At 41.0% G+C, this 71,543-nt stretch overlaps 4 protein-coding genes across 4 annotated transcripts; 2 read left to right on the forward strand and 2 right to left on the reverse strand.

The window, feature by feature from the left end:
• The first annotated feature begins 3,464 nt into the window (after window positions 1-3,464).
• On the forward strand, window positions 3,465-37,455 carry xrn2 (5'-3' exoribonuclease 2). Its single transcript, XM_062550534.1, has 31 exons — window positions 3,465-3,708; window positions 4,343-4,470; window positions 4,566-4,677; window positions 4,779-4,890; window positions 5,930-5,988; window positions 6,171-6,260; window positions 8,189-8,261; window positions 8,388-8,438; window positions 9,082-9,239; window positions 9,355-9,429; window positions 9,543-9,676; window positions 9,784-9,841; window positions 12,169-12,276; window positions 13,109-13,153; window positions 13,431-13,580; window positions 14,431-14,475; window positions 15,930-16,012; window positions 18,445-18,580; window positions 20,941-21,048; window positions 21,189-21,278; window positions 21,424-21,496; window positions 21,873-21,956; window positions 22,922-23,019; window positions 24,364-24,443; window positions 24,569-24,625; window positions 24,916-24,984; window positions 25,673-25,801; window positions 27,092-27,258; window positions 33,658-33,718; window positions 36,523-36,694; window positions 37,171-37,455. Exons 1-31 carry the CDS (start codon window positions 3,634-3,636, stop codon window positions 37,231-37,233), a joined length of 2,943 nt encoding a protein of 980 aa, XP_062406518.1. The 5' UTR covers window positions 3,465-3,633; the 3' UTR covers window positions 37,234-37,455.
• Window positions 37,456-38,954: 1,499 nt separating this feature from the next.
• nkx2.4b (NK2 homeobox 4b) lies at window positions 38,955-40,389 on the reverse strand. Its single transcript, XM_062551033.1, has 2 exons — window positions 39,957-40,389; window positions 38,955-39,704 (listed from the first exon to the last, which is right to left on the reverse strand). Exons 1-2 carry the CDS (start codon window positions 40,324-40,326, stop codon window positions 39,043-39,045), a joined length of 1,032 nt encoding a protein of 343 aa, XP_062407017.1. The 5' UTR covers window positions 40,327-40,389; the 3' UTR covers window positions 38,955-39,042.
• Window positions 40,390-56,512: 16,123 nt separating this feature from the next.
• On the reverse strand, window positions 56,513-57,769 carry nkx2.2b (NK2 homeobox 2b). Its single transcript, XM_062551366.1, has 2 exons — window positions 57,577-57,769; window positions 56,513-57,193 (listed from the first exon to the last, which is right to left on the reverse strand). Exons 1-2 carry the CDS (start codon window positions 57,767-57,769, stop codon window positions 56,646-56,648), a joined length of 741 nt encoding a protein of 246 aa, XP_062407350.1. The 3' UTR covers window positions 56,513-56,645.
• Window positions 57,770-66,779: 9,010 nt separating this feature from the next.
• On the forward strand, window positions 66,780-71,236 carry pax1b (paired box 1b). Its single transcript, XM_062551148.1, has 5 exons — window positions 66,780-67,010; window positions 67,380-68,003; window positions 68,865-68,998; window positions 69,868-70,075; window positions 70,637-71,236. Exons 1-5 carry the CDS (start codon window positions 67,007-67,009, stop codon window positions 70,729-70,731), a joined length of 1,065 nt encoding a protein of 354 aa, XP_062407132.1. The 5' UTR covers window positions 66,780-67,006; the 3' UTR covers window positions 70,732-71,236.
• Window positions 71,237-71,543: the final 307 nt, after the last annotated feature.

The raw sequence follows: 71,543 nt of genomic DNA on the forward strand, positions 1-71,543 counted from the left end.
CTGTTTATGTTGGAGTTGAAAGAGTCTATAACTTCAAAAAAGACACATTAGTAGTTGAATGGCTACAAGGATATGATTTTCAAAAGCATTTCGTACAAATGCTCTTAAAATATAACTGTTATGATTTTTCAGTTCCAACATGGAGCAGATGCACATCTATACTGACCAAGTAAAATGCATACTATTAGCACTATGCCTTTACCTTACTGTGCCGATGCTGACACCTACATGACTGCATCATTTGGCTTTTCTTTACATTAGGTCTTTGTCGGTATATACACTATCAAAGCCAGCCAGTTCTATTCTCTTTCTGCTAGTGTTGTATTTTGTTTTGAAAAGATCACAGGCAGTTGAGAATGTTATCTGTTATGTTCTAGACAAACACAACAAAGCTAATTATAACTGAATACAAACGTCTCATGAGGTGTGAAATGGCAACTGGTTCTCATTATCCTGCCAGAATAAGTCGTGAGAGCTGACTTGAAGAGGTGCAGTGCTGAGCACACGCAAGAGAACCGTTGCACAATGCCAGAGGCCTTGGAAATACACATTTCTATTTCATATTATGGGAGTTTACCCTGAGCTTTTCATGTAGAGGTATCTTATGGTGTGTGTGTGTGTGTGTGTGTGTGTGTGTGTGTGTGAGAGAGAGAGAGAGGGAGGCTAGGGAGGGAGAGAGAGAGAGAGAAAGAGAGAGACTTGTTAATCAAAGGGACAGAAAGAGGAGTCTTTTTAAATGACTTCTTCCATCCTTTTCAAAGACAAATATGGGTAAGCTGAAAGCAACAGCAATTTTCCTCAAAGACGAAGGTCAGAGCCGGGAAATGTTATGCCAGTAGCATTTCTGTGAAGCTGTTGTATTTGTCAGGCTGTTTGATAAGCTTCAAATATTGGGTATGAATTATGAGGTATATTGCATATTAACATAATCTAATTAATAAACAAAGACACTTTAATGTGCATGTCTCTAGAGCACCAGACAGCAAAGATGTGTTAGCAGATCGTTCTGCGTCTATAGCGGCTGCTAAATACTCATCATTTTACTCAACTTTGAAACTATAAGTGAGCATGACTCTCGCATCTCTCACAAGCACTTCAAGTAGATTCAGTACGCCTAATCGTTGGGAAAACTCTTCACATGTATACCAGTATACAAAGTCCCTTCGCAGGTCTATGAAATTTAGCTATGATACTTTTTACAGCCCCTTCTAAAAAATATCTGCATCTGTCTGGTTGTGGTTCAGCAGCACAGGATGTAGTGCCAACAGAATGCATTTAAAGTCCTTTGTGAGGCACCTCATTACGTGTGAGGCCAATTCATTAAGTAATTGGTCTCCAGTTGTTTACATGAGTATTAAGGCGTTCCATTCAGGGGGCCTTTGAGAGAGGCATTGTCTGAATGTTTCATGTTATGAATACAGAATGAGGTTGGAGCGGGTGAATCCTTATTGGTCTGCCACTGCACTCCACTGAATGGCCGGGGGCAAGGCATTGGGTGCCACACTGCATAGCAATGACTCCAGTGTTAAATAGGCTATGCAGATTAAATGCACGCTTTTGATACTAAAGAGGCACTCTCTGCACATTTTTTGTGTATGTTTATTCCAATTCTATGGCTACAGATATAAGGACTGAATTAGAGGGTTTCTAAATATAATGTATGCATACAGTGTTTTAATAATAGAATGTCTACTTCATTATATTGCTTAGTTGTCATTAAGACAAAATATGGTTTAGATCAGCTCATATGCATTTACATGATGATTGAAAAAAAATGAATTAACATAAATGTTAATGTGTCTCAATAATGTCCATTAGCCTTTTGAAGGAGAGGTTTATCAATTTTACAATATGATTGTGGCTCCTTCATACACATTATGTTTTCTATTTGAAAATGTATACATTTATACAACCAGTTCGTACAAGAAATGTGCAATGATAAATGGAGATGCCCTTCAAATGTAAACAACATGGTATGAAGATGATAGGTGATTAGTGAATTCCACCAGATGAACAGAATGTGAAAGAAAGACCAGTAGAGGGCCCTCTACCACAATTTGCATTCTCTCGGCCTGGGTCAACACCTATCCAGTGGAAAACACAAGCTAAGCATGTCACCTTCATTATCTTTTTTGAATGAACAAAATCACTGAACTTTCCAAATTTTGAGAAGTTACAGTATATCTTTTCTAATTATTCGTTTATTTTGATATACACAAGGTTCCATAATAATTTGTAAACCCATAATTACCACCAACAATAGGAAATTTGTTTGTGGACTGGACAGGAAATGTGTATTGTTTTGCAATTATGTCTGTCTCGTGTCTAAGTCACATCTGGCATGGTGCAAAAAACCAAACAGATGACCAGTCCTGAATAACACTGGCCGAGACGTTAGGAAAACCCCCTGCAGAGAACCACTAGGGGCCAGTCAAAGTTTGAGGAACAAACTTGCTAAGCATGGCCGCTGCTCACAGACTGCAGTGAAGCGCTTCAGAGAAGGGACAGAGGTCAGGGCCTATCAACAATCTCAGTCAGAAGATCCAATGAATCTGATTCACTCATACTCCAAAAACCCTAGTTATCCTACATGGTTATGCCTGATACTTGACTGTTGCTGTAGGTGTCCTTGAGTGCCATGAAAGGCGCCCCAAATAAAATGTATTATTATTATTATTAGTAGTAGTAGTATTATTAGTATTATTATTATTATTATTATACAGAGATCAATGTTGCACTAAGCCTAGGCTATAGTACAATCCCGAGCTGTTTTTTTCTAGTGGTGAGCTAAGTGAAAACAACTCTCATCATGATTTCCATTACACAATAATCATTGTTCACCAGAAGGAATCAGTACGCTAAATTAGGCCTACTTCAATGGCCTTTTCTTTAGCAAAATCAAACTCTCACATCATAACCTACAATTTACATTATGCAAGTGAATTAAATCACAGAGGAAGACTAAATGCCACTAAGGCCTACTGCTTGTATATAAATTAAATGGCATTCTTTGGGAAAATACCCAGACATTGCAGCAGGCTAACCACAATGCTTTTGTCATGTTTCTGATTGACTTGAACCATTTATGTTTCAAAGACTGATTCAACTATCAGTCTGCAAGCATGAATGAAACACTTCAGAGAACACTTCCTTCTAGCAAAGAGGGTGAGGAATTTTATAGACATAGCTACCAGTTATTTTTCACTTTCAACTTCATTTCCTGACTATGCAAGTCATATTGGCCTCACAACCTGTTAAAATGGCAATGCAGATTTGTAACAAACAAACAAACAACACGAACCTTTTTATGCCTTCCTCTCATTTTGGGGAACATATTTGCTAAATGTGCTGACCTGTTTTGTTTTGTTTTGTTTTAGGGGTCTGGTAGACGACAAAAGCGAAGTTTGGGCGTGGGGGCGCTAGTTAGTTTTTCTGTGATTTCTCGACACACATTTCTATGGTGTATTTCCGGTTGCCCGGAAGTGCACTCTACAAACACGCTACAAGTTAAGCTAGCTAGAACGCGTTGTGTGTTGTATTGACTGGCTAGATTTCCTAGCCTTTGCATACCCGTTGTTTTTAATTGAGCATTTTTAAAGCTACTACCATATTGGCTTTCGACTTTTATACAATATGGGAGTCCCTGCATTTTTCCGTTGGTTGAGTAGGAAATATCCTTCCATAATAGTGCATTGCCTTGAGGAGAAGGTAAGCGTTTGTTTTCCTGATGGGTGCTGTAACTGTTAGCACTAGCTGTGTGGCTAAATACATAGCCAATTTATTTACTACGCACATTGACTGTGGTATTGTTCCATTGTGTTACGCGTTTATAAAGTTATGCACTATTGTCCATGCCCTTTTACGATCAATTAAATGCTATTTTTTTGTTCGTCTCAGTGAGGTGCTACCACGCAAATGTTATTAATTGCTTGAGAGTTAGCCAAAAGCTAATCGGCTAGCTTGTGTAGAGCTATTCAGTAACGTTCGCGTTAGATTATTCCAAATTCAAAGTGCGCTGCCTAATATTGCGTTCCTAAATGAGCTTGCAAGGCAACTGTTTTATTATAAGCCGAAGCGTCATATACGTATTAACGTAGGTTATGGTAATGTTGAAACATTATGGTATGGTTAATGCTGGCGGTTGTCAAATTGCTGAAACAGTGAGGGAACGCTTTATGTTCGTTCACCTGTCGTGTCCAGGATGGACACTTGCACAGAAGTAGATGCTATGCTGCTGTCAGCAACTCCGATAGCCGTGATTGTATTATACCGTGTTATATGATTGACTGACTGAATGGATGGAGTGTTTGGAAGATGTTTAATCAGAAATTCTTTCTTACAGTCCAAGGAATGCAATGGTGTGCGAATACCTGTTGACACTAGCAAGCCCAATCCCAATGAAGTGGAGTTTGACAACCTGTATCTGGATATGAATGGAATTATCCATCCGTGCACACATCCTGAGGACAAGTAAGTGTCACCTGGCTCTACAGTCCTTTTCAGAAGTCTGTCTGGGTGTCTTTGTTTTTTTTTCAGCCAGTTAAACGTTGTTGAATATCCAACAGGCCAGCGCCCAAAAACGAGGATGAGATGATGGTGGCCATTTTCGAATACATCGATCGACTCTTCAACATCATTAGACCCCGCAGAGTTCTGTACATGGCTATAGATGGAGTCGTAAGTACCTTGGATTCATATCGCCCCCCCATAGTCTTGCTACTAGAGTGTCCGATTACTTCCATTCTGATTTGTCATATGCTCATACCTGTTTTTCACAGGCCCCTCGTGCCAAAATGAATCAGCAGCGGTCAAGGCGATTCCGAGCCTCTAAAGAAGGGGCGGAACTTGTGGAGGAGAAACAGAAGATGAGGGAAGAGATCATCGGGAGAGGTAAACAGACATGCACATTTTGAGTGTCACGGAAGCAGTTTTTATTGTTTTATTGTTTTAAGGATGGCTGTTCTTGCATCTCTGCTGAAAGAGGGAAAGGGGCACATTTGACTTACATTTGGCTGACACCTTTTCAGCAAAGTGACTTATAACATGGTAAACTTGTTAAGCTTTTTAAAGCTAACTGCTCTAGGAAAAATTGAAGTAGAGTAAGAATGATGGAAAACAGAAAGCGACAAAATAGTGAAATTTAAAAGGGGAGAGTTCAGTATGAATATGTACATTATAATAAGTACAGCATCTTATTCGGATGTTGTAAAGTCAAACCAGTGAACAGGCTGCATCAAGAATACTGGCTCTTGTCAAGTGTGTTATTGATGCTTCAGTTGATTGCAGCAGTAAAACGGTACAGAAAGATTTTTAGTGCAGTAAACCTAATGGTACATCAAGCCTAAAATTTACTGACAGTTATTGCTGATGCGCAACGGGAATACTAGTTTGAAAAGGTGTCATATTTTGTGTACATTAATTGTACCGTTGTAAGTTCAATCATATTTAACTTTGACCGCAGCATGCTGTAATCAAAATCACTAGTGCAGAGTCCGTAAATGCGGCATTTTTTTTGTTCGTGTTTCATGAAATTTGGCACTGCACATACTCGTGCCATTAGGATGACACCCACCAAATTTGGGAGCAGTCGGATGAGTGGTTCGAGAGTTATGCGTGGAATAGACAGACTGACACACAGACCGACGTTCCTTGCATTAATAGATAGATTTTTTGCACTGGACCCAGCAACAAGCACAGCAAAAATCTTTTGGTCCTTAGCTCAACCTATCAGCAGCGAGTGTAGCACTGGGCGTGTAGGCGCCTTGAGGTTCTCTCCATCCACATGGTCATAACAGGCATGTATTGTATTGTGGACATTTGCAAGCTCTGCAACAAACACTAAAATGACAGAAGGCTTCTCTCTCTGATACAGTCATGAAGCATTTTAATTTTCATACACAATTTTAAAGGATTTGCCTTTTTATTTTAGGAGGATACCTTCCGCCAGATGAGATCAAGGAGAGGTTTGACAGCAACTGCATCACTCCAGTAAGTGTGTCCCCAGGTATTGGTTTGTGCCAAATGGGGGGTGGGGAACAATTTCTAACATAGAACAAGTTGTTAATGCAAGTTTTTACTTTAAGTGCACTTTAAACTTGTTGTACCTTTGACGGTGACAATTAAGACCCATTCTATTCTTGTTAATGATTGTACTGAATCTTGTTTCCTAGGGAACAGAGTTTATGGACAACCTGGCAAAATGTCTCCGGTATTACGTAGCTGACAGATTGAGCAATGATCCAGGATGGCGCAACGTTACAGTAAGTGTTAGTGTGGATGAGTGGTGAAGTGCATTATCTTGATTCTAAGTGAGGATTACTTTGTTTTTATGTTGTTGTCTGTGCACTCTAAATTGGTGCAGTTCTACAAATACCCAGCAACATGATGTCTGTGGTTTTACAGCAGACTCAAACCATTGATTACACCTTTTGTTCAAAGACAACAGCATTCCATTGACCTAGAATCACCTGTCAATGCAAGATTTTAATTTATTATTGAATTGTATTTATATTTTTTCAATGTTGTTATACAAAGTGACTAACATTCAAGGACACCATAACAATAAATGCTACAATAATAAATGCACCTACCACAGGGGGAGTCAGTGCAACAGTTGAAGTACTAGTCAAAGTGTGAGCAAAAGTGATAGTGGTGGAATGAAAGTAAGTAAGTTATGGTTATGGTTATGGTTATGGTTATTTAGCAGACGCCTTTAAAACGAGGAAAGAAGGGATGCATGTTAGGGTATGTGTGTTAGAAGGGGAGGCACTCTGGCAAGATGTGGGTCTTCAAGAGCTTCTTGAAGATCGAGGGCGAGGCCCCAGCTCTGGTAACAATTGGTAGGTTGATCCACCAACAGGGAGCAAATCCGAATAGTCTGGATTGTTGTGTGTATCGGCAGCAGGGAGTGATCTAGTGGTAGTGAGGGGTAGCATAAGCCTTTATGAGGACACTTAAATAAGAGTAGAGCCAGCAGTCACTTCAGCAAGCTTCAGTGATTTGAATTTGATGCAGGTGACTAACTAGCCAATGGAGCTCAGTGGGGTAACATGCACCCTTTTTGGGTGATTTAAAATCAGATGTGCTGTGCGTTCTGGACCATCTGTTTTTGCTCCATGACACAAGCCAGAAGGCCAGTTCGGAGGGCTTTACTGGAGTCTATGGGCCTCTCTCAACATCCCTCCTCGATCCTTGGCCCTCCAGACTCGTTACCACTGTTGTATAACTAGCACTATAGATATATGGCTCTGGACTATCCCATTGTTGCCGTCCCATCAGTCTTTATCTAGATCAGTGAGAACGAGGACTGAGGAAGGAAGGGAGGATGATTAAAACACGAATGAGAGGCACCTAATGCGAGGGATGACTGTGGTCTGTAAATAGAGCTAGGTGGCTTGTATTAGGTTAGGTACGTATTACAGCTTGATTTATTTTAGTGATTGATTAGTGCCAAGGGGCATGACCAGTCGATTTAGGCAACAGAATGGTCGGAGAAGGTCTGTTGGTCATTAATCAGGACGGCCAAGTTTCTCGCAACCTTAGTAGGAGTAAGAGTTCAGGAGTCAGTTTTGATTATGTTGTGGCATATGGTTTGTTTGGCTTGGAAGACGAGCAGTTAGGTTGGAAGTGATGTTCCTTCATCAATGTAGATGTCAGAGAGACTAGTATTTGAGATTGTGAGGTTCATCAGGCGGGAATGACTGATAGAGTTGGGTAAAGGTTAGAGAAGGGGCCCCAGTATGGAGCCTTGGGGCACCCCTGTGGCGAGGCAGTGAAATATGGACAATTGTCCTAGCCAAAAAAATGCATTGAACGATTGCCCAGTTAGGTAGGATTCCAACTAGGATTGTGCAAGGGACAACTTGCGCAACCATGTAGAGTAGTGCACAGATGTACATAATATAGAAATATGCATAGATGTGTTGAAAATAATTATACATAAAAATTGAGTTATAAATCTAAAGTGCCCTCTGCTTGTTAGCAGCATTACGTGCACCATTCAGCTAAAGAAGACCCAAAATGAGTTTTTAAACATGAAATAAAAGTCTGCAAGTAATTGCTAGTCTCCATAAAGAGTAGTTTGTTACTTTGTCTTATTGGTTGATATCTATACATGGCTTAGAGTCTTGAAAATATTACCTCAAGTTGGGTGGTTAGTTATCCATTTCTGTTTTGTTTTCCATAACAGGTTTTCCTGTCAGATGCCAGTGTTCCTGGAGAGGGTGAACATAAAATTATGGATTACATCCGAAGGCAAAGGGGTAAAAATCTACACTCTGCTAGTTCCCTCAAGTCATTTCCCCAAATTCCCTGTTCCTTTTATGAAGGGGGGTGGGGGGAGAATTAATCTAGTGCTTAATGAATCATGTTATTGATTTCTCCAACAGCTCAGCCACATCATGACCCAAACACGCATCACTGTCTTTGCGGCGCTGACGGTAAGTTTACATCCCCTCATGGACACCGGTCATTTTGAAAAGTAGTTTGAAAAGTCTGATGCACTAGCACAGAACTGATTAATGACGGGGGGGGGGTATTGTGTAGCTTGTCTCAGATGATCTTGCTGCTGGAGAGAGGATCATTGTTTCCTATGAAAACACTGATATGAGCACTGAGGAGGTGGGCTGGATCAAACTGGCATATTAAATGGGGAAGTACGGTCTAGATAAACTGTTTTTAAATGAAGGCAATTACGGCGGACGCGCAACATAAAAGCGGCTGCATTCAGTAGTGTACCATGCACTTAGTGGACAAAAGAGGACAAATATTGCATCTCATTATGTGTAGAGGACCTTGGTGCTTTCTGCTATTTGTTTTCTTTTTTTGTGTGTGTGGATCAAAAGTATTCAATTTGCTGAAGGTTGGCCTTTTCTGAGTAATTAGCATGTATGGGAAAAGGGCATTCATGAAGGCTACCTTCATGGGCACTTGATTTAATGTCCATATGTCCACACGCTCACACACATCACATGCCCCATGTTCTAATGCCTTGCTTTTTGAGTTTCTCAAAACGTCGAACATGTCTTCTCTTTCTCTCTTTCTTTCTACTTTCCGGTGCGCTCCTGCTGTTCCACTAACTAGCCGACTTGATCATGTTGGGGCTGGCCACACACGAGCCTAACTTCACCATCATCCGTGAGGAGTTCAAGCCCAACAAGCCAAGACCCTGTGCCCTCTGTAACCAGGTCGGCCATGAGATCAAGGACTGCCAGGGAATGCCCAGGGAGAAGCAAGGCGAGGTGAGTCGCGACTCAACTCGACCCGCACAGCAATGGATGCCCTGTGCTCTTGTTCTTAGCGTGCACTGATGGTCATCCTCACTGTGCTAACTGTGCTCTTTGTTTTTGATGCCAGCATGATGAATTTGCAGGCAGCATACCAGTCTCTGAACAGGAGTTCATCTTCATTCGTTTGTCAGTTTTGCGAGAGGTACGTCTAAAAAGAAAAAAGAAAAAGTGGTAAACCTTCTTGATTTTCAGCTTTGTTTTTGTAGTTGCCTCGTGAAATTGGGTTTCAGTTTTTGCCATTCTTTCACTCCCCAGTACTTGGAGCGAGAGTTGACCATGGCTAGCCTGCCGTTTCCGTTTGACTTTGAGCGGAGTGTGGATGACTGGGTCTTCATGTGCTTCTTTGTTGGAAATGATTTCCTGCCTCATCTACCGTCCCTAGAAATCAGGTGAAGCCACAAAGCTACTGTATTCCTCCAGTCAGATATGTTATTAAGCCCTTGCTGAACCAGATTTAACTCATTGGTATTGTGTGGGTTTTATCTTTGACTTGTAGAGAAGGCGCTATCGATCGACTGGTTGGAATCTATAAAGACGTCGTACACAAGACGGGGGTGAGTATGCATTCTACTTCATCGCGCCTTGACTACAGGGCTCCAGACTAACTTTATTACATTGGTTGCACTGGTGCGCCTAGCCTTTTCATTTAGGTGCACCACATATAATTTAGGTGCTTTTTTTTTTTTTTTTAAACTGCACTTCAGTAATGGATCAAGGGTTGGGTCAGAGCTACTAGATGCAGAGTAGGGATTGGTCTCCAGTACACTGATGGCACATGACATTTTTATAGATTGATTTAATTGTGGCACAACAGAAGAAACATTACTAGTTAGTATTTTTAATTATTATAGCACAATACAATCCAAATTGCTTCACAGTTAAAGAGACAGAGTTTAAATGATGATTCAAGCACTAACTACAGCTGACACCTCCAGACAACAAGCCAAAACAAGAGACAGACATAAAGTTTAAACATACAGGCAAGATACAAGTGGCATCAAAGCCCATTTGTTACACAGGGTCAATGGACTATAGCAGGGCTGCCCAAATTGGGGCCCGCGGGCCAAAGTTGGCCCGCAACCGATTTTTTTTGGCCCGCGCTCTTGTCAGACTTTCATTCTGTCTCAACGTTTTATCGACAAAAAAAAAAAATCAAAAACAGTTCACTATCTAGCCACCGTTTAACATTGTTTTAGATGGGGCGGTAGGGGGGCGCTATTGAGCTCCTGTCAGCGCATATCCATATTCGTGGACGTGGATATGTTGACGACAAGAGTGAGGAAGGCTGAGGAGAAGCTCGGGACGTACCGCAGGCAGGAATTAATGTCATGGTACGCACACTTATCAACTTAGATCTAGTCTACCGGTGTGTCTGGCTTTAAACAGCTTGTGAGCTTTAACATTATCAAGCTGTAATGCTAGCGTTTTGACAAGCACACCAATTTTGCCCACCTTGCCCATATGAAATAACTCATCTAAGTTTGCTGCCTCCGATCCTTTCCGTTTTCATTCTTTATAAAGAAAATATCTATCAATGATCCTTGAAGTCTCAGCTAGTGAATAGCTTAACATTGTGTGCTAATAACTAGCAACCACTGAAAGTAAAGCAAAACCACAAGTAGCCCAGCCTGCAACTCTGCGTGTGTGCGGCTGTGTGCTGTTATTCTCTCACCCGCTCAAACGAAAGGTGTGCGTGCGTGCGTATATGTCTGTGTTGTTGATTAGTTCAGAAGCTGATTTTGATAACGTGGGTTTTTTTTACATAACATTGTAAAAAGACTGCTGTCATGCAGTTAATGGGACACTGCAGACTTAGGCCAACTTGTTTAGGCTACACAGGGGAAATTCTTCCTCGTTAGTAGGGAGAGATATGGAGAGTGCGTCAGCTATGGCCGTAGTCTCACCTGCAGGCACCCCTGAAGCTAGCTAATCTGAATAGTCCAATTGTCATTTCTCAATCAAATCTATTTGTTTTAAATGTAATATCTGGATTATGTGTATTAATGTTGTACACATTGCATTTGCATTAATACAAGTACACAGTGCAAACAATCACAGTATAGAGTACAAGCAAAGACCATCACGGTAAAGACTGTAGGCCTATTTCTTAAAACAATAGTCTAGGCTACTTTTTTATAGAATGTTAATTTTGCATAAATAGGCTATGCAATACATTTCATTCTAATGGTCCACGACTTGAACATTTACTTTTGGCCCACGACTCTCCTCCCCGATTCAATTTTGGCCCTTGATGGGAAAGTATTTGGGCACCCCTGGACTATAGTGTTAAAGAACGACACACAAAATAGAGAACGTTTTGCAAATAACACAAACAGTATTACATGTTATGTGTGGCATATCCATCCACTGGATTTAATCCACAGTATTTGGCCATAATATGGTCATTGGTCAGTATCCCTGTGTTTTTAAGTTTCAGTTGTTCTCATGCCTGCTGTATCTTATTTGAGGCATTTGGTCTCCATGATTTACTTTGTGGAAAAAAGAACAAATTGGATTCATTTAGTTATAGTTAATTGGTGTGCATGATTACTTGTCTTTAGTGAACACTGACTGAATTGCGATTTGGTTAACAGTCCTCTATAGGACTATGCGACAACAGCAATCCTGGAATAACTGTTTTGGTTCATGTACACTCACTGAGGGGAGGGGTGGGTTTGTTGGGAGAGTGAGAGCAAGTGGTCAAGGAGAGGCTGCGTGTATTGTCAATGACGTTATGAAGGTTGACTCAAAATGGTTAAAAGAGAACAGAATGTGAGGGTCACACAAAAGGCACTGAGGTAGACCTATTGAGCCTTGTTGAATAGGTTTGCTGTAAGTTCCCTTTCTGTTGGATCTTCATTGTGTTTGTTTGTGTGTACAGGGTTACCTCACAGAAAGTGGCTTCGTCAACCTTGAGCGAGTTGAGCTGATCATGCAGGCTGTAGGAGTGGCCGAAGACAACATCTTCAAGAAGCGCAAAGACGATGATGTAAGAGAACATTCTGTTGCCCCTAGTGCCCATAATTTCCCAATTAATAGACGCGGCTTATACCTTGATTTTGCTAAATGTCTTCAGCTGTGCAAACGCATGTGTTGGAAGCGTTTCCAGCCAAAAGTCCCAGTGAAAAGATTCTTTTTTTTTTGTCAGAAATGGTCATTTACTTGACCTCAAAGATTATGCTATATATATGTTGCACAATGTAGTTGTAGATACAAATTTCAGCCTTTTGCATCCATTAATATAATTTTGTAGGCTGAGTGAACCCTGCCTGAACTTCCGGCGAATTTGGATTTCGCCCGGCAGCTCAGGCTAGACACCTGCATATCTATCTCTTCTGCTTCCTGCCAGAACCTTTGGCTCCAATCAGAAACTAGCTTATCCAAAAGACGCAGCGGATCGTTGGTCTGATTGGTTGAAGGACTATCCAAGCGTACGGAGTATTTGAACGATGCCCATTGGTCACGCCTCTTGTGCAGTAGAAAACAAAGCGCAGCCTCCCCATACGAATGTTCAATCTTAAGATTGAGTTTAGTATGGTGATAGCCAGTGTAATAATTTTGGTCATCAATAAAAGTTTACACCGTTATCATCTAAAAGCATACCCTAGGTTGTTCTTGGGGCCCCAGTTATCCTTTAACTATGGCTTACCTGGAAAGTCTGATTTTATTCTTAATTCTTATTCTGGCCTTTAAAACTAAAAAAACTTCTGTAAAATGCGCTCTTCTGGGTAAGGTCGGTTGGACGATGGATTTGATCATTGGCGGGGCAGTTGGAACGATAATTTGGTTCTGTATTCTAAAATGTGCCTCTGATCCTGCAGGAGAGTTTCAAAAGGAGGATGAAGGACAAGAAGAAGCGAATGAAAGTAAGTTGGACCTACATTTTTTATTTTTTTTAAAAAATATGGTCCAGGTAAACATGGCTACCGTTTTGTTGTGCTCTTTTGCCATAGCACTGCCTGTTACTATGGTAATAATCCAGTTACTGTACAGGGCCGGGTTTCCCAGTGCTAAGAACTTCTTAGGAGCGTTCTCAGAACTCCTAAGAAGTTCTTAGCACTTAAAGAGCTGCTTAACGAATCTGGGAAACCCGGCCCAGAACTGTACCTATAATGATCATTCCTGCTCTGTTGTCCCACCCAGATGCAGCAGCAGCATCAGCAGCCATCCTTCATGCTGTCCGGCCAGTTCGCTCCCCAGGCTCTGGGGGGCAGAGACCGACCAGGGGCAGTGCAGAACGCCCGTCACACGGCCTATGACATGAGGATGCAGGCCACAAACCAGCACAACATGGTTAGGACACGTGCGCTTCATAACGTTGTATTGTTGTGTCTGTTGACTTGGGTACCCAATTCAGCTGGATGTAGTTACGGTAGTGGTTATAAATTGTGATGTCTTAGAACAGTGGTTCTCAAACAGTAGAATGCAAACAGTATGTACAGTGTAAAATATGTAGTTAAATTGGCCAATTCTGTTGCATTTTAATGCGTCATAATGGTGGTGCTTGGAGAGACGATTGTCGATTGTTTTCTATGATGGTAATCACTTGGACTGCAGCCCAATCTGCTGGCGATTGGATTTCGCCCCTGGAGCTCAGGCTAGAAACCCCCACATTCTTCTATCCTGCTTCCGTTACAAATCTGCGGGGACCAGTCACAAACTGGATTATCCACCTGGCACACTGGGATCGTTGGCGTAATTGGTTGGAGGTCTATCCAAATGCATACAGTGTCATTTGAACTTTGCCCGTTGATCACGCCCCTGTTGAAGTAGAAAATACAGAGCAGACTCCCCGGACTAATGTTCGAGTCTTAAATGATTGAGCTTGGTCTGGTGATAGCCAGGCCAGTAATCACTGTGAAAAGTTTGAGAACTACGGTTACTACGGTCTTAGAATATTGTACAATGACTGCTAGATTACACTGAGGAGCCTTGCATGGAAAAAGTCTTAATTCCATGATTTGAAATGAATCTATTGACTACATGGTTACAAAGCAAAGAGCATTTGATGAATGCTGAATGGATTAAGACGTTCTCGGTGTATCCGTATGGCAGACGGACTGCACACAGTATGAGTTTTGTACGGTTAATCATGTGATGCCCTGTGCTCATCAGCCCATCTTCCTTTCATTTGTGATTCCAGGATGCAGCCCAGTCCTTGAAAGCTTCAATAAAGAACGGGAACAAGGTAGGTCTGCAGTTCAACAGTTCTGTCACTTCTTGTGTCACACTCACTTTCTCTGTGTCACATGTTCTCTCCCTCTATCGCTCTCACACTTTCTTGCTCTCTCTCTGTGTGTGTGTGTGTGTGTGTGCGCGCGAGTTGAGTTCTGTCATACTCTGCTGCTCACTCTGTCCCATTCTTCGGTCTAATACATGCCGGATGCCCATGTTAACAGGTTAGAGTGTGACCCGCACATCTCAGGTGCGACTTCAGCCGTGCTGCAACCGCATGTGCTGGAAGCGTTTCCAGCCAAAGGATGTTTTATTAGTCCCACTGGCAGCAGCAGAGCTTTTGTGCCGTCTCTCTCTGTCGAGCTCTGTCACTTTCTGTGTAATATTCTCCCTCTGTCTTTTGTGTGAGCTCTCTCTCTCTCTCTCTCTCTCTCTCTCTCTCTCTCTCTCTCTCTCTCTCTCTCTCTCTCTCTCTCTCTCTCTCTCTCTCTCTCTCTCTCTCTCTCTCTCTCTCTCTCTCTCTCTCTCTCTCTCTCTCTCCGTCGTGCTCTGTCTGCGTCATGCGCTCACTCTCGCGCTGTGTCTCTGTCACTCCTTTCCTCCTATGTGTCGTAGGTAGCTGGTGAATGAGGCGGCTCTCGTTTAAACAGCAGTTGATTTGGAATTGAATGGTACACATTTACATGCCCAGAATGGTCCATATGGGCCACGGTCATTTCCATTTTTAATTTAGACACAGTTCTGAACTGGTTTCCTTATGCGCCTCGAAATTGTGCGCTGGCGCAATGCTCTCATTCTTTAAGCCGCCGCATGTTAGAGGAGCACAATGGCAGAAGTTAACATTAACATATGAATGGGGTGGCAACAAAGCCTGGGGGTTAACGGAGCAAGGTCTGGGCTCTATTTGTTTTTTTTTTTTTCTGTTTCTCCCTTTCCCTCTCTTGCCTACATGCCTTTCTTCCTTTCCACATGTATTCCTCCCTTTATCGCGCTGGGTTTCCTTTTCAATCTCTCGCCGTTTCACTTGTCAGGACTTTTTGCTCATTGAAGTGTGAAAACACGGAATCCGCTTTTGAGCCGATCTTTTGAATGCATCTAAAGATGTGTTCAAGGTGATGCAAAGTCCATGTAGAATTTGGGGTTGATACTGGTTCAGACTTTTCTCAGCGGAATCTCTCGCATCACTTGAGGGCACATTCACAGCTAAATTGTTTGGAGAGTTCTAGGACTATCTCTACTTCACCAATACAATTCTAACTGTTGCAGCTTGCCCTCTTAATGCTCAGTCTATTTAACATGATTAAAGGACAAGCCCTCAATGAAACATTTTTGCATATACCCCCTTGAGCAAAGAATGATAGTCAAGATATTCTTTACATAATTGTGCTTATTTTCCCTCTCGTCACTCCTTAACATCAGTCTCAGAAGATGCAATGCTTGGATGATGACATTTGACTGTTCTTGCAGGGCAACGATGGCGTAGACGGCCGCGGAGTGAAAAGGAAAGCCGAGGACAGTGACGACGAGCCGGAACCCGAGGACAACGTCAGGTAAACGCTACTGTGCTTTAGAGGCGGGTGGTCTGATTCTCCTCTATCTGGATGTGCTGGTGTCATGCATTGAACATGTTCATTAGGCTCTGTCCTGTAGTGTTTTGTAGAAGTAAAAACTGTTCCTTTTAAGTACTACGTTCTGCCCTTCGTTGGGCAAAGGGAGATTCAGGTGAGTTAGGGCCCCTGTCTGTCTTAACCGAATAGACCAGTATTTGTTTGGGGATAGTTTGGATAGCTGGGTGGTAGTCAGCGTCAGTGACGGCTGAACTATTGGCCCTGGACATTAAGGTGCTTTCTTTTTAAAAAATATTTTATTATTATTTATTATTATTATTATTATTATTATTATTTGCCCATCTATGCTTTTATCTGCTATTACTGTTAGATTTTTGTTTATGTAAAGCACATTGAAAGACCTGTGTATGAAATGCGCTATATAAATAAACTGGACTTGACTAGACTAATGGGGTCGGGTATAATGCAGTGAAATGGGGGCTGTGAGTTTGAATAGCGTGCAAAAAACAAATAGGTAGAAAATAACTCCTAGATGAAGTGAGGCAAGCTGGTACATTGCACTGACTCACTGATGTTTATGCTTTGGCTTTTGCTTGTGATATTAGTTTTGCATACATATTTTGCCAAGGCTTTAGTAACACTGAAGTCTAGTCCCTTTGCCTGTTATAGACTTGCAGGAAGTGTGACCATATCACACAGTACCAAAAAGACTTTCTCCACTGAAGGGTAACTCGTTCCACTAATATGTATTAAGCTACAAGCAGGAGAAATATAGGCCCCATTAAACATTAGTCTCGATTTAAGCTGCACAGTGGATGAATCATTTTAAAAACAAAGTGCAGCTTAATGGAGGTTCGTTTTCCAGTTTAGCCTGTGGATGTTATAAACAACTATCCATCAGTCTAATAGAATAAGCGATGTCCTTCCTTTTCTTTGTGATTGCTAAGTTATAAGTATTTCCATCGTTTCCTCATTTCAACTGGCTGACTTGGTTTTGCAACAACTCAAGCAACGACTGAACTCCTTGTTCACTTCAGATATCTCAGACAATTATGCTAGCTAAATATTGATCAGTCAGCAGTGTTCATCTGCGTTAATGTAAAGGCTTCTCGTTTGTTGTGCTCTCTTTCGTGTTGTAACGTGAAAATGGAAGTGACTCGCATCTATGAAACTTCCCAAGAAGCCTCATGCCACCTTTATTTGTTTACCGGTGGTTGGTGTGTTTGTTCACAAGTCCACTGATCCATCGATCCATTTTCATTTTAAATAGCTTTAACTTTAGACAAGCTGATGCGTTTTACCATTCAGAATTGAATGACTGTACAAGGTTTTATGTAACATGCGTGAAGGCTCAATCCCAGGGAATCAGTCACCTGTAGATTCATGCCCATTGGACCACTTGCATGAGCACTAAGACCGTGGCCACGTGATCTCTTGTGTACATTTGATAGCCATGTCAATCGTTCAAGGCCTTCAGTAGACGTAAGTAGACGTAAGACCGCTCATTTAAGGCCTTCAGTATATGCAGTATACTGTTCAGTATAAGACCTCTTGTATCAGAATCTTGCACCCATTTTACATTGTAGTGCTAATAAGATGATTAATCAATTTCAATTAGTAATTTTTATTTTGTTTTCTTTATTTCATGAAGAGATGTTTGAAATGGTAATGCGTTTTGGCACATTATATGCATTGTATCTGTTTAGAATAATTCAGTGTGGATTTTTTTTTTATTATCTTTACCCCTAACTCAAGCCCCCCCTTTCTTCTTTTGTCGCACTCACATAGCCTTTCTTGCGTATGGACACACACACACACACACACACACACACACACACTCTGGAGTGCTCTGTAGTGGAGTCTTTCTCCTCCGCCTGTGATTAATATGGAAAGGAGAGCTGGGTCCTTGCAAATTCCTCTGCGATGCGCTTGGCAAAGCTGGTTAAATCCATCTGGATAAATTGGTATTCATGGAGCCTTCTCCTGCTCCCCACGGGACAGAGGAGGGATTGGTTAGACAGATGCCGCTCAGCCCTGATTGTATGCGCGGAATGGAGCCTCGTCACACCAACCCAGTCACCACTCAGGCCGCTGCAGGAGCAGAAAAATGTGGCGGGTTTTTTTTATTTATTTCTTTTTTGATCTTTTTTTATTTCTTTTTTTCCCTTGTCTGCCGTGCCGCACAAGTCGATGCAAGGAAATTGTTACAGCAGTCATTTTCATATTGCATTTGCACAAAACTGGGAGGCGTGGAAAAAGGCATTTGCGCCATGGGAACGAATACAGATGATTTTAAAGGGGGCTGAAATTCCATTCGGTGAACTTGGTCACTTTTTTTTTTTTTCTCTCTCCCCTCTGTGGTGTTAATGGCTTTGTTGAGATGTTAATGCATTTATGGGGTTGGTGTTTTCCAGGTTGTGGGAGGATGGCTGGAAACAGCGCTACTACAAAACAAAATTCGACGTGGACGTGAGTGATGAATCCTTCCGCAGGAAAGTCGTGAAGTCCTATGTGGAAGGCCTGTGCTGGGTGCTGCGCTACTACTACCAGGTAGGCCTTTTTTTTTTTTTTTTTTTTTTTTCAGATTCAAGATAATTGTCTTAACAAGCCTGTCAATATTGGGTACTTTGCTCCTACTATAAAATGAATGGGCACCCTTGTTGTCCAGGCATGTATCAGGCCTGATCAGAAGCCCACTCTCTTGGACTGGCCTCTTCCCCAGCGATCAGGCAGGTCTCCCTTACCCGCGTTAAGTGCCCTTCACAACTAAGCCAGTTGGACTCGTAGTTCTTACCCAGCGTTTGCCTCCCGCTCCTGGGCACCCCACGTTACTGCGGCTGTGTGTGCACAGGCCTCGTCACAAACCGGCCTGTGCACCAGGGATGTGGTCCGCGTGAATCAAACCAATGAAATGGGAGTCACTTGCACTCTAGCCTCTCGTTACTCTCGGAGCAAGGCCACAGAATCGGCAGCAAGGCCCTGGACAACTTCAAACTGAACCCAGGGAAGGACCAGGCCACATATAGCTTTGTCGGACTTTAATGGTGCAAGCACACTCAATCTCATATTTATTGACCCCAACGTTTCAGTTCCGGTTGGCCTTTTTTCAAGGTTTCTTTTTCTGTAAGTTATGTCCCGTGCCAGTGCCTCAAAGGGTGTGCAATTTTTTTTTTTTTTTCTTATTTAGACTTTAATGGTGCAAACAACGGACATTGCCATGCACATCATCTTGAGAATCAAACCAGCTTGGCTCTTTAGCCCCTTTCTCAAGGTGCTTGTTGGTGCTTCGGACCCATATTCACAGTCTGTGCTTCTGACCTTTTTAAAAGAGGGGTAGCTCCTGTGTGCCCTTCTAAAAAAAAAAAGGAACGCAAAGCTCTCCAGTCCTCTGGCCTATTGCGCAATTTATTGTATTTTAAAATGGGTTTATTGTTTTTTTAAAAACACCAAACCACACACGCATACCTGTGGCATATCACCCTTGACCCCATTTGTTTGACATCGTCGGGGGATCAAGCCAGGCCTCTCCTATTTTGTTTGTTCTGTCGCCTGACGAGTGCTTGCAACATACATCTCTCCCCGGCATCTTGTAAATGCAGGTCTCGATCTTTTAGCTTTAAATTCAATAATTAGCCAGCGGGCTCTCTCCACTAGATCCCTGTCTGATTAGGGATTGGCAAAGGGATTTGCTGCCTGTAATTGGGAGCTGTGTGCATGTACAGAGGTGATGGTGAGGTGAGGTGGGGTGCGGGGGGGGGGGGGTGGGGGTGGGCGGTGTTTGAGGGGCGACGTGTGGTGTAGTCTACTATTCTAGTGGAGCTTGTGGAGAGTTGCTCCCCCAGGGATTGGCTGAATGGATTCATTATGGAGTCCGCACAGCTGCCTGAGAACGTGTCTGTTGGGCTCCGCCTCGCGTTCTCAGATTTAGCGGCAGCGCCCTGGTGATCGCGCCGAGCCGTGTGCACTCTTCACGCACATCCGTGCCCATATGTGCCGCACGCACGCCTCCCACATCTACGCCGTATAGCAAAGAAACACTCTATGCATCTCTGGCACCATATGCACCACAGATCTGTACGAGATGCACAGCTGAACGGTTCAGGATGAGTCGCCTAAGAATGCAGCCACACCCTGTAAAAATGAATGAACATGCACCGCTGGGTGTAGTGGTCTTTTTTTGTTATCCGATGTAAGAATCATTTCGCTTGCGGAGAAACGTATTCCTAACAGAACGCAGGAGATTCCTGTGCACGAGCCCCCCCCCCCCCACGGTGCCTATCCAAATTTTGCCAGCTAGGGGGATTAAGGGCATTTTGTTGAGGTTTTATGTTGTTATCCATACATATGAGGCTGAGCAGCGAGAGAATTCCCGTAGATTTGCAGTGCCGCTTTGCGAAGAAGTCCCACGGAGCACATTAAATCCTCAGTGAAGGTCAGCGCTCAATATGGGAAATGGTAATTCACCAGCGGGAGGATCCGAGACGCACAGGGAGATTTGCCGGGTTAAAATAATTTGCACCGTATCGGAAACAAATGACAATTTTTAGTGTCTTAAGGAACCATGAGAATTACTGTGTTGAATTTTGTTTACGTTAACAGAATTAGCATGACTGAGTCAATACATGTTAAAAGAAGACTTGAGTCCTTATATTATAGAACTTTGACATTTTCCTAGTGTGCGTGTAGCAATACTGATATTTCAGAGTCTATGTGCTCCGTCATTGCAGAGACACTGTTAAAATGTGTATTTTGTTTTTATCCTTATTAAAAAGAGTGGTCCAGTTGAATGGTAGTGTTGTGGATAATCTCTCTGTAGATGGGGATTTAGAATGTTTGTCTGGCAGTGAGGGGGTATAGTATTCTAGAATTCCGTGGCAGTTAAAGAGTTAAATGAATGGGTATCCCAACAGGGCTGTGCCTCCTGGAAGTGGTACTTCCCCTTCCACTATGCCCCGTTTGCATCGGACTTCAAAGACATCAAAGACCTGTGCAAAGACTTTGAGAAGGGAACCAAGCCGGTAAGGGAAACGGCATTTCATTTACCAGGCATTCAGGCCTCTGGGTTTTTTCATAAGCTATTAATATAATACACACACACACACACACACACACACCGACTGTGTGTATGGATATAAATATGATATATTCTGCTTCCCAGTTCAAGCCTCTGGAGCAGCTGATGAGTGTGTTTCCGGCTGCCAGTGGAAACTTCCTGCCGGAGACCTGGAGGGCCTTGATGTCCGACCCAGTGAGTTGGTTCATTAAATCGGGTTTACTAACAAAACCGCAAACTCATTAGTGACCAGAAAAGGAAACGGTTGCTTAAGGGTTTTGTTTCTGTTCTTGTGGCAGTGTTGTGAAGGATAAATATATTATTGTGCCATTTTCCACAGGACTCCCAGATCATTGACTTCTACCCCGACGACTTTGCAATTGATCTCAATGGGAAGAAATACGCTTGGCAGGGTAATACCATCTTTTCTCTGAGTATAATAATGAATGATAAGTGATGTGTGTTTGAACCACAAGCCACATACTTGGATGAAGTATGAAGTGATGCAGAAGTGGCCTATGTAAGGAAAGTTGTTTTCTTATGTTTAATATGTAAGAAACAGTGCTTTTGTAAGCAAAATGCTAGAGCTAGTCAGATCATATTATGGATCCTACCACATCTTGCATATTTTGTTTGTTAAAATTAGTTCCATCAGAAGGTATGTTCAATGCATATAGCCAAATATAATAATGTTTAATTTAATAATCAGAGGTGCTAGAGAATCAGTCCTTAATGCTTCTAAAGTGTTTAGCAGCAAGTTTGAATATTTGTGTGTGTGTGTGTGTGTAGGTGTGGCCTTGCTTCCCTTCGTGGATGAGCGCAGGCTGCGGGCTGCCTTGGCAGAGGTGTACCCCAACCTCACTGCAGAGGAGAGTAAGTACGCCCACTGGTGTCAAACATCAGCTGTCATGGTACTGTAAGTTTAGTTTTTATGAAGCGCCCTCCTGCTGAGAAAATTGGTTGCATCGCTGTCTCTTTGGGGAATTGACAGACAGTAGTTACTATTCAACGTTTTGTCTTGTTTGTAGTAGTTTTATTTTTATTTATTTTGTATTTTTTTGTTAACATCCACTACATTTCTCCCGCATTCTGTATATACAGAAGAATCAGTCATGTAAAACCAAATCAGGTCTCCAAATACTGCCATTTTCAGTAAAGTCATGAACTTCATCAATCATCAAGAGCACTAATCAGCAATGGCATGATAAATGTGGGTTTTATCATCCAGTAAAAAAAATGTGCCATTGTTTTTACCACCGCAAAATAAACGCAATCAAATGGGCCGACGTGTGGACCATAATCAAGCCCTGCCCACTCTCCACCTGATCCCCACACTCTAGCTGATTAACTAGCTGATTTTACTTCTCTGAACACTGCTGGACGAGCAACATCACAAGATGTAGTCATCTTGAGTGTATTTGCTTTCATCCGGTTTAAATGTTTGCTGAGCCTTAAAAATAGCTTTTATTGAAGTGGGAGACACGAATGCACTTGGATACCAGAAGTATAAGGTGCGCAGCAGACCACAGTAATTTGCCTGATTTAATCATGTTGGGTTTTTTTGTACTCCTTTCACATTTTGTTTTTTAAAAGCAAAAAAACCCTTGTTGAGACATGACTTCAGGGTCTATATAGAATGGTCACTCCATTACGGGAATGGTCAACCCCAAAAATCTAGAACTGTAAATGTACTGGAGGGGTGGGGTGGGGTGGACAAGGGGCGTTTTAAGGGAAAGTTTGACCCCTGCACTTCCGGACGTATGCATAGCATTTGTCATATGTTCAAAAGTCACACATAGCAATGAACTGAAAATTAACTAAACTTTCTTGCTTTTCAGTTAAAAGGAACAGCTTGGGAAGTGACATCATGTTTGTGGAAAAGTCCCACCCCCTATGTGACTTCATGCATGAGCTGTACCGCTCCGAATCTCACGAGGTGAGTCACTGCTGAATATGGTTACAGCCTGCCAAGACTGCTGCCCACAAACAACATTTTACCATTTCAGTGTTAATGCAGCTGTTTATTTGAAACTGTGTGTGTGATTTTTAAGCCTGTATTGTGAAGTTGTAATCCCTGGCCAGAGTTAATTACCAGACACAATATTTTTTTTAGACTGGCTCCTAGTGTACAATTGGTTTGCCAATGAGCTTTGAGACTGCTGAAAACAGTTCAACCAATCACAGTGCAAGATTAGTTCCTCTTGCCTTCATGTACTTGCAGAAAAATATTTGCAAGATGAAATGATGGAAAGCTCAACAGTGCCTCCTCATTCTGCATGTATGGTTCCGAGTGAGGACCGTTCATGAGCTCCTTTGCAAAAGTAAACAGACAGGGAGGGATGTGCAAGATTATGAATTAAGTGAACGTAAGCCTAACATCATGTAAGGCTTAGTTAAGTTACATTGTTTCACAGGTGCGTAAAAACGACTTTTCATAGTAACTTATTTATAATGTCAACTAAAGGGCACTTGGAGAGTGCAGACTCAAATGTCAATAACTCGAAATATTACTCAAAATAAAACAAATTTTCATGGAGGCAGCAGTCCACAATCTTGTTAGTTTGCATACGAATAGCACTGAAAAGTGACAGAAGTAATTGATGTTTGACTAAAATGCATATTAGTAGGCTAGTTTACAAACGCAGGGCAATGTTTATTTATTTATATGTAAGTGTTGTAAACAAAAGGGACAACATTCCTATACATTGAAAAAAAAAAAAAACATGAAAGTGTTCATTTTGGTGTAAGAAGTCATGAGTGAGATCTGTGACGCTCATTCCAATTTTTGACTAAGAAAATTACATGAATGGATTAAAAAAAAAAACGATTCGCCTATAATACAAATACCATCCATTACACACAGTCCATTTTCAGACTGCACACAGTGAAAATGGATTAACAAAAAAGAACATAACTGTCAGTCAAAATGTTTCAAAGAACAGAATTTTAAGCCAGACATTTCCAGAGTTTCAAGTGATTTACCGTAAACCATTTAGTTCCCCAGACACGCACTCGATTTGAATTTTGATATCTGACATTAAGTCAGCTATCCAAAATATCATAATTGTGTTCGGCTTAGGTTTTCGGCTGATATGAACTGTGGGGAAAAATGAGTTGCCAGGTCTGTTTTAGTTTACTTGCCTATCCTCCAACAGTGACCACTTACTTGCAAATGTATTAGCTCTGGCAAAGCCTCCAGACCATGCCATCAGTTATCGGAGTGCATTCAGTCCTTCATCAATTAATCACATTGAATTAATTACTTTTTTCCTCTGTACAGGGCACTCAGATCCCTGCGGAATTATGCCATGGAATCCAAGGTACATTAAATCTTGACGAAGATGCTATTCTACCAGATAAGTAAGGAACAGCACTTTTCACTTCTCCTATTACTGAAAAAGTCTTACCGTTATTTTAAGGGCCTACACCGAAGGCTTGGCATGATTGCCAATGTTGTTGTTTGAACTTGTGCTCTTCCTCCTCAGACCAGTAGAGTCTCCTATTCCCTTGTTGAGAGACCTGGCGCAGAACAGTGCCATTGGGTGAGTGAGGACTCTCATCAGCCTCTCTTCAGTGTGTACTTCATCTAGTGTTGAATGAGACCGGCCCAAGGAGACTGTCCTATTAACAGCCAAAGCATGCTAGTCACTTCCCTTTGAAACAGATGTAGACTCATTGCAAAATGCAAATCTGTACGTTCTAGGAAATAAGTAAGCTATATTCGGAAGGTCAAAGTTAATTTCTGTGGCGCTGAGGCCTTTTTGCAATGAATTGCAGGCTGGAGCATTGGAGGCATTTTAGCCCTGAATATATCTTTGTCTTGTCTTCGCAGAATTAAATTCCAGGACCCACAATTTGATGAAGATTTTGTGTTCAAGGCAGTCTTACTCGCTGGGGCCAAGTAAGTCTTCTTTCCAAATAATATAGTTTACGCAATATATACAACAAATGCTTTGCATTATATAATAAGCAGTGTATATACTGTATATACATGTTGCATTATTATATAAAAGAAATGATATGCACTGAGTCTGTTTTGTTTGGGTAACAGTAACACAATGTGTGTCCAAATGTCAATTTTTCTGGTCCAGTCCTCCCTAATCCAGTACAGCGAATGTTCCGTCCATCTCTTCTCTAAGCACACCTGATTATAGTTGGTCTAATTATATTGACTTGATTAGCTAAATTGAGTGTTCAACTAATTAAGACTACCATCAGCGGAGTTTCCATTCAGGATTTTAGTGAAAACGTTGCCCTTCGAATAGGAAATATGAAACGCTTGAAATTCGCATGAAATTTGCTAAGGTTCTTTGAAGCACTTGACAGAAATGTATTTGTATTAAATCACATTTGTTGAGATTATATTATGTGTTTCACATAAAGTTGCCCTGCCCAGCTAACTCGTCCACTGATTAAAAGAGTGATCCATTTATAATTTGCAAAGCAGATAGAAATGCACTTACCTTGCATTAATCCACATTGCGCTGTGGTTACCAGACTTATTCACTTATGGGCCTGCTAGCTGAATGCCCTTTAGACTGTTTCCACACAGTTTGCAGAAATGCTGGTTTATCCCCCTTTTCATGTAGACTTGCAGCTAAAGTGCTGAAACCTGGAGACTGGGAGAGATCCAGCAATGGACCATGGAGACCTCAGCTTGGCTTCAACCCCAATCGCCAGCAGGCCCACCTGGGCCAATCTGCTTTCAGAGCCTTGGGGTAGGTTTGACTCTTGTGATGTACACAACTGTTAGTAGTCATCTCTTACTTGTGTTCTTCAAGCATGTAGTTGCTCCCCCCCCCCCCCCCCCCCCCCATTCTCTCCGGCTCAGCACAGTGATCATCTGTGAAGACGAGCATCTTAATTGTTGGTCTTCTCATATTTTAAATGTGTTTCTGAGGCACATTTTAGTGATTAAACATCTGGATGCCCACGCATAGTGTTCTCACAGGAATTAGGTTCTGAGATTGTCTGCTGATTTTTCTGCCACCATTTTCCTAATTAAGTCATCTATTTTGTCTAGATTGCATCACACACTACCACATGTTCACTGATTGGTCTCTATCCCAGAAACTCTGTTTCTTTTAGAGAAACAATGGCTTATGTTTGGCCAACTAGTGTACGTCCACAGGTAAATAATATTTTGGCATATGAAGGAAGAGGCCATTGTTTCATTGTTTCGAGTCAATAGTTTTACATGTGTTTTTGTTCCTGTCCATTCATTGTGTCCATATTTACATATATGTGACCCGATCTGACAAAATGAATGAATGAATTACTTCAAAAATCATTTAAAACTGAAATAATTTCCCCAAGTTTCATAGTCAAGACAAGACAAGAATGCAAAGTTACAAAAAACATTATTCAAGTTTTTCAATGGGAAAAAGACGCTAGAAGGCCATAATTAAAGATGTTGCATCTTGACAATAATTCAAGATATGTGACCCTGCAAAGCGAAACCAGTCGCTTCAGTAAAATTAACAAAATGTTAGAACAAAAAGTTATCATGCTCACATGAACGGCCATAAAATAAGCTTTCCAACGATATGTATATCGAGGGTATTACACAAACTATCGCTAAGATAACCGCATTCAAACTTGACATGGTTCTCTTGTCACGATATGCCAGAAGAGGAGAATGACTGCAAATGTGTTGAATCTTCGTCGGGTTTAACAGTCAAACCCGTTTTTCCGTGAAATGAGTTCACAATATGAAACTGTAGACTGTATACTGTCGAATTATGCGAAAATGTGAAATTCAACATTTTAACCCGGAAGTTTGTTTATTGTGGATATTCTCAAAATAACATGCGCAAAGCGACTGATATCGCTTTGAAGGGGTCACATATGACTTTGAGAAGGATATCATTTTAAAGCGCATGATGTCATGTTGATTCCAAACTCTCAATTGTTAATTTTGGGTCACTGTGACTCCTTTTGACAGACCACATCACATTATGTACCACTCGTATGATCCAAGTTCTTACATTTTGTTTTCCTTTTCCCAGACATCATACAAACAGGAACCAAGGTGGTGCCGGCCTGTGCGGTGCGGCCCCTCCTGGACACCACAGGGGTGGCCAATACAGCAATGCCCCTCCCCCAAGCAACTATAACCAGGGCAACTATAACCGCCAACATCATAGAGATTCACATCAGTCTTTCCCACCCCAACGTGAGTCTTTTACTATAATGTCCTTTTATTTTTTGTCAGAAAAGTATATGCCTTTATTGGGAAATTACCCAGGGTCAGACTTGAACCAGGTCACCGTGGGCATTTGGACCCGTACATGGTACGGACGCTGTAACCAGTTGCACCACAGCAACTGATCTTCCTGATCTCTCAGGCATCACAGGATCTCTCATCTTGTGGGATGCTGTTGGATACAGTTTGAAGTGACAAAGTCTGAACATCAAAATAATCGATATGAACAGATTGTCTTTGACATGAAATCTGCAACAATGCCACATTTGAACTAATGTCTAATCTTTCTCACTCTGCTGTGCTTGCACTGCGGAAGGTCTCTACTCGCAAAACAAATCTTGTATAATGACTTAATTAGAGCAGTAATTCCAATTCATGGTAGTCATAGTCAAATGGTCTTATCAGCAGTTGCAAATTATGTCAATATGTCAGTTAGCTGCTAAATTAGGCTAAATGATGCATGTGGAAGGCAAATGTCCACATCACGTCCTTCTAAACTTAACTCAACAGTTTATTATTTAAGATTTCCTTAGCTAGCGTTACTTGGTCTACAGAGGAAAGTTTTTTCTGGTCTTTATGGAGTTATTTTCTTGCCTTCAACACTTCAATCGGTATGCTCAATATACAGCAATGGAAAAAATGAAGTGACCTGCACATTTTTCTGAGGTCATCCTACGGTTGCTGAGTGACATTCAAATTAGTTGACTTGTCACATTGAAGTTGCAAAATTTTGCAGTGCTCTCATTTTTTTCCAGAGCTTTAGGTATGCTTTGTGGAAAGATTTTTGGACATTCCTGGGTCAAAAAGCTTCATTTACCAATGGAAAACATGATAATCTGGGCAACTGAACTGTGAACTGTTTTGTTGAAACATCACAAAGAGGAAACCAGCTTTGAATAAAACTTCATTGACTGGTCAGCTCCAGAATTCCCAGCAAAAATATTGTACCAAAGTACCAACATTGAATACTTCTACTTCTACAGTTATTGTGTAACTATACCTTCAGCATGCTGTGCTCCCGCATGGAGAAATCCATTCCAACAAAGCGGCAATATTCACTGCGGTCTTGCACAGACACAGGTCTCAACAACCAGTTGCAACAATTAATTGATTATCAAAATAAGGTTTAATACTTTTGTAAACATTTACAGTAGTCAGTTTGGAATTAGAATTTTGATAAAAATGTTGCTTTTGTGCTTTGGTTCTATGGATGGGCATTCTGGCAGCTGGCAGCGTGTATGGCACAGTGAAGTAGGGTCTCTACAGATCCTTGGTACAACGTGCAGCGTGTTGACTCCCGCTAGCCAACTCTACACGACATGACGCAGGATACGACGACTGCAATGTTATATAGGTTTGATTATTGATTGGCCACTGTGGGAACTCTGGTACTTACAGCACAATGTATTTAACGCACATCCGAAAAGCTTTTTTTTTTTTTTCCCAGAATTTTTTTAAAATGGGTAAAATAGAACATGTGCTGATGGTCATACTTTTGGCTGATCTCTGCCCTTTAATCCTTAATGGATCCACCTGTCTCGTGTTGACCAGGTAACCCTTCCCCACAGGCGTAAGTGCCTAACAAAATAATCTTCTGCTGGATTACAAAAGTCAAGAAACGGAATCACGAGAATCTCCCAGCATGGATCAAATAGTTAGCTAAACAGGAGGTATCCCAACAAATAAACGCATGTCTTTTACATACATTATAGTTTTTGTCACTCCATCCACACATCGTCACACACTTTCTCACTCATTACTTTAACACCTTTTTTTTTTTTCTCGTAAAAGGCGCCGACACACACCTGAGCAGTCACTCATGGGACGACCTGGAATGCCCAGTAATTTTTGCATAGCATTGCCCATCTGGACGGGCAGATCCCCTTTTTCCGAAACGCTCCCTTCCTCCTCCTCCTCCGATCCCTCATCCCTCCATTCCCGGGTGTCCCGTGTGCCAGCTCCGCGTCGCCCTCAGCCCCCGGTGCCCTCCTGTGGCTGTGTTCCGCTCCCGGCCTGACTTTGATGTGCCAATTTGCAAGTTGATGAACGATCTCATGTGGCATCTGGTGGCCTATGGGGGAGTGCAGGGTTGGGCCAGCGCCGCTCTGGTGGTACTTGATGCAAATGAAGGAGGTTTTTTTTTTTTTTTTTGAGGGGGGGGGGGGGGCGAGGGACTGCAAGGGGGATGGTGGTGGGGAGGTTCTACTGAACGGCAGAGTAGGTCACTCTTCCTTGGCCTTTGCTGTTCATTTCAGATGGTAAACTCGCTAATTAACTTTTTTTTCTTTTTATCCCTCCTTTTTATGCTTCCTATTTGAAGGAAGTGATTTCTGATGAAGGCAATCAGACGAGGAGGCCCTTCGTACTCCCGGAGTCGTGCATCCACCTTTTTTTTTTATGTATTATTAGTTATCTCTTGAAGTTGGAGAATTTAATACAGCGGTGGTAGGGTCCTGGAAAGTGCTGTAATTACCCTGCGGTACTTTGGTATTGAAATTTGAGTTGGCTTTGTGAGGGCTGGCAGCTACTGCTGTGGTGGGTGAAATGACACTGTTGCTCTCTTTCCTCTGTCTCCTTTTTTCTCTCTCTCTGTCTCATGTCAGATAAGTGTGGTAATGACGGTTTGCATACATTTTGTCACGTTTCCGTGTGGAAAAATGTCTTGTGTAGAAACAAACTTGACAAGGCTTTTCAGGCTCATTAGTATTGTCTCTTGTTTTCCCACCCTTGAGATATTTACCCAAACTCATGGGTAATACTAATCATGGTTAACTGTGATGCAATTTCAATAAGGATTGAGAACATGACGTATTCCCAGTGGAAAACGCAGAGCATTTTGGGAATCCGCGGCACAAATTTAGGTAGTATTACTGACTTCAAGATGCCCCTTTACCTGCAGTGTTATAAACTGCAATAGAGTGGCATGAAGCTTATCTTTTATTGTTTTCCAGCGTGGAAAAATAATAGTACACGCCATGTTTCAGAGATGACAAAAAGGTGAGGAATGGCATGGATGGATAGCAGCAGTAAGTAGGCACAAGATTATGTTCTGTTTTTGACACCTATTTTTGCACGCCAGGTTTTCATTATTTTCATGCCAGACCATAGCCTCAAAACACTAGCCTGATGCCAGCCCATGTAAACTGGCCAAACACGCCCATATTTCTTTGCGTTTTAATGACGTTGCCGCCTAGTTGGTCACATGTCTTAGCGATCTCTAACACAATGCCCCATCCTAAACCGTTTGCTTTAGATATTTGTAGAATAGTGACCACACCTTAACACGTTGCCATGTGGCCATGTCTAGGTAAACCTGCTTTGGAACTTTGACTATTGACACCCCATCATTGTGTTTTGTCAGAGAGCTCCACTAGGTGGGCCTTAAAGGAGAATTCCGGTGTGAAATTGACCTTAACTGTACCGAAACATTTTGAGTACTTACACGTGTTGAAGAGGGACCTTCGCTCACTCCGCAAAATGTTTCGGTACAGTTCAGGTCAATTTCACACCGGAATTCTCCTTTAATATCGTCCCCTTAGAGTTGTAAGGTTCTATCTGGCATTTGTCTAAATTGAGTTATTGACATATTCTGTGACAAGTTCATAAGATGAGGTGTTTCTTGAAGTCGTATGCAATTTTGGACATTATATGTAAAGAGTTGTGTTCCACTTATCAGTATAACTCTATGGAATTCTAAAACGTTGAAGCTGAATATCTCAGAACTACTCAGAATGCAGCCAGAAGACAATAATTCTAAGAGGTTGTTATGCTAATGTCTATGGTGACTGGGTTGTTTGTCACTGTAATATCAGTTCTGTTAGTTTGCACGTCACCTCGGTCCTTCCCTACCCATTTCATGACTAAGCTGGAGGTTATCAACTCGGGAGTGCCGGGTCGAGCCTCGTGGGTGTTCTCCATTAAGAGAGAGGGAGAGAGAGATGTCCTTTGATGCGCTGGCCTCTGGCACGGTCCTCCAGAGTGTGTATGCATGTATGTGTGTGTGATGGGACTGTCTGCTGTGCGCTGGAGAGGGGATGTAACCAAAGTTAACTTCCCCCTTTTCTTCCAGGCCCTGCCCCCTGCGGGGCCGTGTCAACACATGGCCCCGCTCTCCCATCGGGGTCTTTTGTTGGGCTTAATCAGACCAGCTGGTGGTGAAGGAGCTGCCTAAAACAGGCAGTGGGGCGTTCTCAGGGCTGCCGGTGTTCCTCAGTGGAACTTTTTTAAGTTGGGTGTTGCAACTCAACGGCTGTGGTCCATGGTAGAAACGTGGTCCTCGGATGTGTCTAGGAGACCACACCTTTCGGATCATTCAAGCTATAGACGTTAATTTTTGAAAAAGTTGCACAACAGTTTTGGATTCCCTTTTGGAAATGATTGTCTATAGTAATGGTGATGTCGGCTGACTGTATGCGTGTGCTGTAATAGTAGGTTGAGGACAAGAGCTTTTATTGTGAACTCTCCCCCTGGTAATCAGATGACCAAACAGTCTGCTTTATTATCCCTAGCCTAATGACGTTAACGTCGGCACCAGCATCCGCAAAGGTGTTTGGGATTTAAGATCGGATCAGACCACTTTCACTGTCTGCTCTTTCTCTTGTGTATCGCTTGCTTATTCCATCCAGACGGCCTCCACAGTGAAAAGGGTGGATGACAAGTCTGTGCCTCTGTGGCCCCATTATCTGCTTCCGTTGTAATCCCAGTGTTAAGTTAATGATGAGACAGTTTGCCATGGCGGTGTCTTTTTTTGTTGTCGTGGTTGTAATCCTGTTTGGTCTTTGTATCATCTAGGTATTGCCTGGCTGCTGTACTGTCAGATGTTTGTCAACTACAGTCTGGGGGTTTATTAAAGGGAGTGAATGTGTGGCTTTGTAATGGCTTCTTTAGAGTGTGTTTGTGTGTGTGTGCGCGCACACACAGCTGAAGAGAGATGAGGTCTGTCGAATACGGTAGGATGATAATTGGAGTGAAAGTGGGTGGTCTGCTTGTTTTTTGGCCTCCTGGTCATTAGGACGATGTCTCCACAAACCGCGGTTGTTGATTGAGGAGATTATTATACGCCAGATTAGCGCGTCTTTAGCTGTGCTTAATGAATGTGATTCTGTGCCGCTATTGCAGCAGGATGGCCTCAAAGACAATTGCACCCCACTGGAAATGGAAGCCATTTTTAACTTTCATCTGATGCATTATGTTATACATTGATGCAATCAGACATTTTTTTCCCTCGCTTAATTTCACCCTGTTATTTGGAGAATGATTGCTGTCAGCGACGAGAATCAGTTACATTGTCAGGTTAACTACCCCGCATTGCTATTGGTTCACAAAGCTTTTTATACGCCAGCCTCTGTCATGGTTTGTGAATATTTTTTTTTTGTCCTCCATTAATTCTGAAGTTTTTTTTTTTTTTTTTTTTTTCCCGGTCCTCACCTCCACCACAGCCCCCCCCCCCCCCCCCCCCCTCCTCCAGCCACTCATCCAACCTGCCCCTATAAACAAACCAAGCCTGTGTCTCGCAGCTGGTCATCACCTTGGCAACAGCAGATTGGGAAGAAGCCGCGTTGGCTACTTTTTTTTTTTTTTTTTTTCCCTAAGTGTGGCTTTCTGAAGGGCTCACCGCGATGAAACCAGGGCACTTGAGCCCGTCACAATGCCGCCAGTTGAATGCTTATTTCATTTCCAGCGCAGCACATGCAAATGTAGCAGTACTTTCTCCTTTTGGGCTTCGGCCCTTTTCTCCTCATTTGTTTAAGTCCACATAAATCATCTTGTGGTTTGACGCACTGATGCTATAAGACATGCTATAAGAAAATTTAGCTACAGCCATAATACTCGAAATGGTCCAGCTACTAAATGCCTCAAGGGGGTTAAATAATGTCCGGCCTGAAAACGGCATTGCCCATGTTCTCAAAGGCCAACTTTTTTTTGCTCTCTGTACAGCATCTCATCCATTGGTATGGTCTACATTGTTAACCAGACGGTCAGATCATTCATAAAATTTGGAAAAAAAAACATTTGTAGAGAGCCGCTGTAAGGTTTGTCAACGGCCTACCCAGTATCTCAAGAGCTTTCATCATTTATTATTCTAGGGGTCCTTTTCCCAATAATAGGTCTCTGTATAACATGTTTGATTTGTAAACACACTTTGAAAGGCTCTAAAACAAATTTGTATTTTATGTGTTTACTTGGTACTCTGATCGTGTGTGTGTGTGTGTGTGTGTGTGCGCACGTGCACATTTGTTAAACTAAAACCGTTTTCTGTTCAACACATAAGGAAATGTCATTTTTGCTCTGACCTCTACCTGAGCTGTTTCGTTTCGTTGCCCCTGTCAAAGCAGGATGAAAAAAAAAAAATCCCTTTGTCCTCCTCAGATTCCAGGCAACATGGGTTCCCACAGCCTCCTCCCCCATCCAACCCACCACTTTTCCCAAGGTAAGCCTCAGCCTTTGTTCCCCTTTTACTCTCTCACTCTTTTTCAGATGACCCCGCTTCACTTCCGGGTTGATCCTTGAAGAGTCCATTGTGGGTCGCACACACATGCACATTCTAGCATGTACTTTTGTACGAATTCCTCTAAAAAATCTTTTTTTTCTAAAAATGGAAGCTAAAGCACTTTACTTCGATGACAAAGCCCTTAGGAGCACAATTGGCTGCTTTATGAAATAGTCAGTCACTATTGGGTTAAACGTATCTTAAATGTGAAGACTGTAATCTGAGTCTGATGTTGCATGTACTTAAACTCCAGCGAAGGAGAGTACCTATTTCTTGTCGGATTAGTTCTAAGATACAACATTTCAGATCCTCATTTGTGACTGGCATTAGCTTGGCCTGGATGCAGGTGTCTGATTTAAGTAGGGGGGGACATGGTCTTGGTGCTGGGAGTACTTCTGGAACGATTCATTGACCTATCTAAATTTTTCGCCAGTCAGTGGAAAACCTACACATTGTGGCATTGGTTAATTTGTATTTATACATGTATTCATTTCAATATGTAGAAGGGCTGTAATGATGCACCAAACTCCAGATTTGTTTTGTATCACGATTTTTGATCCACGTTCGATACATACGTCAATATATATTTTTGTGTCTGATTTTTAGGGGGGGAAATTTTACTCCTTTTTTTAATTTATTTGGAACACTTCAAGATTAGAATATTTGAAAACCTGTATAAACTGAATTGATTTGAACACTGCATATACATTCACATGTACATTGTCGCCTATATACTAATATTAATATATTATATGAATCTTATTGATATCATATAATATTGTATATCAACTACTGATATGGAATGAGAAAATACTTAATTCCTGATATTCATGACTGCACACATTATGCAGATTATAGCCTAGGCACTACTTCTGTTACAGCTCTACCTCTTTCTGTCTCCTGCTTCTTCGAGCTGTCAGCAGCTCTGGTTGATGCCTGTAAAATATTATAGCCTAGTTGGCTAACTTATCATAGCCTACTGGTTGGACTGTTCAGTTTTCCCACATGTGAGTTTTAGGTAATACTTTTTCCTCCATGGGACGGGCCCTTTTGAGTCTTGGAAAGTATTGGCAATGAGATCATTATTTTTAAACGAGTTTGTGCAGCGTGCTAATGATGCTAACCACATTTAATAGTAATTTAGCTAGTCGCCTTCTAAGTGCCCTTGCTTTCACCATTGTGAATGTTTTATTTGGATTCAATGTGCATGTGTTGCGATTCTGCCCTCTCACACCGGTTCGTGGATATGGTTTATGGTTTGTCGTTCGTGAGTGGTTCGTGGATATGAGTGTTTTGATTTTGTTTTCGATACACGTCATTACAGCCCTAATGTGCAGGGATGCAATATTATTTACATCACACATTCATGTAGGTTTTGAGTTGGCCTAGAGTGTCTCTGATGATTCTTAGGAGCTGCCTTGAGAAAGCTAAGAAGCACGCTCTCTCTGCCAGGTGTCTTGGAGTCGCTCTTAGGGCACCATGGGGGGCGGTTGGTTGCTTGCCCATCTCAATTCCGAACGAGTTATCAGGGGAAGGCTAAACAAATTTACCCTCAAGAGCCTCACAGGACTTAATGAGGCAGCACTAACGCAGTTCCAGCGCCCTATCGCCGCTGAGCCTTGGTCAGCGGCTTCCTCACAGACCGGCCATTCATGGTGGCTCCAGACCCCTCTTGAGGAACTAATCAGCTTCTTTTGGCTTGGGCTTCTCAGGCCGACCTGTCCCATTGTGGTCTGCCGTCACCTTAGGTCAGTAGTTATTAGTGGCGACTGAAACACAGTTTTTCTTTAACTACTTTACGAGCCCCCCCTACCCCCCCTACCCCCCTTGCCTCGCTTTCTCTCTTCCCCCGCCCTGAATGAAATGCATAAGGAACTTGGAAGAGGGATTATGGATTCCAGACCGCTGTTAAAGGAAGCGAAGTGGGGAAATGTGACAGGATTCAGTAATGAGGGATGGATGGATGGATAGATGGATGGGACGGGTGTGTAGATGAATGAAGGAATGGTGCGGTGGGGTTTGGTAGAAGATTAGTTGCGGAAGAGCCTGGTTGTTTTGGGTTGTGTGTGTGTGTGTTTGCCCCTCTAATGCGGGCATTCGTTAGAAATCGAGTAAGAGTAGTGTGTGTGGTGAGGGATGAGCTGTGGATAAGGGAAGATGAGCTTTTGGTTTGGTTGGCACAACACCGATTCAGCGGTTTCAAATCTTCATTTGTAGAGTTTTAGCCTGCTCTGTTCTGCCTGTTCTGCCCAAATGTGTCTTTGTTTGGAGGACCAGATAGATTTACTCAGGTGTTTAAAAAAAGAGAAATATGTAACAGTTGCTGAATACAGTCTACAGGTCTGTACCAATTAGCAGAGATGTTGCCAGGTCACCACTGCCTATTGAAAGATGCCTCAGTAAGGACACACACACACACACACACACACACACCACCTGACACACAAGGAAAAGAATGGAGGAGGGGAATCATGAAGAGGCCTCCAGTTTTAGCCTGTTCTCTTGTAGCTGTGCAGATTTTTCATTGTTGCTCTAAAAACCCAACTAACGGTTTCTATGTAGCGACTTGAGGTGATTTTTGTTGTTGTTGTTGTTTTTTGTTGTTGTTGTCATTTATCCCCCTTTATTTATTTTCAATTTGCTGAAGACTGCTATTTTTTTAATGAAGGCTTCCTTTTTACTGCGCAACCTTTACTTGATCGTCTCTCGTGTGTGTGTGTGTGTGTGTGTGTGTGTGTGTGCAGGCCGCCGTACGGAGGAGGCCAGGGCTGGGACCGGGCGATGCAGTCGCAGGGCGCCGCCTTCCAGCACAACACGCAGCGAGGCCACCACGGAGGCCACGGGGGGTACCAACAGCACGACAACCGCCGAGACAACCGGCAGGATGACCAGCGCGATGACCGCAGGCAGCAGCAGGTCAGTGCTTCTTTTTCACTGTCTTCACAGCCTTTTTATTGTTTAAAGTGCACATTTCAGATAAATTAAATGTGTCTGAATGTAAAGATGTTAGGAAGGGCAAGAGATGGACTTTTCAGCTTCATGTTTGTCTAGTGATGTACTCATTATCCATGGAGTAAAAATACAGTATCTAGTGGTGATGAAGTACATGCATGTACTGTACACCATACACTGCTGTGTTGATGAAAGTTCATCATGCACACATCTCTCAACAACTGAAGTCTTGACAGCAAATTCAGCAAATTTAAACTTTATTGACTAGTTCAAATGGAGTACTATTCCAACTTACTTACTTACTTTACAAGGTGTAATTTGTCAAGAAAACCGTCGGTCCTGGTCTTGTCCCTTTCACCATTATTCGTATATTTTATTGCATTTCAAGTTTTGATTACTGATATTTCGCCACTTTTTTTTCTTTCTTTCTTTCTTTGTAGGGCTACAACCAGGGACGGAACTATGCCCTGCCACCACCTACAAGAAGATACCAATGGAGTTGAATCTTCTAGGTGTTTGTCTTTTGACCAGCTAAAGGCTTATTTTTTCATTTTGACGTTTCTCAAGTGTTATTTTTTTCCTTCGAGTAACTTTATCTTTGGGGGGGTCTATTAATTTGTAAAAAAAAAAAGCAAAATGTATATTTCTCTTTGTTTTACTCCTGTTCTTACCTGTTTTTAAGAATAATGCCTGTAAAACATGAAATACAAGTGAGTCAAAAGACACTGTTTTTTGTAAGTGATCTTTATTTTGACTAATAGATTGAATGTTAACGTTTCTGTAGATGGCGGTCTATAAAATGTTAATTTATATGATGAGCCTTTCTCTGCTTTAGCCATTAGAAATCCAGGGTAGTTGACTGCTTATTAATTTTATTAGAAAGGACATGTCCGAAATGGTGACATTTAAAGAATTTGGCTCAGTTCATGAATTCAATTCCATTAATCAGCAATTACACATGTAGATGGGCGATTTGAAAGACTACAGTGAAATTGGTGTGAATCTAATTACGGAGATGTAGCTCCTATAGCGATTTCTGTCCTTTTAGTTTAATAATAATAAAATAAATTAGAGAGGGGCTTAATTAACATTGTCTTTTGTAGGTATCCATGCCCAACTTTACTGAGTTATGTAGGTCTGTATCAATGTACACAGGTGTTTTAATATTTGTAGACTATTAAATGCACGTCGTGATTATATTCGGAAATGCAGAGCATTTTGACTCGTGTGTAGTGTTGAAGTCTTTCTTTTTTGGACAATTGATTGATAACGGGCGATGTACCGGCCAATTTGAGGGTTTTTTCTCCCGTTGTGAATTTGAAAGTGGGTTATTATTAAAGTTGGAATATTAATTACAAAGCCCACGATCAACAGCAGCAAACCTGTATTGAATTTTTAAAATATATGTATTTAAAGGGAAAGGGCGGCATTCTGTCAAGTCTTAGCCTAGGCTACTATTATTTTTTCGTCTCGATGTCGTTCAAGAATTCATAGCCTTTTTGTGAGCATTTTATTTTATCACAATTAGGCTACTAGATGAATGATGCTGTTTGCTAAATACGTCGGCGAACAGGACAATGTCCTTATACTCAAATATAATTAAAAAGTTTCAAGCGTTATTTTCTGTTATCTAGATTTTTGTGAAGCAGAAATATACATGATGGCCTGCCGTTTTTGAGAGTATGCTACTGTTTTCAACGGATGGGCTACACATTCACCAATGTCCGTTTATGAAAGAACCTGAAACAAAATGGGTCATTATGAAAACTTAAACAAATGGAATAACAGGAGTTTTTCGTCACATTATTTATTATCATATTTAAATGAGTTTTCCCAATATATATGTATTTCAGCAGCCATAGCGTTATGATTAACTTACAAAATATTTGAAGTAAAACACAATGTACATTTGTAAGGGCAATACGTAAATTCTGACCGTCGTGTCAGATATGTACAACCCCAAGCCCCTAAAAAGTATTCAGTCTTATCAGGTAGAATAATTAGTTGAAAATCGGCTTTGTTGTACGTTTTTAATTAACAAAATGTTCTTTTTTCTCCCAGTCCCATATATTAGAAAACAATTATTTTAACACTTTCTCTCGTGTTTTGCGCAATGTGTCAAAATATATTGAAATGAGACGGGTCTCTTGTACACTGGCAAACTGTCCTTTCAGATGTTAAAAAATGTAGACTTTGTCAAGTCGCTGTCTTGGGTCCAGAAAAACAGAGTTCCTTGTTAATACCCAAACATCCTTTTCGGTTGTTGCAGGGGAAATTACAAAAACAAGGATTATTGCAGTTGCCCACGCAGTCTACCAAGTTCTGCCATAGAGCAGGTTGGAGTTGACCATGTTACTGGTGTATTCGATCAGAGCAGCATCTGTCTGCGACATGTTGCCCATCTGACCATGTAGAATCGGAGGGCTCGGTGACATGTCGTCCAGGTCTTCGGGGGAGCCCAAGGGGTTGACTACCTGGCTCTGATGCTGGAGGATTGTATTGCCTGCCGCAATCACATCACTAGAAACGCTTTGTTGTTGCACCTGCTGGTGCCCTGATGTTGGCGTGTTGGAGCCGTTCTGGCACGGCTTGCCGTCCTTCACCAGAACGGGAACGGCCACCCGTCTCGGCGACTGCGTCTGTGGGCACAAATTGCCCTCCTGCTGGAGCTGTTGTGTGGCTTTGTCCTTGGCTTGGCGTTTCATTTTGTACCTGTGGTTCTGAAACCAAATCTTAACCTGCGTCGGTGTGAGGTGGATCATACTGGCCAGGTGCTCTCTCTCGGGAGCCGAGAGATACTTCTGCTGTTTAAAGCGCCTTTCCAGCTCGTACACCTGAGCTTGGGAGAACAAGACTCGACGCTTCCGTCGTGGAGCAGAGTGTAAAGTCACCATCGATTTTGTGCCATCCATCCCGGTCAGCGTCCCCATTCCAGCCATGTTCATGCCAGTCGAGGTCCCCATGAATCTAGAAACTGAATACAGTTGAATTCACAATTAGAAACATTTCACAAGTATTTAAATACGAAAAATAATATTGTAGGATAAATAACGCAACGCAATCAAATTTCAGCATCTTGCAAGAGCATCACCTTGAACTTTTTTACATTTCGTAGTTATTGCAAAGTGTAGGTTAAATGTTGAACTGTCAAAATATTTTTAGAATTTGTAACAATGTGTAAAAATGAATACAAAATCGAACCAATAAAAGAATAGGTGACACTTACTGGTTGGGTAGCGGGTTTCGGTATTTGCGCCATACCAAGCCGTTGCCGTGGCTCCGTTCCTCATGGTGTCTTGGTAAGATGGAAGATCGCCCATATTGCCAATGCTCCCGTTACAGTATCCTCCCATGGCCGTGTGGGTGAACTGGGACACCCCGTGAGGCATGTGGTAGGTAGTCGCAACCGCGGTGTTGTGCGCCATGGCGTGCTGCTGCATGCTCGACTGAGATACCTGCGGCTGTCGGTACGCGCCAAGCGGAGACGCAAGGTTCCCTGTTCCATCCATGCCACCAAACTTTTTGTATGTCTCCTCGATCGGGCTCAAAATGTCTGTCACTGAGAAAGGAGTTGAGTGCTTAGGGCTCAAGGACATGATTCTGCCCGCAGGTAAAATTTCCGAGACTGCCACAAGCTGTGGTGTGGTGCAGGATGCGCCTCTCCACTGCTGAATATGTGAGTTCTCCTACTCTGCCTGAGACCCAATTGATCGCCTTGGAGGAGGCAAGCAGTGTACGCTCTTATCTTGGGGTTTATTCTAGCCAGGCGCCAGGTTTACGACAAACACAAGGGGCGGAGCAATGTCCTAAACGAGCCAACAATGGCCATTGACATTTTAGCGGGGTAATTGAAGAAAATGCTACTTTTGGTAAAAAAAAAAAAAAAAAAGATAAGCAAAGATGCCATCAGAATATTTGTGAGGGAGTTAAACAAAACTGCAATTTCGCGAATGCACAACGATAGTCGTCGAACATTTGAAGCACTATATAGCCTGCCATCTTCTTGCAGTTTGGCTTTAATATTAAATTACTTGACCATCAGCCTATTATGTTGGGTAATACTGGTAGACTGTCTCTGCTGCCTTTTTGTCTCGTTTTAAGTATATACTGTATACTGTGCGAGATTCAACCAGTTTCAAGCTCATTTGTAGATTAATCAAGAACACCATTGTTTACAACCTTTGCTATAAGTTTTAATGTGTTGATTTATGCAAAACAAGCAAGATGCATGAAGTTGAACGTGCATACTCGGTATTGTTTCTAGCCATGTCCAATAATTCATAACATCTTGCGTGTGTTTATATGTTACTCTAGGAGTTGATTATGGAGATTATTGCACAATACACTTAAATCTGCCTGCTAGATTGATAACATGCAGACCTTTTGGTGTTTTAATGTCATATCGGCTTGTATTGTCATAGTCGCAAAGGGAAGTTGTTAATTGTTCTTCAAATTGACAGTTATTTAGCAGGCTGCTGGGTTGGACAAAATGGGTATTGTTGAAATTATATATTTTGGGAAATCTGGTCTAGATTTGTCCAGTGTATGCAACTCATTTTCCCAAGGCCGCATCCGTCACCACAATTAATCAAAATATATTTCCACGCGTATTTCATTTAGTCGCGCATTCGAGGCAATCAAGTGTGGTGTAAACGCCTTTAAGAAAATATTACTGTCCAACGAGTATTGATGGATTTGGTAGGCCTGATGCTTTTATTATTTGTATGTACATGGTAGCTGGCCTCAGAAAATAAATATTTGATATTCACAAAATATGCGTTATGATGCATTTGAAGATAAAACGTTAAATTAATTGTGCGCACTCTCTTTTTGCTAATTTTCGTCAAGAATTGTAATTGGGCATTTGTTTTCTGCAACAGGCTTTATCGGAAATTACTGACGGTTTTAAGGGGACATAGCTCTGTATGCAAATACAAAGCCTCTCAACCTCGCAGACCAGTGAGTCAGAGGGCATGGCAGAGGGCCACAAAACGCAACTTCAGCTCACCAGTCCCGCCAGTGCGCTGTAGATGGGCCACCAATGCGACCTTATGGAAGGCCTTGAAAGCATCTCTCATTATCTCTCGGTTTCAATGAGCATGTTGTGGAAATTGCGTTCCAGCAAAAGGAAACTACGTTCCATCTCTATAAGATCCTCTGGAGCATTTTTAAAAAGTTTTAAACTGAAGATCAGAAAGATCTTCTCAGTTCACCGGGACTCTGGGTATAGCTTTGCATTAACAGGTAAATACATTTGTTTTTGTATTGTCCACTAATTACAATTTCCATAATGTAATATTAACAGATGAAACATTGTCTAATACCTCAAGTTACTATTATAATTATATTAATAGGAATTGCCATTGTATCATAGTGTATTGTGGTTCCAACGTGTTTTTTGTTTGTTTGTTTTTACTTTTCTTCAAAGATCTGAATTATGTTTTGCTCAAATATGTATGAGCAGAGTTCTCAAATGCGCAAAAGTTAGTATGCTTTCATATAAGTCTATATTTATCTCTGACCAATGTCTGTCAGGCATAACGTGGTGCCATCAAATGTAGCCTAATCTATTGTCTTGCCAAATTTCAAGAAATCTGTAGATCAGAAGTGTATAGTAAATACAATATTAAATTATTAGTATATTCCCGTAAATTACTGTGATTTTAACAGTGTTAGTGGAAACTTTGGGAGAACTTCTATACCATTAAAGTCTGTAGATAAATACGTTTTTAAGGTGCCGGTGGATCAATGGACTACTTGATTCACTCTAGACATCAGTATATTGAGAGGAGGCTTTGGAGAGGTCAGTGAAGAATTTGCGCTCTTGGAGAGAGAGGGCCGGGGTCCTGATCCAGCCCCTCCACGGGACCATGGATGTAAGTGAAGCAAATGAGGTACCATGCAGTCGTTGCTCGTCTACAAAACCTCTAAAGCGCATCTTCAAAGGCTGACCTTCAGACTCGAATATGTTAATAAAGGCCAAACCCAAGTGGACTCTGAGTCGAGGGATCCAAACGGGAACATTGCACAGCCGTAGCCGCATCAGTTTATGTTTTCTCTAAACTTTCTTCTGGGAGTTATTACATGCTAATCGGCAGAAAGTAGTGCGCAGTAAGAAACCAGACTGTGGTACACCTGCACCGATGACGATGACAAAGTCCGACACTCTAATCCAACTAATGTGGAACATGCAATAGGTTATCCGAGTATTAAATTAAGCGAACAAATACCGATTGATCTCATTGAAACCTCTATTAGATTATTTGAACTTAAAATATAGCTATACATGGCTTTCAATTTACAGACAGGCGAACTTCATAAAGGCCTTCTGAACTGATGACTCTTAAGAAGCCACAAGAACATTTCCTGTCAGTTACAAGGGGCATTCGATTTGGTGACTTTTTTTTACGCAGATTGAAATAGCATACATAGCAAACCGCTACCGATGCTGATTATTTCTTTCTGGACGAATTGCTTAGGGAGAAATTAGTACCAATGTAGAGCAAATCCATGTCGCTCGTCATATTTTACTAAATGTTACCTTATTGTGTACTTCAACCGCTTCAGGTTCGATATAGCCTATTCACAACAGCTCTTAAAATGGTCCGTCTTCTTTTTAATGTGAAATGCACTTGAGATGGCAGTGGCCAGGTGTAGGCTCCTGCGGTACAGTGGGGCTACTTGAGAGCGCTATGTCTTCCGGCGGAAAGGTGAAAGGTTCGTCTCAGCGCAGCCCGTAAATGACAAGCCTCTTGAGGTCTCCTTTCTTCTGTGGCCGTCTCATTCTCCCACAATTAATGTTTCTTGAGGATGGAAATGATGCTAATAGCGGGAAAACAGTGCAGTGAGGGTTCGTGGAGATTTTTAATTAGATGGTTTGGCCTCGCCGACTTTAAAAACAAAACTTTTTCAAATTATTTGGATTTAATTCAATATTTTCTGTGCATCTATAGGCTATATTAGATGTAAAACCTGTCACCTCAGGCCGAAAATGTTTTATTGGTGCCAGAGTGCTTTTTGGAGAGGTTGGGTTCTTTTCTCTTGACGCGTGTTTATACTCGCCGTATATACCTGAGGTTCCAGTTCCAGTTCCAGACTAATTTAGTCCCGAAACGGAGGAGAATAGTTGCCACATGTTTTCGTGTGCATTTAGCTGTTTTCCCGGACACTTGCTTGTCCGCGCGCGCGCGCGCGCGCACACACACACACACACACACACACACACAAACACACACGTCTCATACAAACAATCACACTGTTTGTCCACGGATCGAGCTTATCTGTTTCTGATTAACCTTGAGTGGTAGTAGATGTGAAGTCTAGAATACCGATGTGAAGTCTAGAATACATAGATGTGCTAGAAATGTTCAGAGAGTTGCACATTGTTTGCCTCTCTTCAAGGAAACGGAACAATTTCAGACATGATATGCACAGTTAACTTCCCATTATTCTTTAAGGGGCTAATAAAAATACTACGATTAGAATCCACGCCATGATAGTCCAAATTCTTTAGGCTATGTTGATTGGTACTGAATAAGCCTGTTATATATGGAAAATAGCCGTATCCCTTTTGATGAAGACAATGTTGTAACCTGTAGGCCTACAGCAAGTTTAGTTTGATGTGCTGCAAATTTGTTGGGACATCCCTATTATGAATTAAAGACATACAGTGATATTTGTTAGGCCCTATATTTTTTTAAAAAAACAATCAGCTGTAACATAAAACCATTATATTTCATTCTTAATATGTTCACCGTTAATCTGAAATGCCCCTCGGACTTTGCTTATATCTTTGTTTTACTTTTTTATAATGGACTTATGCGCAAGAGAACAATAATTCATGTAGTCGTGTCGCTTTGTTGACCCTCTCTTACCTTTTGTTCCACAGGTAGGCTGCGTTCTCGTGAAAGCGTGGGCCAGTTCATCAGGCTTTGCGTGGTTTACGTTTTGTCACTAAACACAAGTGGTAGCCTAGTAATTCCCTGCGCTGACTAATCTCGAATAAGAGGCACGTTCATTTGAAAATACTTTCTAAACTGTTGTCACCTATACACAACTAAATTTTGAGTTTTCAGTATTCTTGGTATAGTGGTATAGTTGGACAGGTCTTTTACTTTTAACGTCCAATTTAACTATTAATTCACTATCTTGAAATGCCAGCAAATGTCCTCTTCAAAAGACAACAAACGTAAATGATGCATCTAAAACATATGCTATTGTAGGCTACTTTCAATTTATCCTCAATGTGGAAGAGAAAGTTGGGACTCTCTAATGTAGCCTTTTACAAAGAAGCCAGACATTTTGTTATGATTATATGGTGCAATTTTCACTTTACACCCTCCAATTACGTAAGTAGGCTAATAGGCTACTCTAAAGTTGAATGTCAACAGATAAGCATGATGTAAGAAAGAGTATAGGGATATGCTATTTTGCATTAGGAAATACACTTATGAAACACACGTAATAGCAGCATTTGTAATGAACATTATGATGCGTTAGATATTTACATGTTTCTTGCTCTGTTTTATTTTTGTTATTATTATCCAATTCACTCTTCGTTTATAAAAAAATCACATTGAGTCCTTGAGAACAACTTAAGTTTTCTATTGTGTTGTTTATGAGAGGCACATGGTGGTATGTTTGATGCTAAAGTGAATATTATTTATTCAATAAAGGTTTTTGTTTTCGTTCTGCATTTTTTTTTTTAAATTGTGTAAACATGTTGCATTCAGTAATATTTCAGTCTGGTGTAAAGGCATATCTTTACCCTGCCCTGTCTGACATCATTGCAGTCTCAGATAGAAAAGAAACTATCAAAACTGAATATCGACTTGTCCAAATCTTTAAATATTTTCCACATATTTTATGTGCGGTTTTTCTTAACCTTTTACCCTAAATAATGCACACTTTATCATTGAACAGCTTTTTGTCTCAGGTTTTTGTTTGGGCTCTGCCCCCAGAGGCCACCGAGCGAACTGCAGTCCTTCAGACCCCTGCTACAGGGCCCAGGGGTGAATGTGAATCACTCATCCTTAGCTCCACCAGCACATACTCTCCAATTATCACTGTGGACTCTGGGATTTTTCATGAACTTGTGGAAACAGACCCTATTTCAAAAAAGATATCTAAGCCACCCAATATCACACATTTCAAGGATCTAATGGCAGCAACATATTGTTATCCATACCAATTGAGGTATGAATTAAATATTCAGGATATTGTAACCGTGCCCAAACATTACAGTATCGCAATGCAAAAATGGGCCAACATTCCTCTGATCACAGTTTAATCTGTTCAGTCTACTATGCCTGAAAGAGCTTGTTTCGTACTGTACTAATTTCTGGTTGTCCATATGCAAAATACAAACCTACCTATATGTTTGTGGATTAGAGAATGACTTATTCATATACAAACATAAAATTTTATATAGGCTACTATAAAAAAAAATGCAATTTTTGATGAACTTGGTAGCTGATCCTGCTGCACTGAAGTACTATTGTATCTACAGACCATTAATTACCCCGCACATGTAGGCTAGATATGGATTTTTATTAACTGTGGTCAACATACTTGAGAGTTGCCAATATTCATGTTCTCAACTGAAATGATTGTTTTCATAAGAAATATCCGTCACATTTCTATGCCATTTCCTTGATTCACCCAGAATCTAAAACATGAGGTATATGAGTGTATTCAGGTAATGCACACAGGCAGATCACATCTGCTTTAGTGGTATGGCTCATCTGTCCTTATTGCCATTCAAATTCTGTTCTCTCATTATCAAGGTTCAGGCCTCCAGCAGTTAATCTATTGCCTGACGAATGGAACCCCTCTGTGGACGACATATTGGCTGAGAGGAACAATGAACAACACGTGGATAATCAAAGCACCACTTTGAAGAACATGAATATTTAGGAAGATGCCTGTCAGAATCAACAAAGATCTTACCTTCCCGTGAAGGAGAAGCATTCTTTGCCTGTCTCGTATTCATTTCATGCCTCCCCTTCTTCAAATTACCTTTTTATTGTTATTCTGATGGAGCGTTTTTGAACTATACCGCTGCCCGACTGAAACGTTACCTTAGTAAATGCACACTGCACTTTGTTATGGGCGTCACAGAATTCTCCTATTGTAAAATCAACCACAAATATACATGAAAGACCAGAGAGGATGCAAGTATACTTCCACTGAACAAAAAAAAAACAAAACAAAAAAAAAACTAATTCAATTTGATGACCTTCGTTTATTGTTTATTCTGATTTTAAAGTGTAAGGAAGTGACAGCCTCTGAAGATGCACTTGTTGTCTCTTTTTTGGTCATACTGCTCATATAATGTGATGGTCATTTTTTTATATGGATATCTCAATCAAATTGAGGGGTTCTTTTTTTGTCTCCTTCTTTTAAGTCAAAATTCGTTTACCCAACACTAGTCTCTGTCTATGTAATAGGCTTTTTAATCTAAACCACCCGTTTTGCTGTGGAGCACAACTTGAGAAGATTACATTCAGTGCATCTGAAAGAGCTGAAGCAGAGGTATCAGGTTTCAAAACAGAAAAATAATGACAAGTATGAATGAAATGATATTGTCTTTGTTCTATCCATTGCTATGACTACAACATCAATTTTGGTCAGTATGTCTACTTCGAAGATTGTGCTATGATTGGAAACAATACAGCTATTGTGTGAGTCCACAGAAGCGGAAAAAATCATATGGCTGAAAGTCAAAGTGTAGAAAACATCAGAGGAATAATAACATCACGGTGCAATCTTGAAACAGCATCGAGAAAATTAGTCCTCATAAATTGCAATCATTAAGATTGCAAGCTAGTGATCCCTCCCTCTCCCTCTCTGTCTCACTCTCTCTCTCTCTCTCTCTCACACTCTCTCTCTCTCTCTCTCTCTCTCTTTGTATTTGCAATGGGGCAGCTCACGCATACATGACAAAACATGGTTAGTGCTCAAGTCTTTTTGTGCATATCAAATACCCTAATCTGTAAAATGCTCTTGGAGCACATATCCTTATTCTTTTCAGATCCTCTTCTTTCCAAATACACGGTCTGTCCATCTCTCTAGAGTATGCCTCCTCCTTTCTATCTATCTACCTATCTACCTCCATCCATCTATCCATCTATCCATCTATCTATCTATCTATCTATCCATCTACCTACCAAACACACAGATGTGCACACACGTGATGCTCTTTCCCTCATCTTCAAACTTGACTTCATCTTTCCCCCACTCTCTCTCTCTCTCTCTCTCTCTCTCTCTCTCTCTCTCTCTCTCTCTCTCTCCCTCTCTCCCTCTCTCTCCCTCTCTCTCCCAGCGTTCCCCTCTAATCCCCTGTTCTTGTGAAGAGCACTGGGCCATGCAGCTGTGGTCCCGTGGCACTCAGAGAGGCGGCCACTCAACCCCCACTCACCGAAGGGGTCCAGACCACCTGGCTCCAAGGGCAGTGGACTCCCCCCTGCCCCCCGTGCCCCCCCCCCCCCATTCAGATGAATGCCCAGGCAGGCCAGCGGCTCATCTCTCCCTGCCGGAGGTGGATGCGTGGAGAGCCAGGGGGCCTGTGCGGAAGGTCAGCTCAGCCCGAGGGAAGCGGTGGGGTGTTGCGAGGCGAGTGGATGAGTGACCATTTACAGTGAGTGGACCACGGGGAGGGATTGACGAGGAGTCAGCTGACTCCGGATGGCACTATATTTGTACCACGGGAAAGGGATGCTGGGAATGATTTACAGTATTTGCTGCTAAAAGAGAGTCATGGGTGAGAGGCATAAGAACATGGAAATGTGGGGGACTTTTAACTGCAGGAAGAGATATCCAGGCGTTTAGTTTGAACCTAGTCCGAGGCTGTCGGAGGTGGCCTAGTATGGTAGTGTTGAGGTTTGTCAGGAGGGTCAGGAGGCTGTTTTTTAATCATGCCAGTCTTAGGGTTAGGAGGTGACTATTAACTGTTCAGATCAGATATTAGTGGTAATGTTATGAATGTTTAAAACAAAAACATATTATGCTCATCCTATTCACTGTAAATAAACTAATTCTGTTCAGAGAAGAAGAAATGATGGTTTACTAAAGCAAATATGGTGTATTACAAAACATGTTGCCCTACTGTTGGGCAGGATGTCATCGAGTATGTATTTTTCTAACACCCCTCAGCATAATCATCATTCTCTACAGTGCCAAGGGATCCAGTGGTAAGGGCCTTCTCCACTGAAATAACAACAAAATGTTGTTTCAAATTAATGTTGACCATGACAGTAATATGACCTGTATGTACTTTCATTTTTTAGAAGCAACATCTGTGAACATTTTTGACACAACACAGGCCATTTGTTTTAGGAACAATGCATGCAATTGCAAATTACATACAGGTCTGCAATAGTATGCTATATATTTCTAAAAACTGAAGAAGCTATTTTTGTTGCAAACATCATTAATTGGCAGAGAACCCCTCTAGCGACCAACCTTCGGTCTTTAGTTGCTCATCATCTTATCTCTTGTATACATTATCAAAGTAATTTCTTCCAATCTTGTACAATAGCAAATGCTTTATATCCATAAAACTGATTATGTACAAATGTCTGCTGTTTTTTACATTTCCAATTGAATCATCATGTTGGTCAAATTCTAGATCCATGCCACTGAATAGTCATACACTATAAAACAAATAGGCCTCATTTGTTCACTTGAGTCACTACAAGCAGAAGTGTTAAACTAGTTGTCATATTTCCTATGTTTTACTGTAAATTTGCATATTTCCCCTTTGCACAATCGTGTAAAAAGACTTTGCTCTCTTTGTACTGTACCAATGTCTGTCAACAACTTGCGATACAAATGGTGCCGTCTAATACAGGGAAAATGATCAAGCACATCCCGTCTCTTGCAATCAATCACACTCAATCAATGTGTAACTTTGCTGTTTTTTTTTTTTTTTTTTAACCAATTAGCTGTGCCCCACACATCCCTGTTTTACATTAGACAATATTTACAAAGTAAACGGTCATATTGACAGCTTGACAAAGCAACTTGACTACCTTATAAATTAATTCGTCTTGAATTTCCCCATGGGGATCAATAAAGTATCTATCTATCTATCTATCTATCTATCTATCTATCTATCTATCTATCTATCTATATCCATGAACAAACATTTTGACTAAGGTACACACTTCTGCAATTAACCCAATATATGGTGCAGTATGCCTGAATTGTTTTGAGAAGTGCACCAAATGTTGTGCAAACAATAATGTTGATTTGAGAAATGCACCAAAGCGACAGAGAAAACTGTACGCAACCCCCATGCTGTATGCTTTACAGTAATAGGCATCTTCTGCAGCAATGTCCTCTCTCTGCTACAGAGGGGAGTTCAATAGACTAGACTTCAGATTGTGGACTCTTACCAGACGCTGAGTATTCAAGAATTTTAGGAATAATGTGCCAGACTGTGCCAGCATGCCTCACTTAAGCTCATTCGACATCTTCCTTCCTTGGATTCTTCTTGGAACCATCTTTGCCACAACGTATCTGGGTGTTGTGATGCAACTTCCACCTCCTTTGTAAGGATCCAGTGGTGCTCAATTACATACAAAACACTCAGATATTTTTGTGCAGTCTGGTACCTTACATGAGCTTTTCAATCACCGATTTAAATCACCCTGTCTCTTTAGTCATCTCTTCTATTATTTCACAGCCTGGTTGAAGGAGATCTGCTTACCACTCAATTAAGATTGGTTATGGTCAAATAAGGGGAACTTCTGTATCATTGAGAATCATTTCTCATCTGCCTTAATCTGGAACTCAAAAAGCACAGGTTACGCTTATGCATGCTTCAATTTTTAATTAATTAATTAATCAATTAAATGAATTGTGAAGTTAGCTGACAAACAACCTTTTTGCTTTGCCTTTGAAAATGTATTTGGCTGTAAATTGTTTTAAGGGTTAGGGTTAAGGTTGAGGTTAACCCTTAGTGTTGAAGGCGTCTGTCGCTCTCTCTCTCGCTCTCTCTCTCTCTCTCTCTCTCTGTCTCTCTCTCTCTCTGTCTCTTTCTGCATGACATGCTGAGGTAAGCACTGCAAAGGACTGTCGAGTTCTCTTGCCCAGTGGCGTCACCTGAAGAGCCCTCAAAGGAACACGGGTCACTATAAAGCGAGATGAGGCATAAGAGCTTAATCAATAGGAAACAATGCCATTCTGAGCCCCAGTCAAGCTCTCACGTGGACACTTCCAAGGTCAGCAAAAGCTGTACATTTCTAGCCCACATACTTGCTCACATCCCTTACGGTAGCTGTCCCTCTAGTATTTCCTTTAGCTTTTATCAAATCACTTGTGGTAAAATAAGACACAGAAACCACAGAAACCACATAAATTAATTGCAATTTAAGATCCTCATGGGTTCATTTGCAACTTTACTTTACATATATTTTTGATTTACTTAATTGCATTCACCTGCATCTTTTTTCTACTGAATTGAACCTAAAGGAATATCTTCATAACTTTTCTGTGGTCCATCACTGACTCATTACCTCATGTGAGAGGGTACAGTCAAATCCAATTTTTAGACAGCATGTGCATTTTCATTTATTAAGAAGATACCACCTCTTTTATACAAAGGGTGCAAGTTTATTGCGTATTTTTATAGCATATTTTGCCCACAGTGCATAAGCATTGTGGTCAGACACACAAAGTGTTGAATAGTCAGGCCAAAGTCAATTAAGATGGATCAGAATTTAGAATAGAATATATACTTTTTTTGATCCCGTGAGGGAAATTCAGTTCTCTGCATTTAACCCAATTTAACACTGGTTACATGTGATTTCTTTTTTCAATTCTACTTCACCAGCGAAATCTTGCCCATTTCAGAGTCCCCGTCTACACTACCAGTCAAAAATGTGGGGTCACGTAGACATTCATATTCCACTCCATTATAGACAGAATACCAGCTGAGATCAGTTGCAGTGTTTTTTTCTAATAGGGCAGCAGTTTTCAGACTACATTATGTACTTACATCATTATAAAAGGGTTCTCGACTGGTGTAGACCATATAGAACATACAGTCTGTGGTGTAGACAGAAATGTTTGATCTTTAATGCGATATCTACATTGCCCATTATTTATCCAATGTTCCAAAGGCACATTCTGTTAATGCTAACAGAGAAAACATTGGAGAACCCTTACAAGTATGTACGCACAGAATGTAATCTGAAAACTGTTGCCTTAAAAACAAACAAACAGACAAACAAAAAAAACTGATCTCAACTGACATTCTGCTTATAATGGAGTGGAATGAAAATGTCTAAGTGACGTCAAACTTTTGCTGGTATATCGCCGCCAAACTCAGACCCAACGTGGTTGGTAGACCGTCATGCTATTTAGCCATGCTTGGATTTACCTTTAGATTTTAATTAGGGGGCACTGGTCTACAAATATTTCAGGAACAGGAATGTATGTTCAACCAAAATGGGAAGGCAACAACAAAACAAGCCATGGCATCCTCAGCACTGTCCTAGTGTAATGCTTCAGGCATCTCTGCCCCTAGTGGTGAAGAATGTGCATAGTTTCATGAGTCACTGCTCGCCAACATGCAGGGATAAAGACCACAAGTGATTATGTTTAAGGCTTTTATTTAATTCTGTTCTTTTTCAACATTGTATTGAAAGATACTGTTCCACTGTGATTCCATGGTAGTGTTACAGTGACATAAGAGAGATGACGTGTCTTGAGCGTTGACTGTCCTGCAAATCCTGCATTTTAATCCTGGTAAATGAAAAAATAAAGTGGTGCATCTGTCTACAATAGCTTTTCTAATTGTGTTCTATTTGCTATCTTTTGTGTCAATCATAATGGTTTGCAGTGGACCATTATGATTTTGTGTCAATCATAATGGACCCCCCCCCACACACACACACACACACACACACACACACCCTTTTTAGAGCTTGCCGCACAATATCTCTTATTGGACATCATTGTCTAGTCCTGCCCCGAGAAGGTAAGAAGGTGTTGGGAGATGTCCAACTGAGCCTGTCACTGATGTGGTGTGAGTTCATCCAGCCAATGTTGAATATCATTTTGATAGACATTGTTTGAATTGTGCCTGCGCTATCCAAAACCATCCCAATCAAGTCGTACCCAATGTGGGAACACCATGCTTGTCTGTCTGACACCACAGAGATTAAAAACAACAACAACGCTGTGTGTACTAACAATCGGGGTCCACAATTTAAGCACCTCAGCCTCAAATCAAGACTAGCAAGCCACTGAAGAAACAGAGGCAGAGATATAAAGGTGTAGCATATTTGACTCTATCAAGCCCAGTGAGATCATGAGAAAACGATAAAATATTTTTTTTAAATGTCAGAGAGGGAAAAGACAAGCCTGCATGGGTTTCACCCTTCTGGTCTTCCTAAGCACGTCCTCTCGTGTGTGTGTGTCCCCATGTCAGGGTCACTCTCAGTGAGAGGATGTCAGCAGGGACAGCTGAGCTATGGGGCTCCAGCAGGGTGCTAGCCCAGTCAAGGCCACACATTCAATTTCATGGAATACTTATAAAAGGCCTTCCCTGCGATAAGTGCTGCCTCAGACTGAAGCATCTGTGGTTATTTGAAACACATTCATGGCATTTATGTCTAAAGCTGTGTTTGTGTTTGTCTGATGGCCAGAGGATAAAAGCTTTACATCACCTCGAGAGGTTATCCACGTTTGCCTTCTGAAATGCTATTCCGTTGTCAAAGGATCATAACACAATCTGATTATATTCTAGTTGATGTTGTCACATGTTCTTTATTCAACCAGAGCAAAAAAAATCTAAATGAATAATGCCTATTTGAAAACTGCTAGTCATTTGGAATGATAGTGATGTTGTTAAAATAAAAATTCACTTTTTAAAAGAATTCTGTTTCTGAAGTTGGGTATATGTGAGAGCATCCCAGTTATTTGCTTGTCAATTATTTGACGGTTATCTCCCTCAACAATGGAATTGTTGAGGGAGATAACCGTCAAATAATTGACAAGCAGGTTATACGAAGTTAATGTATAACGTCGCCGGAGTTCTAGACCTCCACCTAGCCATTATTTCCATCGAACCGGTCACCTCGTCGGCCGTTATCCCTTACTTATTTTGCCATCCAACAACCTTGCTGTTTTATTACTGTAATATCACATAATATTTCTTGTAAAATGCAGCAATAAAGGAAATCTAAGTGACTTCCTCGTGACCTGGGCTAACACTGACTCATAACTCTTTCACTCATAGTCTGAATCTGCTCCCCTTATACTGTATGACGTCAGCCTCACATCCATACTATATCCTTCATATTACACTCTGTACATGCTGTAGGATGCAACACATGAGGCTGCACACGTTTCATTTCTCTACAACCACCAAGGTTCCCATGTACGTATATACAGGTGTGTGTGTGTGTGTGTGTGTGTGTGTGTGTGTGTGTGTGTGTGTGTGTGTGTGTGTGTGTGTGTGTGTGTGTGTGTGTGTGTGTGTGTGTGTGTGTGTGTGTGTGTGTGTGTGTGTGTGTGTGTGTGTGTGTGTGTGTGTGTGTGAGTCTATCGAGTCTGTGAGTCTGTGAGTCTGTCTGTCCGTCCATCCATCCATCTGTCCGTCCATCTGTCCGCGCATGTGGGAGGAAGTGTGAGTGAGGGTATGTGTCGTTGCAGTATATATGGGTTAAAACATGATTGCATGCATTAGACTGCCACTCCTCTTTCTATTGCAGTATATACAGTAGCCTATTCTATGTCATGTCATGAGCAACTCGTAGTACACAATTGTCCTCTCCTCCCAATATATATATAGTTTTCTTGTGGTCTTATATTCAATAGATGTTTGGATGTATATGGGTAGAAGGCTTGAATTTCTCAGTAATGTGGACAGTTCTGAGAGAACATACAAATGTAGCCTAATTTCTTTAGGCATGCAGGTCTGCCTGTACCTACCCATTTATTCTGCCAAACTCTCTCTCTCTAGATTTGTTTTAGATTTTAAATTGGTTTTGTATAAGGTTTACATAATAACATGGTAATTAATACCTCAGAAAAGGTTTTTAATGTCATGAGATATTATTTGGGAATTGAAAAGGCTATGGCTACACTATCCAATATTAGAGTTGTAACAATTAATTGATTAAAACCAGATGACAACATGTGTCCTATGATTAAAAATTATCCAAACGTTTTGAAAAGGATAGATTTCGAAAAGGATAACATATCTCTGGAGGAGAGCGTTTAAACAATGTTGGAAAACATACAGTTGTCTAATACTACCACCATGTGGTGAGATACTGAATAACGATATGTCGAAAGGCGGAGTTTGATGGCAGGTTCGACAGTTGGGAGTTGGGAGTTACGAATTAGAGCTGGCAACTCTTTCCTCGACGAAATTGTGTTATAATAGCAAACAACCTGTGTTCTGATTATGGTGTGTGCGATACAGCCAGGTTATTGTCTCCTTATGGGTAAGCAACGTTTCTGCGAGGCACATTACAGTAGGCCTACTTGGTTCATGATGTGTGCTTGTCTTGCCATCGAGCGAGTTCTATTGACAGGATGACTTTATGTTTTCTGGCAAGCAACATGGTCTCTTCATACTATACAGTCGTGGGCTACTGAGTAGGCCTACCCAACATTTATACCAAGACAATCGAATCAAACAGAAGGATATACTTCTCAATCATATGAATTTAGTGTAGGCCTATAAGCACCAGGACATCTAGATCTATAGATCAGCATTGGCAATGGCGACAGACTTAAGCATTGCATACCACATTCATTTGAAACATGTGAGAGCTCTTCAGCAGGATCCATCAAAAATAATATAATCTGACATGCATGAGTACGATAAAGTACAGGCTAGGCCTACTGTTTGTTATGAATGAAGGTCTGGATGTGTGAAAGTGGCCAATTGGTGGGTCCCTTAATTTGGTTAAACGCCATTTTCTCTGTGCAGGATATATTAACGGTTAACATAACCAGAAAAGTTTGAATTGAAGATTAGACTAATTGTCTAATTTTCCAACCCCTGTTCATCCTAAAACTGATAAGACACATTTGTAGATTTGTTTGGCAAACGCATGAGGAACCTTGAAAACAATACTGTTTAACAACATGAATAATATCGCTGAAATGCTTGTCATGAAGCACTAATTGCAGCCATAGGAAAGGACTGTAATATTCGCGCACACTCATCTGGATTAGGCCTGTCAATGTTGCGGTTGACTTGAACAAAAAATAGCAATCATTCAATATACATTAGCCTATATTTTTAGGAAATAATTTCCTCTACTTGGCCCATTGACCAATTTATCCTGAACAGGACGGATATAGCGACGGCAGTCTGAATTTTAGTTTTGTCTCTTCAGCGGCCTATGGCAGTGGCTACGTAGTGTCCAGTGAATTCTTCATTTGACGTTTTCTGCGTTAATGTGTAAATTTGAAATGGGTAAATAATAGACAGCGAAGGCTGCAACAGAGCCGGACTTCAAACCAGCTGAAAATTGACCCCAGTTTTTGAAATTCATAAGTTAAAAAGGAGTTAATTGAAAATGGTAAGAAAGTATTAGTGAGCGTCTATATCAGGATTCATTAGATAGCTATATTTTAAATTTCATTGAACATATTGCTGGATAATCATTAAATAACACAGACATAAAGAACAATGTAAATACAATCACTGGAGTTTTATTTATAGTAATAAATATTTAAGATCAATATACATACAAACAACACAAATTTCACTTTTGTCTACATTCATGTGACAAAATAATCTACATCCAAAACAGCAATGGTAACGACCACAAGTGAAAAAGCCTTGTATATGGACGAATACGGAGATATTACAGTGCTTTGCCTTTGCAATTAATCATGTTATGTCTCCTCTTCTTTTAAACTGAACGTTGCCCATCATAGTGCCTCACCAAGACCAGCGTTGCAGCTGTGCCAACTGATGGACCGTTGAAAGTTGTGAAATGGCCTCCGGGCTGAGGTGACTGCTGATGTGCATTTGGTGAAGAGGTTGAGCACTGAAGGGGGAGAATGATATTCCGGCCTGCAGAGACGCAAGGTCCTGGTGTTTGAGCGCATGGCACGGCTTCCCATCCCGAACCAAAACAGGAATGGCCACTCTCCGCGGAGAGGCTAGGTGGCACATGTCCACTCCCTTCTCGGCCCGGGCCCTCTTCATTTTATAGCGATGGTTCTGGAACCAGATTTTGACCTGGGTTGGGGTGAGGCGCAGCAAACTGGCGAGGTGTTCTCTCTCTGGCGCCGAGAGGTACCGCTGCTGCCTGAAGCGCCGCTCAAGTTCATAGGTTTGCGCCTTGGAGAACAGAACCCTTCGCTTTCTCCTCTTGGTCGCATCGCTGTTGTCTCCAGAGGACTCTTTATCATTGTCTTGAGACTCATCCGTGGATAGCTCTGGAGATTTTAAATCCTGTTGTGTGTCTTCTGATAGGTTGTCCACTGTTGAGAGAAGATGTTTCAGTTAATGCATCTTAATGTATGTTAATGTTAAACATTACGACAGGTAACTTTATTTGCAATGTTAACAAGAGTTAAACTTTGCTCTTTTAGAGCAGTTTTGGCTTATAAAACAATTATAATAACTTATTTGTATAGTTTCATAAATTTGTAAGCATGTAATAAGATATGGTGAAACTTGATTAGTTTGCAGATTTCTAAACAATAATGTGGATTCATTCCGTGGCAAGTTTCGCGCATTTTATCCTTTACGCAAAGGATAAACTTTCCAACAAATAAAATCACTTTTCAATGAGTCAAATACATATACTCACATGTGTAATGAACTGAAGCATTTCCAGACGTAAGCCATCTTGTGCACTGACTTCCACTTGTCATACACAAGGTGCTGAGGGATAATTGCCGGCCACTTTCGGGGAGCCTTCGCACATTAGCCCCGGTAGTTTCCTCGGTGGTGTCCTCATCAGTCTCCTCAGCCCCAGATCCTTCATCATTCGTGTCGGGCAGGTCCAGGAGGTCCTTCACGGAGAACCCCGTCTTTGTGTTGCGCAATGACATTTTGCCTTAATATGAGCTCGAAAGTGAAAGCAGTTTAAGATACTGAATCTAAATAAATCACCACAGCGTTTCATAGAGAGTAGACCGAGTGTCCACTCTGGAATTCCGAGACGCAGTCTCAGACTGCAGGGTCTGGAGCGTATGGATGCGCCGCGTAGGACCAACGTGAACCAGTACCAGTGCAGTTGATGAAGACGCAACTCATGGATGCGCGGTTACCAACATTGCCTTGGTTGAGACCAGCCACTCCTAGACCGATTGGTCCATATAAGGTCGATGTCAACAGTACTGGACCTGCTACGGCGAAGCATCATCACCAAACACAACAAAACGTGCGGCCGCGTGTGGGCGGATCTTTAGAGTCAAGTGGATGAAGACTGTTTATGGATGTGGAATTGGGGGGTTTGAGCCACCATCATTGATGCACCCAAAATGCGACGAGGGGGTATTACGTGACATTTAATTGCAAGGATGGCGCGAAATGATTCCATCATGCAATTTAAGTGCTCATCGAATACGAAAAAGCCTGCAGTTTTAAGTGGATGTGTTTTTTTTACTGAGAAAATGTTTTCATTGAGGCAAAGACGTAGTTAACTAATGGATTGACCATTTTAAAATTCAGTTGTTTAATGTGACAAGTGGCCAATTCATGGCACCCTTTTAGGTCAATATTTTGATTCAGGCTTAAGTCAAGGAGTATAAACAGCGCGCCATCGACTCTTGTTTGAGAACAGGAACAATAAGTGTCTTATCTCTCAAATCCGTCTGTCCTTTTTCGCGTTGGGTGCTGTTATCATAGCAATTAAAAACAAGTCGGTCCCGCTTAATGATATAAACGGAATTTCAAGTGTCTGTATGTGGCCTGGACGTAATAAATAGGCTTGAAAGACTTTGATGCTAACCAATTGAGAGACATTTTAGAGCCAATAGCCTGCATGTTTAATTAGACTGACACAGTTAGGGTTTTTTTTTTTATGAAGTAAGGACTCTTGATGTCATAAGGATCTTAATGTCATTACTGCAGTTATAGTTTGGCTATTTAATGGCTTGTAGTGTGCATATGGGCCTGATGCATAGCACATTTATGTATGGAAAATCGAAGGGAACAAGATGGACAACGAATGGAGACTATTTTTAAAACTTGATGCCTTCATTCACTCTTCTCCAAATTTATGAACCATAAGTGCGTTATTTTTCTCTCCTTTCTCCCTCTCTCTCACTCACTCTCTCTGTATCTGTGCATACATGCAGTGTGTGTGTGTGTGTGTGTGTGTGTGTGTGTGTGTGTGTGAGAGAGAGAGAGAGAGAATCAGTCGTTTTCCTCTGCAGCTTTTTATTTCTCTACCCTCTCAGTGCTCATGCTATAGCCCTATGTGACGTGGGTGACAATGCAGCCCGTTTTCACCCAGTCTCCTTTGCATCCTGGGTGGTCGGACCGAGCAAACACAAACACAAACCGATTGCTAAGCTGCGAACAAAGGCAGGAGTGTAGACAAATGTCCGGCTCCTGTTGAAAGTTTTTGTGCAGGATCAAGTTTTGCATTTATTTCGGGGACGACATAATAGATGATTGACGCCCCCTCACAAAGCACCCTAACTGATTGGAATAAATCTGAGGTTGTTCCTAGTTGTCATGGTATTCAGCTGCTTTCAATCGGCTATCTCTTCATTCATTTGAGATTCCCCCTCCTCCTCTTCCCCCTCGTCTCTCTCTCTCTCTCTCTCTCTCTCTCTCTCTCTCTCTCTCTCTCTCTCTCTCTCTCTCTCTCTCTCTCTCTCTCTCTCTCTCTCTCTCTCTCTCTCTCTCTCTCTCTCTCTCTCTCTCTCTCACACACACACACACACACACACACACACACACACACACACACACACACACACACACACACACACACACACACACACACACACACACACACACACACACACACACACACACACACACACACACACACAGAGAGAGAGAGAGAGAGAGAGAGAGAGAGAGAGAGAGAGAGAGAGAGAGAGAGAGAGAGAGAGAGAGAGAGAGAGATTGGGAAGAATGGATCATAGATTCGCAGATGCAACACTATTATTTAACACTTTTAGAAACCTCCAATGTAGAGATTCAGATGGAGTATAATATAAATATAGTCTACCGACAGAGCCAGTGCAACTGCAGAAGGCTTGAATCCCTATTCTGATATAGCATAATCATTGGTCTACATTTAGCCTAATCATACGTAATTATCCACGTGGGTAAAGACGTATTTGTAAGGATCTACTTGCCTCACCAGATTCCCGAATACGTATGCCTAAATCATAGGCGTATCTTTTTTCTTGAGGTGTCCAATTTTTACAAATTAACAGAGTTTGTGGACGACAGTTAAAAGACAACATTTTCTGTGCAGATATGTAAACATGAAGACGCGCGCCATATCCTGGTGTCGATGAGGTGCCTTTCAGTTGCTGCTAATCTGACTTGCAATGCTTTGGCGAACTCTGCTGACTCAAATGCGAACTGAACATTCTCTCCTAGATCTCAAGTCGGCCTAACTGTTCGAGGAAAATATACTTTTATTCTTTGTTTGTTCAAAAAAAAAAATCAGTTAAATCAAAAGCGAATGATTGTGGGCTATAGAAACTGAATTTCTGAAATTGTTTTTTTTTTTTTTTTTTTAATGAAATTCAGTGAGTCATTTTGCGAAAGGAGTTCGTTTTAACAAAATATTCCCGTCGGGCCTATTCGTCTGCTTATTTCTTCAAGGTATCATTTTGGCCAGACACATCCTCTACCTTATGCAAAACATAGGCCTATAAATAAATTATCTGTTTGATCACATTCATAGTTACAATTAATTGCAGACAGTCTTCATAGTGTTCAGACAATAGGCCTATGTCTACTCATCTTCATTTACCGAATCCACACAACAACCCTTAAAATGCAGATTATGCCTGTTCAGGTCCTAAAATTAGCCAGCCCCTCAGGAATGCCTGATTCCAAGCAAATGTAGGCCTAGCCTACTCAAATGTCCCCTTTAACGTCACTGATAAACGAAGAAGTCCTATTGGATGTGCCTTGCACTGCCAACTGCATGTTTGGATGAACTTCACTGCTACTCAGGGTCTTGTCCAGCAGCCGTTATGTTGTGACAGTGCGCCATCATGTGGATAATCTTCACACCGCTTATGCGTAACGCGTTAACAGTGAGGCCTATGGGTCATTTAGGTCATATGATCTGTTTTGATCGCCTACATCTTTAACGAACACATGGGGTTATTAAACATTTATACAGATTTTCAGATACATTTTTAAAGTTTAAGGGAGACTTGCATTTCAAACGGATCAATGAAGGACTGAGACTGAGACGATGGACTGAACTCATTAACAAAGTAATTTGGATATACGGGTGTCCAAATTGTGTCCAAAACAAGGACCCGTAAATACGTTTGTAAGGACTTATTAGCTATAGCAATGCATGTCTCATAAAACTTTAATAAAAGTAGGGATGCAGTCGTTTGCTTGCTTGCTCTGCCTACTACAACAAGCCTTGAGAGCAGTTTAAATTCAACATTACTTCGGAATTTGTTTCAGCCAGATGAGGGTGCTATTGGATAAGGTTTGCCATGAATTTAAACAGTTTTACTCGTTTGAAGAAATACTGCGTAGCCTACATTTGTGTGTCTTTTTCATTTCAGGGACAATTAATATTTAAATTCATTATTTGTTTAAAATAAGTTAGTTTATGCAGAGTTAGGGAGTTTGGCACATTACAATAATTCTAGAATGGTTTTACATTTACTGTCTAACCTATCTTTTGATCTACAGTAGGCTAACACTGATAGCCTACCTTTCATTTGAATGCAATATATAAAATAATTTGCATGTCAACGAACAATGGGCCTATACAGTAAAAACTCAATTGCAACCAATAAAGACAGTGCTCTCTTTGGGCTAGATTTATTCAGTTACTAAAATATATTTATATTTTATTATGTTTGCATATCTCCATGATGTTTAATAGAGATTAATATCACCCTCCCATGTTTAGGAATGTAGGTGCAGTTTGATAACAGTAAGATGTAGCCCTACATGTGCTGTGCGATTTAGACACTAGTTACATCAAGACTATTCAATAGATGGATTTCCATGAACATTTGAACCTTTAGTATGGCTGCTTATGTTTAAAGTGGCCCTTGATATGAGTCTAAATAATGATCTCTTGATTAATTTGTTCTTCTATTTTGCTGTTAATTATTAGAATTACATGTGGTTGTGTGTTCAGCTATTTTATTTATGTGATATGTGGATTGTATCTTTAAATAATGAATACATTGACAATGATCCATTTTCACTGGAATATAAAGTCATATCTACTGCAGGTGTTCTGTTTCATATTGCCATTGCTGTCAGTCAAATGATCAACAGGCAATTTGACAGAGAGGTCTATGGTGTCTTCATCAAAGCACGGTGTAGACCTTGTACACAGTGGTCTATCACACCTCGGCAGTGCAGTGCAGTGCAGCAACTGCCAATAAACTTGGGAAGTCAGTAAATGTTCCTCAAATGCAGGAGTCTCTTCATGTGGTGGCGTGGGCTACACTACACTGGTGACCAGCGCAGAACGGTCAGTCTGAGGGCTGCACTCAGTTTCTCTCTCGCTCCATTTTGACTCAGAGAGATGGCCATGGCTTCTACTTCAGCATTAGTGCAATGGGACTGATCAAGAGATATACTGCAATAAAAGAAAATGAATCATAAATAAATGTGGGTTGTCAGTTTGACCACTGACACTGTATAGGCCACAAACAGCCATGGAGGTTTTGATTTACAAATGTTGAGGATTAAAAAAAAAAATAGATAAATAAATAACATATTTATGTGTTGTGCAATAAACACGGTGTGCAGAGGATTGGATCGCCATTCAGAAATACTGAAGCCAACGCAACGACTGCCCAGAATGCTTAGTGTGCTTATGAATGCCTATTTAGTGTGCAGAATGCTCCTTTTGTACTCTTAGTGCACATATACAGTAAACCATATGGTACACACTCCATTTCTTCACTGGCTGAATTTCTGCTGACACACATCTATGCGCCTACAGTATACTGCTACATCCATGGCTATACTTGCTGAAGTGTATCGCAACGTTTGGTCACCCTCGACTCTTGCAGTTGTCCAACTCCAAATTGTAGCTATTCTTCGTTGTGCATCAAGTTCATATGGTAACAGCTTTGACAGTCAGTGACTGTCTTAAGCCACAGAAACGCTACACGGAAACCATTCTAATAAAGAGCTCGCATGGGCCTTTTCCTATATATAGCATCTTTAATGTCCCGAAAACCAGGGAAACATCCAAACCTGCAATGTGTAATTAGAGAATGAGGCATTAACAATGCCTATAAAAAAAGAGAGTTTGCTTCCAGCTCTAGTCCTGTGATGGAGCTGAATTCTCACTGCTTAAGATGTCTCATCTAACATACAGAAAACAGCAATAAGAGATGTAAAGAGTCGAACAGAAACAGATGGTTTGAATCAACAAAATCCATAGTCATGGAGTGGAGGACGTTTATATGAACCCTGAGGGTTTCGAGAAACGGCTCAGTTTAGCTGCCTCACACTGGCCAATAAAGCCAAAGGCCTGGGAATCATGGATTTTATTTGGCTTTCATGAATTTAACCTCCTTTAATGAAGGTTAATATTCAGTGCAGATTGTCTGAAGGATCAGCCCATGTTCTGACCAAAGCTTTTCCACATTTGGAACAGGGTGCGTAAGAAGAACTAAAATCTGCATGGACAATGGCTTAATCTTTGTATACCTGGTACTCTATTTTCCGTTCCTGGCCATCAAAATCAGACACAATGATTAAGTCCAAAAAGTTTTATTTTAAAAAAGTAGGTGGTGGAAGTAATATGTTGCATGCATTCATTCTGGACTTGCCAAAGAGGCTTAACCAGATTGGGTCCTGAGGGTGGTATGGGAACCCCCAAATCAGTCACCCCAATCAGCAAATCCAACCACAAAAATGCCTATGGTTGTGCTTGTCAGCATTAGCCTAAATGTTAAAACAATTAGAACTATTTTCTTAGCTAAAATCTAAATGTTACTATGCTTTGAGAGCCAATTTATGTAGGCTACATTTCATTCCATGCATGCAACATTATGTTTGTGTACCTATGCTCTCCAATAAATCAGTGACAGATCTATTATTATTATTATTATTATTATTATTATTATTATTATTATTTTCATCATTATTAGTATTATATCACTGGGACAAAACAGTTTCTACTGTAAGGTAGGCTAATAAAGTTGCACATATAGCCTATATGAATGAAAATTTAATTTCATTCTATTAGGTTACTACCTTACTTAAAATAGAAAACAAGCTTACAACTCACTTCCTTGTTGCATTGCATCTACCAAGTTATGTGGTTGAGGTGTTCTCTAGATATTTGCTGTTAAGTTTGAATTCATCCTACATAAAATTAGTAGTTAAGTTGTTTAATGTGTACGGTTAAGTATAGAATATCGGGCTTATATATTTAGCCAGCTGTTTTACTTTTTATTATGTTTATGTGCCATTGCTACCACCAAGTCTCTGCTCCAACCTGGCCACCACTGTGTGGCCGTTTGGCACCAGAGACGTTCTTTATGGAGTGATGCTTAATAACTTGTCTCTGGTATTCAAAGCAAACCTCTGGCATACAGATTGGTTGCCTCACCAAGAAGTATTGTCGTTGTTAAGATTCAGAGGGCAGCCCACTTTATTCTCCCCAAACTCCCACCACTTATACCCTCCTCGTCAAAAAAAAAAAAAAAAAAACCTTCTCCTGAACGCCTAAATTAGCGATCGTTTGGTGCTCTTGTAAAACCATGGCCAATTGCATAGTTATGTACATGACGCAGAGGCATTCAATGCAGACTGTGAATTCAAAAATGGTTTAAATTTATAGAACTCCCTTCACGAGTCACCCCAGCCACACGTGACATCGCCACGCGCATGCCAGACATGATTACACTTCAAATAAATTGTTCTGGGTTGCCTTATAGTTGTAGACTAATATTTTTTTCCATGGCACCCTGCAACGAGGAACAAATATCTGTTAACAACAAACACTGTAAGAGCAATGAACCATAAGACAGGTAGACCTCATTCTCTTTGCAAGGTGTTAATGAAAGCCCAATTAAAATACCTAATTGTCCTTTTAATTTTAAGCTACAATCAAAGGGAAATTATCTCCGAAGCACACTAATTACTGCTAAAAAAAATATCCTCAAAGCAATTATCCTAAAATGTCCCCCCCAACCGTGTTCGTGGTGTGAGTTGTGCATCACTTACGCCATCAATTATTTTAAGTTTGTAGTAGGCCTAAGTAGTCTGTTTCATCTAAAAATAATGATTTGATAATAATTTGTCATGAGAAGTGTGACATAAATTGTACCTTTGGCTATTGCATGCAACCTTCGTGGACATAGAATATTCCACTGTGAAATATTAATATTAATATCAGCAACATTACTGATATTACATAATGACATAACCTCATTGTCATCTTGATTAACCAAGAGTTACCCAAACATTGCAGATTTTTAGCTTGCAACATTGGCTACAAGTTCATTATCGCCTACAATAACGCATAACCTTAAGGTGTTTCGAGGTCTATTTCGATAATCCAAAAAGGCATTTTGGTCCAGTAAAATCAAATTTTGAGCGCAATTATCACACCACACATGTCACACTTTCCTAATCTAGCAGCTAGACCTGCAGCGATAAGGCCCTGATCTGACCGATCAACGCCAGATCGGGGCCGAATTCGCGCCAGTTGGCTATAAACTGCTGCCTAGCAGAAAACAAGTCCCCAGTCCAGACGTTTCTGACGCGGTGCGGTGGGGTATGTTTCATTAAAATAACAATTCTGTCTCAACACACGCACTGAAAGACTTGTCAGTGGAAATGCTATTGAGCAACACGACCTAAGCAACTGTTAAGCAAGTTTGACACAATTAAATGTATACACTGGAGTGCATGAAGTTGTTGGTAGATTGTTTCACATGGTTCTTATGAGTTGAGCATCAACGCACACAGACAAAAGTTAGCCTGCCCTGACTGAAATGATGGTCTTTGTGCATGTTTATGAGCAGATAATTTAGTCGAATAAAATAACCAAACTCTTCCATCTGGAAGCAATGTAAAATAAACTATTCTATGCTCATTATTATTTGACTGAATAATACCTAAGGCATGCACTTTATCGTGATACAAATCAAGTTGGATGTATAGACTATTGTAGAAAAGCTTATTAATATCCTGTGTGTATGTTTAGTTTGTTTAACGTATCTTTTGCTAAATCGAAATGCTTCGTGTTTGAAATTATTTGATTAAAGAAAAGTAGGCTATAAAACATTAAAACATGGCTGTTGGGCGTCACCTGCACTCGGTAATGGCCATTGGGTGTATGGAAGGTCACCGCTGTGCCAAGGTGATTGTATCAAACAAATTAATTTAGCATAGGCCTAGGCTACTAGACGTAATGCCCGGGCTATTGTTGTCAGATGAAAAGTACAGTGACCTGTCTCCAGTTACCTGTCACCTGTGAAACTGAATAAATGAAAGTATATGAAAATGGTCAATTGTAAACCGATTTATCTACCCATTCACCTTGCGCGCTCTTCAGAGCGGTGCTATATCGAATTGCTCCTTAACCCCTCATTTGACAAATGTGATATATGGTTGATGTTAGATTTCATTTTTATTTTTTATTTTTTTTTATCGCCGACGAAAACTAAAGGACTGACTCTCTCTTAAATAATCCTATATAATAAACTCTTGATAAAGGTAAAAGGCGTGAATTATGTGTCATGTGAAGTCAGCATTGATTGATATAACGCACAACTTCCTCTCAGCGCAATGGTGCAGCGCAAAGGGGAGCAGCCCGATACAGGAAATGACTGCGTGGATGCTGGAAAGGACCAATGAAATGGAAGAACAAAAATGTAACTGGAGAGACCGACTTGAATAAGGCGTCAAATTAATCTGAACACACTTCAGTCCGTGAGATGGACGCTTTTCCTCTTCTGGGGCAAAGATCACGGGGATCCTTTACCCTAAATCACTGATTGTCAGCTCGTTTGAAAGGGATATAGGAGAGGACTACTGACGGGAGCACCAGTCCCCATGTTCAGGCGCAAGGACCAGCGTTTTTTTGCGACTGGAGATTAGCTGTAAAAGTGGAACAAGGAAAGCATGCGCTAATGGGTACGTTTTCATCCTTAATAAATTCCCCGAATCATGTGCAGTTGAATTTGATAAGCAGATCACCACTCGAACTTCATTTTCACAACAAAAAAAGTATTTTTTTTTTGCACAGGGTCTTTGCTTTAGCTTTGCATGTTGGTTGAATTACTATTTATTACTAACATTATGTAGCCTACTGTATACTGGCTTGTGTTAGTGTGAACATTTTACCATAGCCTGCATTTGGTTGAAAAATCACCTGAGTGTGATAGACGTGTAACTGGGTAAATGTCCATATATTAAAAGTGTGGTATAGTCGACATTTGTTTTAGTAGATTTAGGCTACATTTGGTGCGATGGCCTGATCAGCATAACTGTTATTTTTTGCAGATCAAACATACGGAGAAGTCAACCAGCTCGGGGGTGTTTTTGTTAATGGCCGACCTCTTCCCAATGCTATCCGAGCAAGAATCGTTGAGTTGGCCCAGCTCGGAATAAGACCTTGTGACATCAGTCGACAATTGCGCGTTTCGCATGGTTGTGTAAGCAAGATCTTGGCAAGGTACAACGAAACGGGTTCGATTTTACCCGGTGCAATTGGAGGAAGTAAACCACGAGTAACAACACCAAATGTAGTAAAAAGCATTCGGGAGTACAAGCAAGGGGACCCTGGGATATTTGCTTGGGAAATCCGTGACCGACTTCTGGCGGATGCAGTTTGCGACAAGTACAACGTGCCTTCAGTGAGCTCCATTAGCCGAATTCTTAGGAACAAGATTGGAAATCTGTCGCAACCGAATCAATATGAAAACAGCAAGCCACAACCTCCACAGATGCCATACAACCACATGTATCCATACTCCTATTCCAATCCAATGTCACCTACCGGGAACAAGCTGGGTAACGCACCTGGGGTGCCAGTGCACGGAGGGCATGTCAGCCTGTCGCGGGCCTGGTCGTCGATGCACACTGTTGGCAATTTTTTAGGTATACGGGCCTTCATGGATCCTTCAGGTTTGTTTCCGTTTTCCAACTGTGTTATGTTTTACTAGTTGCTGTTCTAATTATTTTGTTTTGCTGTTAATAGTCACACCGTCTCGGTCTTTGCAGCGTGCACCATGCTCAGAGAAGTGACACTGACATTGTTTTGTAGGCTATTCGATTTAATTACACTTCTCTGCCAATTTCAAAACTCATCATTCCAAAATCTCAAGTAGGCATATAATCAGGCTGAGAAGATGATGGAAAGTTATGAAAATATTTTCACCTGTGACGTGTTATCTTGTCTATAGTTTACATTGCATAGAACTTGTGGGTTTTACTAAATCCGCCAAGTTTATTGTCTACGCGTTTTATTTCCATTTTCACCTTTCTTAATTGCAACAATTGCCCAATAACTAATTCAAGACCTTTTGGGGCCTTTGGCTTATCTGTTTGTTGAATTGCCATGGATCAGTTAGCCTATATGTAGGCAATAGTTCGAACATATTTTATTCTAAGCGTGTAGTAGGCTAATATGTATTTCATATTATTCTTATTCTTTGCCATTTATTCTCATATATTTCCCTTATATTTGACCTATACTACTTCAGAATGTATGCACATTAACAACAGGCCTATGGCTTACGTATAGCTGAACATTACTCTCTCTCACACACACACACACACACACACACACACACACACACACACACACACACACACACACACACACAAACACACACACACACACACACACTTACTTTGAATAGACTTTTTTTCATAAATCCCTTAACATTTCTATCGTTAATTCTGTATATTTCGGCTACATAAATAGGCAATGTATGGTTGTTTAGACTGATTTTAATGAAGGCATATTTCCTTTGGTTGTTATAGCTATTGCTGGAGCTGAGGGTTATCAGCCGAAGTTAGAGGATTGGACTAGCGTGAACCGAGCCACATTTCCCTCTGCACACGCCATCAATGGCATTGAAAAGTCTCCTATAGACGCGGATATCAAATATCCACAGGTAACAGAGTGGTTTATACATCTTAAAGATGCATAATTAAATGTTTATCGTGAGTATGGGTTGTTGTCAAGTCCGGTTCAGTTTGAGCTTGGCTGTCTTGGGTGGGTTTCCCAGTAATGGTGTCTCCTAGTGTTCCGTAATACTAAAGAGTATTGCTTAAAGTTGTTTCCTCAACCAAGTTTATTGAGTTGACCTTAGAGACATCTTCCCAGGTAGGGCCTAGATATCTTTGGAACCTGAAGCTATATCCTTTACTGGCATTCATTGGGATCATTCAGATTGCAGCGCAGGTGATCATTTTAAAAAGCACATCAAAAAGAAAGGCAAGTCAAAGTCAAAGTAGAGGTTCCAAAATAACGACTTGCATTGTAATAATGAACAATTACTTTATAGCGATGTTTTTATTATTATTATTATTATTATTATTATTATTATTATTATTTATTATTTTATTTAAAATGGTCAAATGCAACCCATTGTGAGCGTATATTATAATGATATTATAATGAGCGTAAAGTTTCAGACAAGATTTGTAGGCTCTGAACGTTTGAGTTCTATAAAAACTGTGTCAATGGCAATAGTGGTAGGCTAGGCCTAGACCAAAATAACGAAGGTTGGTGTGTTCCCTACCTACAGATGTCCTTAGATTTGAATGACAGAGCGTTTAGAAGACCCTGTCCTTTCCGTGATATAGAACATTGTTTCAGTGAAAATAAACAATAATACTGGTCGACTGGATGTACTATAATTTGAATTTCCCCTTGGGGATCAATAATGTATCTATCTACCTATCTATCTATCTATCTATCTATCTATCTATCTATCTATCTATCTATAACTTGCACATGCTTTGTGTATTTTTGTCACAGACCTCGTCGAGCCTCTCCAGTTATGTTCAAGCTTGTGCTTACTCTCCGGCCAACCAGTATGGGGTATATAGTGGCCCGGCGGGTAGTTATGTGGCTGGACATCCATGGCAGTCCCAAGGAGCCACGCTGTCTCATCCCAACAACGCCACAGCCATGCATGCGTCAAACCTGCACTCACCTATGGCCTTCAAGCACTCGTCACGAGAAGGTAAGCTGCTTATTCACTTGTCAACTATATCCAGTATGTAAAAGCAGGTTTCTAGGCCAAGTATACTTTTATAATGTGAAATAGGGGTGGAATCTGAAAGAAGAATCATTGATTTGAAACCAAATTATAGGCTACATAAAATAATTTCCGTATCACTTGTTTAGCCTATCTAAACAATATTTAACACTGTGCACGCTAGGTTTTACCTAAATCACAAGAGCATTAGGCCTTCGTGGCCTATCAAGGCCTATAATAACACGGTGCACAATTTATGCATTAACATATTCAAGGATCTATGTCAAGTTGCCTACGTTAGGCCTAAGCTACCAATTGTGTTTTGATAGTTGACGTAGGAACATTGACATAGGACTTATTTGCCACATCTGGACTTTGATACAGATAAATATCAATTTGTCGAACGGAAGTCAACATCAAACTCACATCCTGACGGCTGACCTTAGGTCTACTTAGTTTAATCGGCACGATATTTCAGGTGATGATATTTGAAGGAGAGAGTTACGACCGATTTGCTGTATAAATACCTCCCTTGTTTGTTTTCAGCTGGAAACAGAAAACCTCCGAGTCCTCTGAGCAAGCACCAGCACGAGACCCTGAGTAGCGTGCACGGGCTCGCGCTCACTACCTCAGGCTCCTAAACTGCAGCACACGTGCAAGTAACCCCGAGTGGCTATACCAAGGAGAAGGAGAACGGTTGTGGACACGCACTTTCATTACTTTTCAGTAAGTTAAGAGGTTGTAGCCAATTTGGTGAAGACGGACATGGCATTAGTCTACCGCCTAAAGACAGACCGGACTGCAAGATTGAATGCAGTACATTTCTGCAATATTTGCAGGGGCATTTGTCTTGTGACTCGCCCATCTTAATACTTGTCTGAAAGAATTCACATGGTGGCACAATACAAATGTTTGTGGCAAGTAAAGAGCTGTTCGTAATGTTCGTAGCGGCTCGGTGGAACGTTACCTAATTTGTTTGTGAGCGTGCATGCATTAAAACAAAACAAAATGTTGTCAAACGGAGGAGCCAGAATGTATTGTTAGTGAGCATGTCTGTAAATGTTAACTATTTTGAAAGGTTTATTATATATATTTTCTAAATAAATTCCTTTGTAAATATTATTAATAAAGGCATGTAAAAAGAAAGGGCATCTCTAATATTGTCCAGCTACTTGGTTTAATATGCCATTTTTTACTTTCTACATCGAAATATTTATAAATACCAACCAAATGTGAAACTTAAATGTTGATTACATCACACAAAAGTAGGCCGCCTCTTAGATTGTATGCAATGATAATTCAATTGGCCAAAAGCCTGTATACAAAGTTAATTATTTCTACTTTCATCTTACCATGCTGCCCCTCTTGTTTGTGCTAACTGGAGTTAATGATGCTATGCACTGAACGGCGCCTCTAGAGATGTTATCTCAGTGAGCTATAATGCCTGAACTTT

Source organism: Sardina pilchardus, chromosome 12, assembly GCF_963854185.1.
Source record: "Sardina pilchardus chromosome 12, fSarPil1.1, whole genome shotgun sequence".
Taxonomy (NCBI): Eukaryota; Metazoa; Chordata; class Actinopteri; order Clupeiformes; family Clupeidae; genus Sardina; species Sardina pilchardus.

What these genes read in the sequence shown, in the direction of transcription:
- nkx2.2b (XM_062551366.1), bottom strand. Translation starts at nt 57,769, where the DNA reads ATGTCATTGCGCAACACAAAGACGGGGTTCTCCGTGAAGGACCTCCTG. An exon ending in CTTGTGTATGACAAGTGGAA is followed by an intron (nt 57,194 to 57,576) that starts GTCAGTGCACAA and finishes TTCTCTCAACAG; the next exon opens with TGGACAACCTATCAGAAGAC.
- xrn2 (XM_062550534.1), top strand. Translation starts at nt 3,634, where the DNA reads ATGGGAGTCCCTGCATTTTTCCGTTGGTTGAGTAGGAAATATCCTTCC. An exon ending in CAATAAAGAACGGGAACAAG is followed by an intron (nt 14,476 to 15,929) that starts GTAGGTCTGCAG and finishes CTGTTCTTGCAG; the next exon opens with GGCAACGATGGCGTAGACGG. An exon ending in AACCCACCACTTTTCCCAAG is followed by an intron (nt 33,719 to 36,522) that starts GTAAGCCTCAGC and finishes GTGTGTGTGCAG; the next exon opens with GCCGCCGTACGGAGGAGGCC.
- pax1b (XM_062551148.1), top strand. An exon ending in GGCCTTCATGGATCCTTCAG is followed by an intron (nt 68,004 to 68,864) that starts GTTTGTTTCCGT and finishes TGGTTGTTATAG; the next exon opens with CTATTGCTGGAGCTGAGGGT. An exon ending in CAAGCACTCGTCACGAGAAG is followed by an intron (nt 70,076 to 70,636) that starts GTAAGCTGCTTA and finishes GTTTGTTTTCAG; the next exon opens with CTGGAAACAGAAAACCTCCG.
- nkx2.4b (XM_062551033.1), bottom strand. Translation starts at nt 40,326, where the DNA reads ATGTCCTTGAGCCCTAAGCACTCAACTCCTTTCTCAGTGACAGACATT. An exon ending in CGAAACCCGCTACCCAACCA is followed by an intron (nt 39,705 to 39,956) that starts GTAAGTGTCACC and finishes AACTGTATTCAG; the next exon opens with TTTCTAGATTCATGGGGACC.